The sequence below is a fragment of the Vigna unguiculata genome, chromosome 1 (genome assembly GCF_004118075.2).
Source record: "Vigna unguiculata cultivar IT97K-499-35 chromosome 1, ASM411807v1, whole genome shotgun sequence".
In the NCBI taxonomy this organism is placed as follows: domain Eukaryota; kingdom Viridiplantae; phylum Streptophyta; class Magnoliopsida; order Fabales; family Fabaceae; genus Vigna; species Vigna unguiculata.
This window is the reverse complement of record NC_040279.1, coordinates 10,804,346-10,876,434: the sequence shown is the minus strand read 5'-3', so window position 1 is coordinate 10,876,434 and position 72,089 is coordinate 10,804,346. Positions and strand designations below refer to the sequence as shown.

Sequence of the window (72,089 nt, the reverse complement as noted above, 5' to 3'; positions counted from 1 at the left end):
TGAAATAGGGTTATTTGTGTAGTTATAAAACTTAGACACATGAAAATTGGGGTGCTACATTTTGGTATCAAGGCAGTTAGGTCCTAAGTGATTTTTGGTGAGTGAGCTTATTGTGTGTGTATTGTGAATCCTGTGTTAGAGAATGAATGGGTTGTTGTGTTTGTTTAACTACATTTTTTTTAGTATTTCTCTTATGTGTTATTAGAGTAAGACATGAGTAGAAGATATCATTATGTTTTCAATAGTAAGTAGATTATTTAGGACGAAAAATTACATTTGTTGGGGGGAATGTAAGAACTTGTAAAATTATAAAAATTAAGAAAAATAAATAAATGAGGTGATAATTAATTATTTTAAAAGGGCTTATTTAAAAAGTTATTATAAGACATAATGGTTTATTGTTATTTTTTTATTTAAAAGACATTCTAAGAGATAGAAACATAAAGGTAGGAACAAATATATTTGATATTTTGTGATTATTAGAAAGATCACATGAAATCTCTTATGAAATCTCTCAGATGTATTTAGGGTTTTAAGATTGAGAGTGAAGCCTATAAATATACGTACTAAACAAGTGAATGAGTGTTACGCTGAGTGAGAAAGAATGTGACATAGGAAGAAGCTTTGAAGGTTTACGTACTAAATCAGGGTAAAGGAAACTAACATTTTGTTTGCTTCCTTGTATATGTTTTAAAGTTAAGCACAGTAGTGCTTTGGGGTTTGATGGATATTTTTAATTTGTTGTTTAAAACTAAAAGAATGAGATTTTATGAATTTGCATGAGTAAACATGGGTTAAAAAGATGGACTTTGCAAAGGTGAGCGTGTGCTTGTTATTTGTGTATGTATGTTTGTGATTGGTTCCACCACAATTGGGGATGTTGCCCTGTGAGGATGATGTGTTTCACTTTTGGTTAGGGAGGCTACCCTTTGAGGGTGTTTTATTCCACATTAGTTGGGGAGGCTGCAATGTGATGGCGATGCGTTCCACTTTTGGCTGGAGAGGCTGCCCTTTAACGGTGTCTTGTTCCACCATAGTCGGGGAGGTTGCCTTGTGATGGTGTTGTGTTCCACTTTTGGCCAGAGAGGCTCCCTTTGAGGGTGTTTTGTTCCACCATAGTTGGGGAGGCCGCCCTGTAGGGGTGATGTGTTCCATCATAGCCAGGGAGGTCGCCCTGTAGGGGTGATGTGTTCCATCATAGTCAGGGAGGCTGCCCTTTGGGGTGTTATTTGTGCGTTGGTGTTAAAATATTTTTTGTTTTGTTTATTTGTTTGTTTAATTGGTTTGTTAAAGGAAAGGATTATTAGAAACCTTTTATTTATTTTCAAAAAGGCCTTTGATTTTAATCAAACTGTGAATTTTATTTTTTAAAAAAATAAAATGTTTTGGCTTTGCTTTGTTAGCTTACCTTTCCATTTTTGCTTGTATTTTTCTTCTTTTTGTACTACAATGATAGTGTAATGTGTTTTTATATTACATGGGAGCAGGGGATGACTAAGGTGAATATGCACTACAATGAAGAATGAAAGTTGGGCAAAAATCTCATAGTTTAACTTTAACTTTATTTTTCCATTTTATAAGTTCGAGTGTAAAACATTGTTTATTTTTACTTATAGGATTTAATAAAGTGGTGACATTTTTTTTTGTAAAGTATCAGTTTGAAATAGGGTTATTCGTGTAGTTATAAAACTTAGACACTAAAAAATTAGGGTGTTAGAGGATTGACTCATCTCAACTTGAGCTTAGACCAACTCGCCTCATCATGGATTTGGGCTAACTTAACTCAACCTGGGCTTGATTCAACTCTACTCGATATGGTCTAAGCCAACTTGATTGGACTTGGGCAAGAGCTAACTCTACTTGACCTGGATTTAGGTCGGTACTGCTCGACCTAGTACTTAACCAACTCGACCCGACCTAGACTTGGACCAACTATACTTAGCTTGAACTCGATTGTCGCAACTCGACCTAGTCATAAGCTGATTCAATTAGTATTACAGGAAGTACAAAAGTTTCTTTTCCTCCTTTGTCCATTGATTCCATGGTTGGTCAACCTACTTGTCGTCACCAACATGTTTAGGGATGAATGGTCTATTCACAATTGTATTCCAAATTCCTTGGTTAATTGAATCAATGAAAATTTTCATACGTATTTTCCAAAATTGGTATTTATACCACTAAACATAGGAGGCCTATGTACAGAAGCACCTTTTGCAAAAGGAAGTTTGTTTTCAATCATTTTTCAAAAAATAGTTTAGGATCACACTTGAATACCTTTCAAGAACCCACTCTGAAACCAATTGTAGGTTTAAAATGTCTTTCTTAGCCAAGAAGGAGGGTTGAATTGGCTTAGTACTAAAAATTATGCCTAATAAAAACTTATAAAAACCCTTTTGATTCGAATTCAATTGACCAATAAATAAGAGGTGTATTGCTATAGGACCACACATTTCAGTCGATTAAAAATAGAAACAATAAATTAATCTGTTCATGCATTATGATTCAACAGATTAAAATATAAAATCAACCAACTAATATTCTGGAAAATTATGCAGAAACGTGAAAAGCATCAAACTCACTCAAACAACATGCTTTATCATTCAAGACTTATTCCAATCAATATATCCAACTAGTTGTATTACCATATTATGTTAAAACACATGCAAACCTTACAAAGAATGATTTAATGAGTTTCCTTGATATTTAAATGAAGAACAAGATAAGGAAGAGAGAATCACACTGATTTTTATACTGTTTCACTCAATAATTAAGCTATATCCATTTTTTTAGGACAACCTAAGCTTGATCATGCATTATATCAAAAGAATTATAAAATCCCTTAATGATTACACTTTTAAATAAAGCAAAATATTAAGATTTTTGAATCAAGAACATTAGCATCATTGTTTGTAAGAATGAAAATGAAATTTCAACCACAAATTTTCATTCCCTAACCCTCAAATGAGTACTTATTCCATTACGTTCAATAGCTTACGTCACACATTATGAGCATCTTCATTTATAGTCAATCATCACAAATTTCTATTTATCATTTTTGGATTTTTATTTTGTAATATAAGAGAATTTTCGTTTATCAACAATGACAAATTTTTATCGTAGAAAAAGGAATTGTAATTTTTAAAAGTAACAAAACGTCCATTACGTATCATGATCCTCTCTTATCAATAATTTTCTATTTAATTTAAGCTTACACATTTAAATAAAAAAGATTTGTCCATACAATGTTATAAAAATTAATCGAATAAAGATGTGAGGTAAAGTAATGCTATTCCACCTCATCCAACAGTGAAATGATTCGACGTTTATACTTTTTAAATCCAAGCAAAATAAAGTAATACTAAAACTTGTTTGGACGAAAAGGTTATCAACGTTAGGGTTTGTTTAAGTCTAACACGTAGTTTGTCTTTGGAGTTATCAACCAAAGATACTTTTGCTTTCATGCCAACAATAAAGTTACAAAGCTACTATAGCCATTTTGCCTAAATTTGGATATAGTTGTAATACTTTTATCAATTAATTGTACTTTTTTTAATATTTGAGTTTGTGTATAAGTTTACCTCTTAATTTTCTATTTTATAATTAATTTATATATTCATTATTCAAATTATGTTTCTTATCATAACTTTATTTAATAATTAATATTTTTTGTCTCTTAATTTTCTATTTTATAATTAATTTATATATTGATTATTAAAATTATTTTTCTTACCGTAACTTTGTTTAATAATTAATATTCTTTTTTGTCTCGCTACATTATTAAAATTAACTTTGTAATATTGTAATTATGGTTATTATTACACACTTCTATAATCACAAGAATAAAATTAGATTTTCTGATAAATACATCTTTCCACAAAACAAGTGAAAATCATAAGACTAATAAATAAAATATAGCAAAGAGAATTGATTTATAGAAATTAAAAAGTATAAATAAAATGTGTGATTAAGAATGAAAACCAAAAAATTGGACTTATGGAACTCAGTTTGTTTATTTACGTCTGTTTCTTTTATTAATTTATATTAACATAGTTACATTATATTTTCATTAATTACTTGACAAAGTTTAATGTTAATTATTAACATTTTTCATCAAAAAATCAATTGAAAAATTATAAACACTAAGTGAATAATAGTTTTAGAAAAACTAAAATCTAAAAACTAGAAATGTAATAGATACAATGTTCTCTATTACTTAATAGTTAATCACTATCTACAAGGTGGTTTTGTCTTATCATATTAATAACCGGCCACTACATGAATCAAAAGAACACATAAGGATATTGTTTTCTACAATATACCGTTTTCAAAAAAAAATATAAAATGAAAATAGAGCAGTGTCCATATTATTTAGAATTTAGTATCCGAAGAGCTAAATTCCCTACGTGAATCAGGGATGGCCATACTATAAAACTGATATCAATATTTAACTGGTCAAGATTTGGTCTCCAAGGAGCTAAATTTTGATAAGATATTTCTCTCTTTTTTTTCAAAAATTGAGAAAAAGAAAGGGAAGAGAGAAAAAAAAATAAAATGAGCAAATAAAATTAAAACAAATAATTAAATTAATTTTAATATGAGTTGGGAGAAGGAAAAAATAATTTAAATCTAAATACATTATAGAAAATATGAACTATAATTTCAATTTGAAATTTTGTAATTTAATTTAATTTAAAATTATGATTATAATGGATTGTATAGAAATTCAATGAAAGAAACGAAATTATTATTATTATTATTATTTATATAAATTTGAAATAAAATTATTATTACTATCATCTTTGTTATTATTATTTATATATATAACAAATCATTATTATTGTTGTTATTCTTATTATTATCTAAATAAATTATAGAAAATATTGACTATACTTTATATTTATAAGCTTAATTTGAACTTTCACTATTAAAAATTCTCATATTACATAGAATTTTTCTTGTGAATTTGTTAAAAGAAATTGTAAGAAAAGACTTTTTTCTGTTATTTTTCTAAGAATCTTAATTGACAGGTAATTCTTTCGTGAATAATTATTTCCTACAAAATAATAAAATTCGTAAGTATTTCCTACAAAATTTGTTGTGAAAAGTTTTTACATAAAATATTTTGCAAAAAAATTGGCAGCAATTTCCTGCAATTTTTTTTTCATAAAAAATTTTATAAGTATTTCCTATAAAAAAATATTAAAACAAAATTAGCAAAAAATATAAGTTTATTTAGTAGTGTTTTGTAATTTAATTTAAAATAAAATTTATGATTATAATGTATTTTATAGAAATCAATGAAGGTAGAAAAAAATCAAATTATTATTATTATTATTATTATTATTATCATTATTAGTAATATTGTAACACCCCATTTAATTAATAAAGCTAATTAGGGAAAATGTCACACAATATAATATAAGAAGCAAGATCAACGGAGCATAGTGTCACTCCTACAGATATCCCAAGTACTTAAAGGATGATAACAGAGGCACACCACGATGTCAGATACAAAATAATGTAAGAGAGTAATAATAATTTAAATAAATTCCAAGAAAAGGCAATACATGGGCCTTAGCCCTAAATGAAGAGCCCAAAAACAGAAGCCAGTCCAGAGGCTAAGCAGCGGAACCATCACCTCCCTGCTGACCACGGGTGTTTCTCGCATCTGTTCACATCAACAAGTTGATGATCATCGCAAAGAGAGAAGAACCACACAAACGAGACATGCAACAAACAAAAGGGTAAGCCAGAGTATAAAACATTTTATCATACAGATCCATGCTATTTCACAGACCAATAAATATGTATCAACCAATCATGTTATGACTTGCAAACAATACACTAAGACTCAGACTCGACTCATCGAGATACATATAATCTAGTCAGATTCAGCGGATGCTTGCACTTGTGGTGGATTTTCTTGCTCACCCCCGAGCTAAGTGTTACAAGTGTTACAATGTCTCAATCCCCCCCCCACAAGGTTAGCCCTTAATGAGTTTCAGGCCTCCTGCTACTCTCACCACAAGAGTCAGTCCGCTCTAAGTGAGACTAACTAACTCCTTAGTGTGTTAGGATGCAACCTTACCTTGAATCCTTACAAAATTATATAGATGGGGCACCACCATGAACTCCCACTAACAGGGGTCATGGAATTACGTCCCGACCACTGAAGCACTACCATGAGGTCTCACCTAGAGGCTCATGGGTTTACGTACTGACCTCATACCAATCATAATCAATCAAGAAATTATTTATCATACATATCAATTTCATGCCAACCTTCATAATCAATCCTCATTCGCTGTCACATGTTGAATCCATACCAACTCATTCTTCCCAAAACCTTAAATATGGAACCTCATCTCATACCAATGCCAAGCCACTTTAATATCGACCATCTCAGTCAAATCACATGCCAAGATCATACCAAATCCATCATTCATAATCCATGAACCACATCACTCATACATAGTCATTCATCTCATGCTTTTATTCATAATAATTAAATTCAAGCAAGTGCCAACTATCCAAGAGCAAAGAAACAACCAAAATAATCAAGCACTCTCGCCCAACTCCTCGCTCAGGCTGATAGGCCTCGCTCAGGCGAGCTCCTATCGCCTAGGCGAGAGCTCGACTTACAGGAACAGTAACCTTACGCGTATTCTCGCTTAGGCGAGACCCCTCTCGCTTGAGCGAGACGTTTGCTCGCTCAAAAATAGTGCGGGTCGCCTGAGCGACTACTCGTGTAAAATAGCTTGGGCGAGCCTCTATCAATCTCGCCTAGGCGAGGCAGGCTCGCTTGGACGAGAAAGCTAGTGCTCACCACTATTCTCTTGTGCAACAGTCCAACAATACAACCAAACTAACGCAATAAACATCTCATAAGCTCACAACAACATGCCATCCAAACAAATGATGAAATATCATTAAGCAATCGCGAATAAACCACAGATTTAGAAAAAACCCTAACTTCCTTTAGCTGGAAATAAGCTAGCAGAGGGGTTCCTAACTACGAACAGTGAAGTATCACAACTTCTAGAGCAGTTTAGTGAGCTGAAGAATAGATGAATAGAGAAAAAAAAAGTTACCAAAGGTGACTTTAGATGGACTCAAGACAACGGTGTTATAATAAGGAACATATTGGATGAGGAACAACTTACGTGGGAAAAGGATGAGTTCGAACAAGCTTGACGGAGGTCAAAGACCAAACCCTAGTAGAGGTTTGCTGAAACTCTAAGAGAGGGTGAGAGGCTGATTCTGAAAAGTGAAGTGAAATGAAAGGGTTAGGGCAGATTAGGGTGTTTGGCTTCCGATGGGCTAGCCCAAGCCCAACTGATTTGGGGCACCCCTTTTAAAATAGGGCAGAAAATAAATTAGTGGGCCTTACAAGTATTATTTATATAAATTTGAAATAAAATTATTAGTATTATTTTGTTATTATTATTTACATATGTTACAAATAAATTTGTTGTTATTGTTGTTGTTATTATTATTATTTATATAAATTTGAAATTGTTAAAATATCTTAAAAACATAAAAAGGAAGGATTGAATTGTGGTTTTCAATATTTTATAATTTTGTAGGTGTAAGAAGTTAATAGATTTACTTGGCAGATGATCGAAAAATTTTGTTTTCAAAATACCACTACAACAAAACCTCTAAATAGTGACCAATTTTAGTGACTAATAATGATTAATAACTATAGTAACCAATATAGATACTAATTTACAAAACTACAAATTATTGGTTACTAAAATAGTCACTATTATAAATAAAAAATTACAATTTGTCACTAAATTGGTCTTTAAAATTAGCTACCATAGTTTTGGCTACAAAAGAAAATTGGCCACTAAAAATTAGCTATCTAGGTTTTAGCTACTAAGATGACTTAGTTTCTAAATTGGTCTCTAATTAATTAATGACCAATTATAATTTTTTATTTATAATAGTGACTATTTTAGTAACCAACAATTATTTATTTTGTAAATTGGTGTATAAATTGGTCACTATAATGAAAAAAATATTTTTGGTTTCTAAAATTGGTTTCTAATTTAGGATTTTCCTGTAGTGTACTTAGTCCATAAAGGTCTCCTTTCATTAGCATAATATAAACATAGATGAAGGAAATAAGGATTTATGTTGTGGTTTTTACACTAGTTTGTTTCATAGCACAAAACACATTCAATTCTAAATCAATTGATTGAGTTTTATTACCTAAACTACCGCTACAAGTTAGAAATTGAGTATTATTTGTTTCCAAAAACTCAAATATTGTTTGAAATGCATGAAATTCTAGCTAAAAACTTAGTATTTTGGATCTCAACTACTGCTAACTATCCTCATCAGTATTATCTAGAATATAGTCAATCTTGACTAAGGCAAAGTATTATTTGGACAATAGTCACTTTTTACTAAGAATGAGTATTATTTGGTCAACAATCACTCATGATTAAACAAATAAAGTTTGTATAAAGATGTGATTTAAATGATCACAAGATTCACTCACTAGAGAGGATTAGGTTCTTATGATGTACAACATATACACAATTTATTAGATCACAATGAACACACCAATTTTAAGAGCACGTAAAGATTTTAGTAGCGTTTCAACACTTAGCAAGTAATTCCCTTTCTTCTTTTTCAAAGGATAACTTTATACAGAACTTGGAAGAAAAATTTGTTGCAAACCCTTTTCAAACTATTGAGAGCTTTGAACTCAGATAATTCGTCTAATATAGCTTGATGAGAGTGAACATAAAATTGTATTAAACGCGCTCCATGCAACATTAAATATTAATATCCTCTTCAAGCCACATCTCGATATCTAACAATACTTATCAACATTAGGTTAGAGATCCTTTTGGTTAAAACAAAGTAAAAAAAAAGATCATATGTGATAGATAGTTGGACCATAATTCATATATGTTTGTGTTAGGATGGTTATTGAAGAAAAATAACTTTAACTTGTATCCCGATCTCTTGATGTTGACATGTGCTTACATGGACTTTCTTGATAGACAAAAGACTAAAGCATTCCCTATAATAAATCATAAGCTTCATAATATTTTCTTTAAGATACAATGGGAACTTTTAAAGATTGTGTACTTATCATATGGTGAAAGCTTCACTTAGTAGATGAAGCAAACATTGTGAGGTGTTATATTATTTGTTAGATGAAACATTTGCGTTTTACATGATATATTGGTTTTTACAAGACATTCTCTTACGAACGCAACATCTTCATGTTTTGCACTTTGTTGTGACAAATACTTAATAAAAACTAAGAACGGTTGGACTTTACTCTAATAAAAATAAAATAATTTATAAATGATAGTAAGCATATATTTATATTTTCCTTTTGTGTATTTCATAATGAAATAAAATTAAATATTTATAAATATAATAAATATTCCAAAAAGTATAAAAATATAAGTATTATTAACACATTATTAGGTTGAATTAAATTATTTAACAATTTTATTACGATGAATTGAAATAAAAATAAATTAAAATATGGTATAAAATAAAGTGATGCAATGACATGGAAAATTTAAAACAGGGGGGTTAATGTTAATTTAATTTTGTGTGAACATAAGACTTTTGATTTTTTATTTTTACTTAAATTGAGTATTTTATTTTAATAGATTGATTTTTTTTATTTGGAATAAAATTTTAAAATAAAATATTAGAATGAAAATTTCATTAAGTATAGCTTCAAATTGTTTATAGAGCAATTTATTGCAATGATACATTTTCTACTCCATAATGGTGACAAGTTTCACAATGACGATGATATATTTTACGTGGTGAGGTAAGTAGTGATGATTGTGATTGAGATATTTATGGCTACTAATGCAATCAAAATGTTGGATTTTCATTTTGTGAAGTGATTATCAAAATGTATTGGATACATAGAATGTGTAACGTCCTAGTCGGAAATTACTTATTAAAATAAATAAGAAAAATAAATATGTCACAGCCTCATTTATTAAACCTCGATTTCCCAAAAACACGCGGGAAAAATTTAAATATCGATGTTCAACGCACCACATGAATAAAAATAGTCGTAAAATGCGTAACACGATTAAAATTGTTTGTATAATTATTACAAAAAAACCATGGTCCAACATGAAAACTAGTGATAACAAAATCCCTGGAAGATCCCCACTCCGTCTCTAAGTACCAGTCGGCTCACCTGCATCAACATCTGTTCCCATGTAACAAGTTACATGATCATCGCCACACACACACAAATAGGGTGAGCTCATTTAAATAAAAAAACAATATCATATTAAATACCATATTAACAAAAGTAAACCCGGGTTAGTACACTTTCCCCTTTTTCCTTTTTACTACACTTCCATCCCTTGCCTTCAGACGTCTATCATTTCTATACCCTTTAGGTGAGATCAATGATCGATCTTTGCTGCACGAGTGTCTACTCGCCCCTCCGACTACAGGCCACCACTTGATAGTCCACACGTTGGAATAACTTTGCCACAACATCTCACCGTGACACCAAGTGGAGTTCCCCAAAACAAACCTAAGTTTGTAGTTGTTTCCAGACTACCAAATCTCTATCAGAATCCACTAAAGAGGGCAATCATCCAAAACCTCGCCGTACGAGCCACAACCTGCACACTCCACTGGACTTCCTAAACCACTAGGCTACTATCTAGAGTGGTCACATGTTACCCCAATACAAGATACACTCGTAACTGGGCCCCCAGCCAAAGCATCGCATCACAACATCCCCCTAAAGCGGTGTAGAAACCTTTCCTCGCGCACCATCGCTAGACCAAAACCGCCTGGCGTGCATCACACGCCACTAGGCGGAACTTAGCTCCAGACCGCCTGGCGGGCATCACACACCGCCAAGCGCCACGCGCCCGCAGTACCCTCATAGTACCGTCACCGCCTGGCGGGCACCACCACACCGCCAGGTGCTCTGCCTCATCGTCACTGCCTGGCGCATCCATCACCTGTCGCTAGGCGCCTCGCTTTTGCTGTGACCACTGTCCCTGAATTAATCCCCGTCCGCCTGGCGGCTCGCTCACGCCGCTAGGCGCTACACCAGTAGCACAATGATACTGGTTTTTAACACTAAAACAGATCCCTAAGGATCCCAAACCACTCAGCATATGGAATTACAACATAATATGATTTTCCAGACATAAATCTTCAACTAGATTATATCACCATGCACACATGCTCACATTCTTTTGGTCATACCATTCAAGGCCATATAATTCATAACTCATACATTCCACATACCCCTATTCATATAATCATACATTCTGGTGTTTTTATTAAATCATAACACTACACTTTGATCCATATTGCAGATGTGCCACAACAACAATTCATATTCACAAAATGTGTCAAAGGAAAGTTTACACCACCTATGCCATTTCATTTATGCAGTTCAATCATGAATCATAGCTCATCCTTATATGATAACAGATTTAAAACACACAAATAGGAACTCCCCTAACCTGAATTTCCTTAGCTTAGCCTTGACTCCTGCAAGCTCTCCCTTGATCACCAATGCCCTTCTTCTCCTTTCTCTCAAAGACAGCTCTCAAGCTTCACTCAAACTCACCCAAAACTCTCCAATTCGTGCTCTCTACTGCACCCACACAGATAATCTCACCAAACCCTCTCTCCTTCTCCTAATTAGCTTTTTTATTGGGTTCTTAAAATGGTTAAATTGCCTTAAAACGAATTTTGCCATTAATCTCTCATTAATCTCCCTTAATGGCCTATTACCTTCTGTTTTCCCAGCCACCCTTGCTGTCGTACACCCTAGGGTTTACGTGCCTTTTCATGTGCCTGCTAGAGTAAATTTTAGCAAAAAGAAAATACTTTGTTCAAACCAAGGTTTGAACCCATCACCACACAATTCCACTTCAAATGTATAACCAATTCAACCAAGTCATATTACATGATAATATTCACACATCAAATATTATATCCTTACCTATCACACCCAAGCATCTCAAAAAAATACTAAGAATTAAATAACACACAATTGGCATACTTAGGACTCGAACTCAAGTCCTCTCACACAAACAAAGTACTCTCAACCCTTTGAGCTAGTACTATTCCACATCATGAAGGTTAGTATTTAATGCCATAAAGGCTTCTCCTACTTGCATTTATTAAATAATTATTTATTTAATTATTTAAATTTCGTGGGTCTTACATCCCCCCAGCTTATAAAATTTTCGTCCTCGAAAATTAAAGCTTACCAGGGAAAAGATGCGGGTAAGACTCTTTCATCAAGTCCTCCATCTCCCATGTCATCTCCTGTGTGGCTTCATCCTAGAGGACTTTCACGGTCCGAATCTCTTTTCCTCTCAACTGTTTGATCTGTGAATCCAAGATCCGTACCGGCCTAGCCTCCATAGTTAGATTCTCTCGAACCTGGATATCATCTGCTTCCAACACATGCGAAGGGTCTGAAATATACTTTATCAACTGTGACACATGAAAAACATTATGTAAGTTCGCCAAAGGAGGTGGTTATGCGATCTCATATGCCACTGGACCTATTCTCCGAGTTATCTGATATGGCCCAATGAATCTTGGAGTCAACTTTCTTGACTTGAGGACCCTTCTAACACCAGCGGTTGGAGTCACGCGAAGGAACACATGATCTCCAGCCTCAAATTCCAATGGTCGTCATCTTTTGTCAGCATAAGACTTCTGTCGGCTCTGAGTAGCTCGCATTCTATCCTGAATTATCTTCACTTTATCAATAGTCATCTGCAAAAATTCAGGACCCAACACCACTGCTTCACCATCTTGATTCCAACACAGCAGAGTTTTGCACCGCCGCCCATATAGTGCCTCGTAAGGAGCCATCCCGATACTGGAGTGGTAGCTGTTATTTTAAGTAAACTCCACCAAAGGAAGTACCTCACTCTAGCTATCCAAATGATCCAGCACACAAGCTCTCAGTAGATCCTCCAAAGACTGAATGGTCCTCTCTGACTGTCCATCAATCTGGGGATGATATGCTGAACTCATCCTAAGTTGTGTTCCTAATGCTGCTTATATAGACTGCCAAAATCTCGACGTAAACCGCGGATCCCGATCAGATACTATGCTAGCCGGCACTCCATGCAATCTGACCACCTCCCTCACATATAACTCTGCCAATTTATCCATTGACAGTTTCTGGTTTATCGGCAAGAAATGGGCGCACTTCGTTAGTCGGTCCACAATCACCCAGATCGCATCAAAACCCTTGGTGGTCCTAGGTAAGTGGGTTACGAAATCCATCGCTATGCTGTCCCACTTCCACTGAGGAATCTCTAATGGTTCCAGGGTACCTCCCGGCCTCTGGTGTTCTATCTTTGCTTTTTGGCAAACTAGACAAGATGGTACAAAATCAGCCACGTTCGTCTTCATGCCCGTCCACCAGAATGTCGCTTTCAAGTCTTTATACATCTTAGTCATACCTGGATGTATGCTAAGACGACTTTTATGGCCTTCCTCTAAGAGCATCTTCCTCAGTACCCGACTCCTGGGTACACATACCCTTTCCCTGTACCGCAGGATGCCATCATTACCCATCCTGAAATCTTTCCTCTTCTCGGTGCCCAACTCAGTGATGATCTGCTGGAGCTCGGAATCCTTTCCCTGTTCCACCCTAACCTCATCCAGAAATTCATTAGTAATTCACAGCATACTGCACCGTATATAATCTGCCCCGGTGTGTACCCCAAGTTCATGTCTCGCAACTACTCAATAAGCTCTAGCTCTTTTATCATCATGGGCGATACGTGCACCCTCTTTCTGCTCAAAGCATCTGCAACTACATTTGCTTTACCAGGGTGATACAACAGCTCAAAGTCATAATCTTTTAGATACTCCATCCACCTGAGTTGCCTCATGTTCAATTCTTTCTGATCGAACAAGTACTTCAAGCTCTTGCGGTCACTGAACACCTGAAATTGGGAACCATACAAATAATGTCGCCAAGTCTTCAGAGCGAACACTACTGCAGCTAGTTCCAAGTCATGCATCGAGTAATTCTTCTCATGCACTTTCAATTGCCGAGACGCATAAGCTACTGGACGTTTCTCCTGCATCAGTACACAACCCAACCCCTGATATGAAGCATCACAATATACTTCGAAAGTCTTAGCTGTATCAGGAATAGCCAAGACAAGAGATGTGGTCAACCTTATCTTCATCTCTTCAAAACACCTCTCACAACTGTCCGTCCAAGCGAAAGGCTGATCTTGACGTGTGAGTTGCTTCATAGGACTCACCAGTTTCGAAAACCCGTCCACGAATCTTCGATAATACCCAGCCAACCCTAGAAAGCTCCTCACCTCTGATACTGTTTGAGGTCTCTCCCAATTCATCACTGTCTCTACCTTTGTCGGATCCACCACAATACCCTGCGCCGAGATCACATGGCCAAGGAACTGCACCTCTTTCAGCCAAAACTTACATTTTGACAATTTTCCATACAGCTGATGCTCCCTGAGCACATCTAACACCACACGCAGATGTTGTGCATGTTCCTCCTGGTTCTTGGGGTAAATAAGAATGTTGTCTATGAATACAACGACAAACTTATCTAACCAAGGTCTGAAAATCCTATTCATGTAATCCATGAATATTGCCGGGGCGTTGGTCACTCCAAAGGGCATCACTACATATTCATAATGCCCATAACGTGACCGAAATGCAGTCTTCTGAGCATCTTCTGGTTTAACCAGGATTTGATGATACCCCGATCACAAATCAATCTTTGAAAATACTCCAGCTCCTCTTAACTGATCTAGCAAGTCATCTATTCTGGGCAACGAATATTTATTTTTAATCGTCAATTTATTCAGTTGACGATAGTCCACACACAATCGGGAACTCCCATCTTTTTTCTTGACTAGTAGCACTGGGCCCCCCAAGGTGACGCGCTCAGTCTTATGAACTTCTTTTCTAGCAAATCTTCAATCTGCTTCTTCAATTCGGCCAACTCTGCCGGGGCCATTCTATATGGAGCCATTGATACTGGCCCAGGGACGAGATCTATAGTGAAATCTACATCCCTGCTGGGTGGTAACCCAAGTACTTCATCTGGGAACACATCGGCGTATTCTCCCACTACCGGTATGCTTTTGACCAGATCAACCGCGCTTCTCTTCTCCGGCTGCACCATTATCACATAACAAGAAGATCCATCGGTCGCCTCCTGCACCACCTCACGAGTGGAGATCAAAGGTAACCCATCAGTCTCAGGAAATACTACACTGCGCCATCACAATCAATCAAGACGTGATTGTCCGACAGCCAGTCCATCCCGAGTATCACATCCAACCCTTCCAATGGCAAGCAAATGAGGTTCACTTTGAACTTGTGTCCTGCCACTTCAATAACACAATCAGAACATGCCAGATTAGTAGATACTTGCCCGGATGCAGGTGTCGAGACTGCCAGCTCACACCCCAAATCACGAGCTACAATTCCAAGCCTACTCACACATTCTTGGGAGATGAACGAGTGAGTATCACCTGAGTCAAACAGAACCAAAACATTGTTATTAAACAACATACATCTGTCTAGAATGAGGTTACCTGACTGAATGGCCTCAGTACTGGTAAGTGCAAACACTCTCCCCGCAGCTCAGGGTCGATCGGCTAACGCCTTCTGGGGTTTCTACTGCGGTGTGGCCCCTCCAGCGGTCTTCTTAGTGGGACACTGACTGGCATAGTGGCCCATCTTCTCACATTTATAACATTTCGCGTGCTCCGTACTAGCACCCAAACTGCCTGCCGCCTTCGTGCAGTTCCTACGAAGGTATGGGCCACCATAGTTATAACATCGCAGCCTTGAGGAGGAAGGTTGTGGCCTGCTGTATGGTGTCTTCTGTTGTCGGGCCTCAAGAGTATTTTTCTGTGCTCTCCCGACCCGACTTGGCCCCATCTCCAGTTCCTCCACGGTCCTGGCCTGCTCCACCAGAACTGGAAACTCCCGGATCTGCAATGGCACCAAGACTCTGCGCAGCTCATGCCTCAAGCCTCCCTCAAATTTGCGACAGCGCCATTCCTCTGTGATCGCCTGCGCGTAAAACCTCACCAAGTACTCAAAGCGGTCGATATAGGCCTGCACTGGTTGATTCCCCTACTGTAATGTGAGAAAGTCCGCCTCTAGTGCATGCTTAGCTGAATCCAGAAAATACTTTTCCAGAAATCTGGTTCTGAAACTCGTCCAGCTCACCTCCTCCTGACAGGTCTGCATCTGCTCTTGCATTCCCGTCCACCAGTACTCCGCATCGCCCACCAGCAGGAACGTGGCAAAGCTCAACTGTTGTGCTTCAATACACGCAAGCACTCTAAATATTTTTTCGCACTCCCTGAGCCAAGCATTGACCTCATCCGGAGTATCTTTGCTGTTGAACTTTGACGGCTTATGTTTTAGGACATCTTCCATGGTCACCGCTCTAGTAGGTGGCACCATAGCTCTCGGCTGTGCCGCAACCGGCTGCATGGCATCTACCATCATGTGGATTGCCTGTGCAATCTCATCAGCGCCCGCATCGCCTGTCCTCCTCCTATTAGCCATAGCCTGGATGCGCCACATATTAACTGGTAAATCAAACCATTTATATTTCAATTTCATAACAAAACAAACAACACATATATATACGTCACGCGCTAGGCTCACTCCCAAAAGTCCCATGCAATCATTGAAATCACGGCACTGATACCAAATGTAACGTCCTAGCCAGAAATTACTTACTAAAATAAATAAGAAAAATAAATATGTCACAACCTCATTTATTAAACCTCGATTTCCCAAAAACACATGGGAAAAATTTAAATATCGATGTTCAACGCACCACATGAATAAAAATAGTCGTAAAATGCGTAATATGATTAAAATTGTTTGTATAATTATTACAAAAAAACCATGGTCTAACATGAAAACTAGTGATAACAAAATCCCTGGAAGATCCCTTCTCTGTCTCTAAGTACCAGTCGGCTCACCTGCATCAACATCTGCTCCCATGTAACAAGTTACATGATCATCGCCACACACACACAGATAGGGTGAGCTCATTTAAATAAAAACAACAATATCATATTAAATACCATATTAACAAAAGTAAACCCGGGTTAGTACACTTTCCCCTTTTTCCTTTTTACTACTTCACTTCCATCCCTTGCCTTTAGACGTCTATCATTTCTATACCCTTTAGGTGAGATCAATGATCGATCTTTGCTGCACGAGTGTCTACTCGCCCCTCCGACTACAGGCCACCACCTGATAGTCCACACGTGGGAATAACTTTGCCACAAAATCTCACCATGATACCAAGTGGAGTTCCCCAAAACAAACCTAAGTTTGTAGTTGTTTCCAGACTACCAAATCTCTATCAGAATCCACTGAAGAGGACAATCATCCGAAACCTCGCCGTACGAGTCACAACCCGCACACTTCACTGGACTTCCTAAACCACCAGGCTACTACCTAGAGTGGTCACATGTTACCCCAATACAAGATACACTTGTAAATGGGCCCCCAGCCAAAGCATCGCATCACAACATCCCCTAAAGCGGTGTAGAAAGCTTTCCTCGCGTACCATTGCTGGACCAAAACCGCCTGGCGTGCATCACACACCGCTAGGCGGAACTTAGCTCCAGATCGCCTGGCAGGCATCACACACCGCCAAGCGCCACGCGCCCGCAGTACCCTTACAGCACCGTCACCGCCTGGCGGGCACCACCACACCGTCAGGCGCCACGCGCTCGCAGTACTCTCATAGTATCGTCACCGCCTGGCGGGCACCACCACACCGCCAGGCGCTCTGTCTCGTCGTCACCGCCTAGCGCATCCATCACCCGCCGCCAGGCGCCTCGCTTCTGCTGTGACCACTGTCCCTGATTTAATTCCCGTCCGCCTGACGGCTCGCTCACGCCGCTAGGCGCTACACCAGTAGCACAATGCTACTGGTTTTTAGCACTAAAACAGATCCCTAAGGATCCCAAACCACTCAACATATGGAATTAAAACATAATATGATTTTCCAAACATAAATCTTCAACTAGATTATATCACCATGCACACATGCTCACATTCTTTTGGTCATGCCATTCAAGAACCATATAATTCATACCTCAACATTCCACATACCCATATTCATATAATCATACATTCTGGTGTTTTTATTAAATCATAACACTACACTTTGATCCATATTGCAAATGTGCCACAACAACAATTCATATTCACAAAATGTGTCAAAGGAAAGTTCACACCACCCATGCCATTTCATTTACCTCCCACTCACTCTTACTATCAAATTTACATATTTCTTAAATTGTACTCACCACATACACCCAAACATTACAAGAAATCCATACTAACTATACCATGATTCACACTCCCGTTTATTTCAATTCCCTCCCCTTTTAGTCTCATTTAAGTCTAATTCTCCTTATCTATTACCTTTTCTTTATAATAAACACGCCCAACTTACCTGTTAAACGCCCAATGGCCAGAAACCCAACAGAGCTGCACAACCTCCTCATTGCACTGTTAGACCGCTTGGCGGCAATTCATGCACCACTAGGCTGTACATACATATCTAGAAATCTCCAGATTTTTCCTGCACGAAACACACCCAAACCTTCCTATCCCAGTTCCCCCCTTTTTATACGAACATAATTTTATATCACATCATCATCCCGTATTCATACATCCTACATTTTAATCTCAATTTCTGTAAAACCAACCCATCAACCATTGTCATGATATGCGTTATTTCCCGCTGATTTCATCATAAACCCCAATCCCTCAAATTCAGATCAAAAGTCATGCCTTCTAACATAATTAGCATATGCATAGACTATAAAAACATTAAAAATTCACATCCGAGCATACAAACATCACGGTCACATAACAAATACTTTAAAACACCAAAAATGACCAAAACTGTAAAAACTGGGTTCGTGCCGCCTGGCGGGTCTCCTTCGACCGCTTGACAATTCATAAAAACAACGTAACCTGGTGCAACTACAATGTGCCGCCTGGCGATTTCTAGAAAATCCAGAAAAACACAAACAGAACAGGAATTTTACAGATTATGCAGTTCAATCATGAATCATAGCTCATCCTTATATGATAACAGATTTAAAACACACAAATAGGAACTCCCCTAACCTGAATTTCCTTAGCTTAGCCTTGACTCCTACAAGCTCTCCCTTGATCACCAATGCCCTTCTTCTCCCTTATCTCAAAGACAGCTCTCAAGCTTCACTCAAACTCACCCAAAACTCTCCAATTCGCGCTCTCTACTACACCCACACAGATAATCTCACCAAACCCTCTCTCATTCTCCTAATTAGCTTTTTATTGGGTTCTTAAAATGGTTAAATTGCCTTAAAACGAATTTTGCCATTAATATCTCATTAATCTCCCTTAATGGCCTATTACCTTCTGTTTTCCCAGCCACCCTTGTTGCCATACACCCTAGGGTTTACGTGCCTTTTCATGTGCTTGCTAGAGTAAATTTTAGCAAAAAGAAAATACTTTGTTCAAACCAAGGTTTGAACCCATCACCACACAATTCCAGTTCAAATGTACAACCAATTCAACCAAGTCATATTACATGATAATATTCACACATCAAATATTATATCCTTACCTATCACATCCAAGCATCTCAAAAAAATACTAAGAATTAAATAACACACAATTAGCATACTTAGGACTCGAACCCAAGTCCTCTCACATAAACAAAGTACTCTCAACCATTTGGGCTAGTATTATTCCACGCCATGAAGGTTAGTATTTAATTCCATAAAGGCTTCTCCTACCTGCATTTATTAAATAATTATTTATTTAATTATTTAAATTTCGTGGGTCTTACAGAATGCATGTAAGCATTGGATGAAGGTGGTGTTATGTGATTCACTACAAACAAATTAAAGAAGAAATTTGTTGAACTTGACAAAAAATAGTGTCTTTTATCATCTATAATAGATTATGGTCACTATTGTATGCGATAAATTTTATGACGAATTTGAAAGGCTTACTATGACGGTTTAGTTGGTGTAATAGTTATGGGCAACATAAAAAATGTGTGCTTTCTATGATTTCAAGAACGAATTGACATAGTAAATTCAACTTACTATGTCAAGTGTGAAAATACATCATAATAACGTGAGGATACTATCACATGGCTTAATAGTCATGACATTGTTTATTCACTTACTATGACACATTATAAAGACCTAACATAGTAAGTCTCATTTACTATGACAGTTAATGTTAGACCTGATATAGTAAGTCTCATTTACTGTGATAGTTAGAGCCATAACTGTCACAATAAGTGGAGTTCTTTTTTTTTTCAAAATTATGTTTTCATTTCTCCAATTTCCTCTCCATTCAATTCACATGCAAATATCGTTCAAATCACCCATACAATATCAAACAAATCAATTCAAGTAAATTGTCCAACAAACATTTAAACATGAAATTGTATATACAATCGAAGATGACACAACCTTGAGAATTTTTACAAATATTCTACAAAAGATTAGATACTACATAAACCTAAGATTTCTACAATAATTTATGTATTAGAACTTGCTTATAGTGTATCTGTAATATATGCTATAGAATATGACTATTATTAACATGCGTGTCTTTGGCTAGCTTATTATACTTTATACAACATTGGCATCAAAGGCTAACTTTTGAGCTTATAACTTAAGGTAAACTCTATGTGATTCAAGTTCAGATTTTATCTTTGTCTAAAACAAACTTTCTATTAAGTCGGTTGCTGCTTTGAACCTGCAAATAGTCTCTATGTTTCATCCAATGTAAGTTGCATGACTATTTTGATTGTCTAGTAGCTTTTTAGCCGGTTCCACCACGTTGTCCAAGGATAGTGTAATTACTATTGCTAAAGAAACTCTAACAGCTTTGTTGCTCATTATTGCTTGATGCACTACACTCTTGTACTTAACATTGGTGGATTTTGATGCTTCACATTTGCAAGTGCATTGAATTATTCCACAAATTTAACAACTACCAAATTTCCATCTTGTAGTCGCACTTTACAAAGTAGACAACCATTTCAAATTCAATTCTCAATTCATTAACAAAATTAAACACAACATCAAATTATAGATTTCATCAATACCCACATGAAAAAAGAAAGAAAAATGATGATATGTGTGTATAACCTTACAGACAGAGCCAAAGCCTCCTTTTTCATTCTTTTCCAAGTGATGAAAATCCCACGTGGCATAATTAAATTCTCTATAAGTGATTATGCAAAAGTTTCTATCATTATCTTCTCTTGGTTCTTTTGTTGGGTAATTATTATAAATCCAATGCATAATTTTATGAAGTTAAGATAAAATGTGATGAAAAAGAAAATGATGAGAAAAGGAGAAAAAGACATTAACATGTTTATATATATGTTCTTAGCTTCTTGTTCTTTGACTGATGTTGAGAAACAAGTACAAAAAGAACAACATGGAATCTTCATGCATGGAGACACGTGTAAAAAATCCTAGGATGATGGATTTAGGTGTGTGTTTCATTAAGGTTTGTTTGGAGATAGCAATAATGTGAAGAAAGTGAAGAAGAGCATGTCAAGGTTGTAAATGAAGAGGAGGCGACACACAAAGGTTGTGATTTAAGCTAAGTCTTTTACCCATTGACTTAAACTTTATATATATATATATATATATATATATATATATATATATATATATATTTTTTTTTTTTTTTTCTCTCTATTTCTAACAGAATCTCTTGTTTACGAAGGGGACATGATCAGAATGGGGGTATTCGCATTGCAAGCTCAGGTTGAGGACAAGGTGGATATAGATTGGTAGCTATCATTTGCAACTCAGAATCCAGGAGCATTATATCCTCCATGTAATCAATCCCAAACTTTATGATATTCCTCTCAGTAGTTCCTTTCCTAGTTTCCATGTTTTTCTACTATACTCTGCTAATGCTTCCCTTAACAACAAAAAATTCCAAATTTCGTGTACATAATATCTTAGTCACTACTTGATACACAATATTTTGCATTTAACATCACCAATAATTATCTAACTAACACATATGAATTTAAAGTATGCTTTAATTTGGATTAGCAGAATTGCAATTATATGCTTATCATGTTTTATGATTTCTTCATAAATATCTAACTATGTATCTTAGACTTATTGTATCTTACATATGTTTAGCATGTGACATTTATGTAACATCCTATGTTGCTAAGAGTTAGTTCTTAAATTTAAGAACCTTTCACGTTATAAGTAACTATCATAAAAGAGGTCCTTAAGAGTTGGGATAAAATGCAAGAAGTGTTTATTTATATACATATTGTATCTTACATATGATTAAACGTACTCACCACATCATGCAATTACATCATATCATACCACGTCATACCATATTATACATATGTGCATAAAATCACATCATTATATAAGTAACCACACATCCTTATCACACTACTACATATATGATCATTAGTAACATTTAAGAAACCTTACTAAACTACAAAAAATGTTACTAATATCATCTAGTAACATTATATCAAATGTTACCTATACCCTATGCTACTAATAACTTTTAGTAACATTTTTACATATCAATTGAGACATTTATAAAATTGTTACTAAATAAATAGCTTTAGTAACATTTAATTAATGAAAATGTAACATTTTAAAAGTGTTACTAAATCTTTTTAGTAACATTTTTTTTATATAAAAAGGTAACATTATAAAAATGTTACTACATATCTTTAGTAATATATATTTTTTAAATAGAGACATTTTCAAATTGTTACTAAACAACTTTAGTGATATTTTTTTTTGTAAAGGCAACATTATAAAAATGTTACTATAACTATTTTGTAACATTTCAACAAATGTAACCAAAAAACACATAATTAATATTAAAATATTGCACACCAACATTTACATTGCATGTTTCTTTATTGTAATGTTGTCATCCAAAAAGAAAGCCACAAAATCAACTATTTTATTTTAATAACACAACAGAAAAATCAACTATAGTTATGCAATATTGAAGATGACACAATCTAGTTGGTAATGGCTTCAAAAGTGCCACATGAGTTTGAAGGGAATCCATGAGGTTGACACAAGAGTTTTAACAGAGGAACTTCTTAGCCAAAAAGAAAATTCAAAATAGGCTTATAGTATCATTGTAACAGAGAAATCAAGAAAAATGACAGAGTTCCTCTGAGGCACATAATGTTTGGTTCCTCTAGTTTTCTTTCCTACAACATTAGAGAAACAAAGAAAAAATTAGACAAAATTCTGATAAGAAAAAGAAAAACAAAGTAAAGCCAATTCAAATAATAGAAAAAGGCAAATAAATAGCACCAAGCATACCTTTTTAGTCAAAACTTCTGGTTCAGAACCACCACAACCAGTCCCCACACCCCTTCCAAAAACCTAAAAAAAGTACCATCAGATCAGTACCCTAAGAAGATCCATTTAAACACTCTTCCTTCGTCCTTAAGTATCCTTGCTTCAAAACACATAAATATATACACAGAACCAATCAATCATTAAAAATGTAATGTTTTTATAGAAAACATATAAGTATCCTTGTTGCATCCACTAGTGCATCTCGGTCTTCAGTTACAATTGACTTACTGGAGTTTTAACAAAAATTATGTCTGTTCAATATGCTTTTCAATTTAGTTTTCAACTATCTTTTCTATTCATTTGTTTAAATTAAAATAGAGAAGGAGCTCCTAACATATGTTTCTAATCAAAGGCAATAAAGAAAGTTACCATCAAAGAGTCACTTCTTCCCCATTTTCATAGGGAGCTACCTAAGGTGAGAAAATAAGTGAAAAGAATGATCAATGAAGGATTTCATCTTTTATCATGAAAGAAGCAAATATATATACAATGCAGAATAACAGAAATGAAAAAGGAAAAAGAGAACAGAAAAATAAAGCCTGACAAATGGCTAATAGAAAGCTATAGCTAAGACTAACCTTGGACTCAAGTGAGGATTAAATTGATAACAAAGACTAATTAAGTTAAGAATTACCCAAGCTTTTAACCTTTTTGTTGTGCTTTTATTTTCCTTTTACCTTTGATATTACATTAAACCAATTAAGCTATATGTAAATGTAGATCAAAATTTGGCCAACAAACTTTTGCCATTTAATCAGCTCCCTCATTCAACAACTTTCGTTGTTTTCCCTTTATCCAAGTGAAAAACTCAATTAGAAGGGGAAATAGAACCATTACTTGCATTATACAATATATTATAACTGCCTAGTGCAAAACGGATCATAGTTAACTAATGAGACCAAACTAATGAGACCATACAACAAATGAATCAAATGAGTTATGCATTTCCTAATGTCTCTTGTTAAAGAATACCTATGATTCATTTCTGTGCGAGAATATATAATTTGAGTGGCCTAAATTTCAGTTAATTTTTAGTATTTCTTACAAGATTGTTTCAGCCTAAGTTAGAAAGAATGATGAGGCAAATGAAAATGTAGAACACCAGTAAAATTGAAAAATTAGGTAAATTGAGAAACTGAATTGTCAAAGTATAGATACGGATGGCAAATGTGGACAACAAAAAGTCATCGTACCTCCAAGAAATATGATACATTCTATCAGAATTGGGATAAATGATCTTGGAATTGAATCCAACAATAGTGAGAGAATTCAACCACTTAAAATCCACGCCTCTGATAGCCATGGGAATTGATAAAGGGAAAACCCGAGAAGAAAGAAACAAGTTGATACTGAATAATCATGTTGAAGCAACGTTAAAATGCATTAATTGGATGAAAGTGAAGATTGGCATGGGAGTGAAATGTAGAAATGGAAGAGATTGAGGATTAGAAAGAGAAAAGGGTACCCTTCGCGAAGAAGTCACAAAGAATGCAAACCAAGCCTACGAAGTAGAGTACTGAATAAGGATAATCAATTCCTATACTAATTCTTACATTTTTTCAAAATAACGTTTTATCTAACAAATCTAAATAGAATCTTGTTCTCAATTTATAACTTTGAACATATATTTTAATAAAATTAAAATATTATTTTAAAATGTCAACTTCTAAATTAGTATTAACTATTTCAATGTTATATTAACATTAACAAATTAGTAAATGTATTGTTACTAATCTAAAATATAATAAATTTATAATTGAGATGAAAATAATTGGTTTCGTGAATTTATTTTAGTTACTGCAAAATCAATGTCTAGATAATAGAGACAAAAAAAATTAAGTTTTAAATAATATGATAATTAAAAACTAAAAGGTTTAATTGTATTATTTTTATCGACTAAAATTTAGTTTCTAAAATAAATTAAAAATGATTAAAGAAATATTCTAACTACATATTAACAAGACACTAAAAATATTATTTTTAAATAAACAAATATCTTTTTAATAATGGCTAATTACTAAACATATAACATCGTGATACTTGATAATTTTAATTAAAAAATTAATTTAATCACTAGAATAATTAGTTATTATTAATTTATTTTTTACAATATTAATAATATTTTAATAAAGTGATACTATATAATAAATTTATTTATCTACAGTAATATTTTTAAAAAATGTTACAATATTATTGTTAAAATTAAATATAGTAATGTTTAGGAAAATGTTACTGTAAAATGTATTTAGTTACATTTTTAGTAAATGTAACTGAACAAATGTTACTAAAACTACTAAATCTTGTAGTGTCATAACATATCCTATATTCATAAAAAAACACCACGACATCCATAATGTTCTCGTGCCATCACCATAGTGTCTGCAATGTCATTCAAATCAAGAAAAGATACCAAACAAGCAACTTGATGCTCAACGTTAGCACCCAATGCTAGCACTTAACGCCATTTGTCTCGTAAGAACCATCATTCAGCATCAGAAAGCCAACGCTCAATGCCCAACGCCCAACACCTTGTAAACCCACCGCTTAATGCCCAAAACTAGCGCTACATGCTCAATGCCTCGTAAAACACAACGCTCAACGCTAATGCCCTACATTGTGCAAAAACACAAAAAACAATGACTTTGTTGCACAAAATACCTGTTTCACACATCAGGTATCCAAAACTATGCACCAAATGAAATACACAACTACAATATACTAGACTCTGAAAACACTTACATATCCAAAGAGTCTTATTACAACTTGATCATCCAGCAAAATTACCCTAACCCATACAAATCTTCACTTAAAAAGAAACAATATTGCACTAACAATCCATGTAAAGCTGTAAGTACTTCAACCATATTCCCTCTTGGTAAATCTTTTGTCCTGTAAAGATTTATTCAAACTTTATTTCCTCACTAATAATGTAGTGTAATGATTAGCCAATGATCAATCCTAGGATAGACAATTGAATTTTAAATCATTCTTGAACAAGCTTTGTGAATTAGAGGAAATCTCTATAAAATCTACTAAAATAGATGCTAAAATGGACTCTATAAAATCTACTAAAAAAATGCTAAAATGGATTGAAAATGGTATGGAAAAATGCATGTATACAAGGTGTTTGGTGTAACAAATAAGAAAACTAAAATGCATGTAAGGTGTTTGATGAAAAGTCAATGTGCAGGAATCACTCACTTCTCTATATATGCATTCTAATCCTAACATGCTCCTAATACATGAATTAACCAATTATAGTTGCTAGAAACAGAATCAAATGATGATGCGTAGAGAATCAAAATACGAATGGAAGTTTATAAGTGTGCATGTATACAAAGAGTACAAGACAGCTTCACAAATCAAATTAAAATGAATGAAATAATGAGGTAATGATGCAAAATAGAGCAAAATGATCTCCATTGAACATAGAAATTGAAATCACACAAAATGATCAAGTAAATCGTAAATTCCTAATTTATGAACCCTAGTTTAACGAAATTAACGGTTAAATGCGAGAATGTGAAATTAAACATAACGAATCACAAATTTGATATAGAAATACATTGAATACAACACGTATGGTATCACAATTGGATTAGGAACAAAATTTGAACATAAGGAACACGAGAACATGGAATTCGCAGATGAAATTGGATGAAACAATATGTGCGTAAGTGTTGTACAGAACTGAAAGTCATGAATGTAGAATTAATTGCTTGAGTATATGAATCTAATCAAAAGACACTTGATAGAAGTTAGATGATTGTGCATCGTATGGAATTCAACATGTTTAAAAATTGAATCCAGTAGTAAAATGTATCAACAAAACTCAAACACTTAAAGCTCATACATGAATCAGTTTAACAGAGAAAGAAACTGAGAAATGGAAAAACCAATAACACAAATTCATTCGATTGAAATGTTGCAAAAGTGAAAGAATTCATACAAAAAATGGAGTAATTAAGCTGCCATGCCTATTGTGTGGTCACAACATCCATAATACTCTATAACTAGAGTGAACATGGAGTGTTTTAATGGATTCGTGAATGATTCAATGGTGTGTGTTGGTTCGTGACTGTGTGAGAGTGGCGTTATTGTGAATGAAAATGTGTTGCGTCTATTTATCTAACTAAAATGCTATGAACCTATTTATGAATCTACCATATATGTTGAACTATACCATCCTAATAGTACTTATAAAGCTTACACTAAAAATGTACTAAAAAGTCCTAATTAAACTATTTTTGTAAAACTAGACTAAAAATCTAACTAAACTAAATCTAAGGTAAAAACTCCTAGTTAAACCTACCTAATACAGTACAAATAGCTAAGAAAAGGAGATAAGGGACTTATCACCTCTACGAGCCTTCATTCATTGATCAAATTTAAACTCATTATGCCAACTAAAAAACACCATAATGTTCATCACGACAAAGAACAAATGCTATTACACCATGAATTCCCATGTGCTTAAGAACATAAAAAAAAATCCAATGAGACCATATCACCAAACATTCAAAATTACCAAGGAATTTCCACACACCAAAAGTTTAAACAATTTTATCCTATATAACCCTTTCACCTCTACTCTAAACGATAACTTTAGCCCATCAAATGTTGAAAAAAATAATATTTCAATCCACTTACCTCTAACTGCCCCACACTTCGCAAAGATTCCCACAAACACATCTAAGAACCTGTTATCAAATCATACTCATCTTCAACCAATAACTAACATTCCAAAGGAAAAGCCATTTACTGCTCTAACCGCAAATAAATTCACATAGAAACAAGATAAAGATCAAATATCATTAAGTACACCATTAGTGCCTCCATTAAAAATAAATAAATTGAATATATTAACCTACCATCAACAACAAATTTTCCCATCCATAAGAAGAATATAAAAACTTTGCTTCTCTTACAATTCCATGTTGCAAAAACACACAATCATCTATACATGACCACAAAATAAATAAGGAGTGTTAGCTCCCCTTACGTGGAATTCCTAATTTGCCTTCAAGTTTTCATCTTCCCACATACCACAAAATGTTAAAAAGAAAACTAGCATACTTTCTAGCCAAGGTTCAAATTCACCACCACCAAGTTCCAACTCACACAATAAACCATATCAACTATCCCATTTTCTTGTCAACCCCACGCACAACAAACATTACAATGATATCCACACAAAAAAACACATCAAATAAATTATAAATTATTATAAAATATAAGTCACACCAAAGGCACACATAAACACTTCCAAAACAATTATCAATGAAATATTTAAAATATAAGCACCACAAATGCATACATCCATAATCAAACCCATAACCACTAATCCATAACTAAGGCTTTAACCAATTGTGTTACACTCTACTTCTGTAGAACTATTTATTTATTAAATTTAAATAATACTCCTCATGCCCAAGAACCACTCTTGAAATTATAATTATTTTTCCTAGGTAGTAAGGAATAGGTCATAATTAGAGAACTCAAAAAGTACAAGGGTAAAATGAATAAGGTTAGTTTTTTCAATGCTTTGTTTAGATCCTACACTTTATACACATTGATTCAAGGATAAGAAAATATCATAAAACCAAACCATATACTAATCCTATAAGAAAATATCATAAACCAAAGTACAATGAAGGATGACAAGGAAAGGAATACTCACTTGAGGCACAATGTGCAACGACAAGATTCAAACTTCATCTTCTAAAAACACCTTCAAGTTCTCAGAAAGGAAGAACACAATCCTCAAACAAAATAAAAACATTATGCTCTTTCAATCCCAAAATTTAAGCAATTTTCAATATATAGATTTAGGTTTAGGACACTACTTACCTCTTCAAGATTCAATGACATAGGATGACAACTAGTAGTCGAGAATGGAAGAACTCAACTCCTACGCGAACTGCTACGTGTCTTCCAATGTGACTTGCTACGTGAATGATGGTATTCTTCAAATACAATGGAAGATTGAGTTAACAATGGAAGATGAGGTGCAAAATGGAAGACAAGGCGCGATTATGTGAGACGACTATGCACCTTTAGGAGACGATGATGTGACTGTTGGAGGCGACAACATGAATGTGGGAGACGATAGTGCCACTGGTTGTGAGAAACACGTGAATGTAAGATGTGGGTAAAAAAGGGAAGATTGAGGGTAGACTGATAGTGAGAAACACAAGTGTCAAAAATGAGGGATTTAAACATTCTATGTCAGCTGTGGAACTAAGAGTAATGGTAAAATTTACTATGACAAGTTTTCTATAAAAGCATATAATAAGTTTTCATTATAATTACATTTGTGCCACCACACTTGACTTACTATGACATATCCATTGTACTTGTCATAATAAGTTTTTCCGTGCTCATTTATTATGTTAACACTACCAGAAAAACGTTAATTACCGACAGATATGTTACGACGGATATCGATCCGTTGATAATCGATAATTATCGACGAAATTATCGACAAATGCAAATATTGAACTTATTGACGGACAAATTTCGTCGGTAAAGTGAAGGATTAAATTGTTGGATGTGTTTACCGACGGATACCGACGAATGTTCATTTGTTAATTTACGGACGGATCTGGATCGTCAGTAATGTCTTTTTTTATTACGCCGAAAGATTTATTGACGAATCTACGTCGTCGGTAATGTAGTCAATGAAATCAGAATTAAGAATTGGAATTCCCTCTTTCCTATTTTCATTTCCCAATTCTCTTCTCAGTTCTCTATTCTCTTCTCTGTTCTCTTCACGTGCACGAACACAAAATCCATTGTCGCCCACTGTGCCAATCAACTGCCTTGCCTTCTCTACTCCCCAACGAGTTCGATCGGAGCCATGGTTCGTCGCTTGCCGTGAGGTTCGTCGCCTGAGTCTCGCTGCGGAAGCTCGCCGTCGTGGGTAGCGGAAGTTTAAGTTCTGTCGTGGAGGGACGCCGCCGTCGATAGTGGAAGCACTGGCCATCGAGGAGGAGGTCTTCTGGTGTTACCTGCAGGTCCCTTTTTAATCATCTTAATAACTATTATTTTTATTACAGAAATGCCACTAGTAAGCTTATTATGACAAGTGGACTACACTCGTCATAATAAGTCGTCATTGATTCATCTTTTTCCAATAGTGGGTGTAAGTGTCATGAATTGTTCAGTTATGAAGAAGTGTTAGTAAGGCTCCTCGTATAAGTGTTTCTAGTTTGGAATGAGTTTGGGTGGTGGATTTTGTTATGTTTTGTGGATTTCTAATAATTGCAGCATTAATAAAAAATGTATGAAACTATTTTCATGTATCAACGATTTGATCACATCATACTTACAATTCAGATTTTCAACTGTGATAACAAGGTCAACCATTAATGATCTATTTTGAAATATGAGATTCCTATTATAAATTTATCTATAAAAAATCATCCAATAATTAAAAGAAAAAATATATTTAAACTATCTTGATTTCTACTCTTAAATTGATATAAAAATTCCGAAATATATGATAGGTAGGAAAGAAAAAAATAATTACTCAATATAATGTATTTTGTTGTACAAGGTTATCTTTTTGGAGGTAGTGTCAAGGAGTTAATTTAATCAAACGGTGACGAGAAATTACAATATGATGATATACATTACTTACAAAATGCAAAATCTTTGCGTGTCACTGTGGCATTCATACATATGTAACTTATTAGCATAGAAGAAAAGAAAAAAGAGAGGGGGATTATGAAAAGAGAGTCTTCACTCTTCAAACATTGGGGAATTCAAAAGTTGCATTGTTAGGGTCAAAAAACATCTATCAGTTGTAGATGAAATGACACCCATCGAAGCCTGTTCAGAAGAAAAAAGAAAAGTAGCATTACTGATAGCAATACCTAAAATAAGATCTGTAGATCAAACTAAACTAAGGTTAATTATCAACTCAACTTTTTTTTTTATTTGTGAAAGAAATTAATTTTTATTTTATTTTCAATAGCTGTTTACAAAAATGAAATAGATCAAAAATTTCATCAAAATTGAAACTCTTAATATAATTTACTTTTGATTTTGATTTACTTTGATGGTATAATTAAAGTAATTATAGTGTAAAAACTTCTCAATTGTTTTAAGAAATTTAATAAAAAGATTAAATTACATTAATTTTAAAATATCAAAATTAAAATAAGACTAAAAATATTAGAAATCAACTTAACATTTTGAATGAAAATTAAAACTAAAATAATAATTAAACCTTTAAAATAAGTTAAACTAAAGATTGTGGAGGAAAAAACCTGGATAAATATATAAGATTAAATAAGTAAAAGTTTTTCAAATTTTGAGGTAAAGTGGTAAAAAAGTTGTTGTAATTATAAATAATATGTATAAGAATACTAACATTTTAAAAGGGTCAAAATCTTTTTTTTTATTGGAGAGACTAAGAAGCATACTAAATATTTATTTAATCAAATGATGAAATCATAGTCAGGTCATGTTTATAATTTCAATTTGCCTTCTATAAATTTGTGTATCTTAGAATATATAATTTGAAATATAATTTTTATATTTTAAACTATATATTTTGAAATATAAAACAATAAATACGTTTTGAATTATATAATTCAAAATATAAATATGTAATTTAAAATATAAATTATATATTTCAAAATAATTTTTTTTAATTTTTAATTTTATATTTGATAATACAAAATGAAAAACATATTTAAAATTATACGGTCCAAAATAAAAATTTTACATTTGAAATACAAAAAAATTATATAGTTAGAGAATAAAATTAGTAAAAGGAACAAAGTGTTTTATGAATTTTGTACTCACTAGGGTCAACAGCAACTAGCATGGCTGTTCCTCCAAACTCACAATTGCCTCCAGCACCTTTAGTCCTTTGCCAATAACTATTGAAAGCATACGAAGCATGTGCATACACAGTATTGGGCTCATAGCAGGGCCCATTGGGCTGAATTGAGGTGCAATCTGCTCCAGACCAGCAGGCATAGTTCATGGCCTCTTGGATGATTGGGTCTGGAACCGAGGGTTTAGCCACACACCACAAGGTGGTCCTTGGGGCATAGTTGGGTGGTGGTGGCACACTTGGTGGAGGGTACACCACAGGTGGCTGAAACACACCTGGGCTGGGGAGAGTGCCTTCAGTGGGGGATGGTACAGTGCTTGGTGGGCTTGGGAGAGTGCCCTCTGTGGGGGAAGGGATTATGATTGGGGGGCCCGGGGTAATGCCACCTGTGGGGGAAGGGATTATGAAAGGTGGGGTGGGCTCAAAGTAGGGTGGGCTGGGCTCAAAGTAAGGTGGGCCCATTGAGGTATCTGGTGGGCTTGGGATAATGATGGGAGGATTGAGCACGGGCTCAGGTGAGCCCGGCGTGATAGTGGGTGGGCCTGGTGTTATGATCAGGGGGTTTGGAGGGGGGTTTTGGGTTGGGATAACCGGTGAAGTGTAAAAGTCTGGTGGTGATGGTGTTGTGGGTTGAAAGCCTGTGGGGGTTGGCATGGTGGTGGAAGGAATGCCTGGTGGTGGGAACACACAAAATGGAGGGCTGTTTTCTGGCAGTGGAATTGGAGCCAATGATTCATAAGGAGGCAAAGAGAATGGTGAGCTAAGACTGTAGGGTTCTACATTTGATGAGAAAACGGTTGGATTCTCAACTAAATTCTTAACTGTTTTCAACTTCTTTGAGATTTTGTTGTTGCTTGAATTTCTTTTATCTCTGGGGCCTCTTAATACCCTCATTGATCTATCTGCATCTGTACAGGGAAATAAAGTGGATTTTGAGCCATTAATTTTTGACATTCAATATTTGCTTAATGTTAATGGTATTGTATTATGATGCAGTTATGAATACATTCTAGCCCTTATTGCTTGATCATGAGTGTTGTGAGTCATTACACTTTAAATGGATTTTAACAAGCAAAAGGCTTCACACAATCTCATCATATCTAGAAATCAATTTGAAATTTTGGAATAATTGGGATGATATAGATGGTAATTGAAATGACAGATAGAAAAACCTGTTGAGGTTAATGAGGCTTACCACATTGAGTGAGAGAAATGGCAGAGAAAGTCAGGTAGAGGAGAAGTATCATAACACTTTTTCTTACTCTTCTTGTTTCCATGGCCATGACCCCACTTGCAGTTTTAGTTTCTGTAATGCCACAAGATGTGAAGAAAGAGGCTTCTGATTATGGCTTCACTGTTCCACTCCAATTTCAGTGCACTGAAAGACTCAAAGGTGGAACAATGTGAGGTTTAGGTTTTTATATAAATAATACATGGGCTTTTGGACAGGCTCAAGAATTGACCAGAGTAAAGGAAGAGTAGACAAGGGGGTTCTGTTTGGGATAAAGATTGATTCTTTGGGTGACACAACTTTGATGCACAGTGATCCTTGGTTGGAGATGTGAGCATGAAGGCATGCCAAAAGTTCAGAAAAGGTGTCACAAATGCGAGTATTTTATGGGAATTGGCTCACCGGCTCAACAATGTCCTTTTCAGGGAGTTTTTATAACTGCATTTCATGTTGGTATATATGCTTACTTCGTCATTGGAAAAGATGAAAGTTTGGTTTTATAAACCCTTTTTCTTTTGCTTGCTTTCTACTCAAAGCCCTCATGCAAACACTACCTCTTCCCTTGCTGTGGCGTGAGGAAGAGGTTCGTCAGTCACTAACAATAACCAAGAAGGCACTAGCTACATCTCAAAATTACTTTAAATAATTTATACTTTTTTCATATTTGAAAACTTCAAACAAAACAGGTTACACTATTAATGTTATGACAGAAATTGTAATCATGTACTGCTTTCAAAACTTTGATAGTAACACATCTTTGTAAAGTGCATCCAAATTTGTCAAACCTGAAATGGAAGTGATGATTCTTTTGGTGTGGTGTTCCCTCTCTATATACTAGTTGAAATGCTTTTGGGAAAGGGTGCTTTAGGCTACCATGTACCGGGGGTGCATTAGTGTCAATGTCTCAGTTAAGAGCCTAAAATCTGAGGGTGATCTTTTCAAGGAAAGGGAAAGAGAGAAATTGTCTCTAGTAGGAAAAAGAAAGATTGGTGATGTGACCTTTGAGTAGGACTAATATGATTTGATCACCTTTATGATGATATCTTTGAAATCTTAATGTAACATTAGATAGATGAATTATGTTCTTTGAAAGAGTGATTTGGAGGAAAGGGTTCTGTTAATTAAAAGTTTCTTCTTTGGAATCTGAATGTCATCTGTGATTCTTCTTCATTCTGGATTTTGGTCTGTGAAACTTTCCCCCAGTCACAAAAATATAATTTTGACAGTGCCCAAGAAAATAGTTTAACAAATTCGACCCATATTTGTAGAGATTTTCTGTATAAACTTCAAAAAAGTAAAGGTAAAGTAATATTGTTTTCATAATTGTCAATAGAAAATAAAATTATAGAATGGTTTTTAAACAAAGAGGTCCTAAAATAATTTTCTAATTAACCTTCAGAAATATTATTTGGCATCTTTCTTTGCTTGAGCAATCAAGCTTGTTCATAGTGGTTAGAGACATAACTTAGCATTTAGATGCTTGACATTACCCGTGTTCTTCTTTCTATGAGATGTGAATGGAGGATGTTTTTATTTATCTTGTTTACTCTTTTTTTTATTATTATTCTTCAATAAATTATTGATGCTTCTGATCATCAAATTGGAAGAATCAGAACATTATGTTCTGAACTCGAGCTAATTTCTTCTTCTCATGTCAATTTCTGTTATTTTCTGCGAGTGTATTTAGATAAAATGAATTTAAAGATGCAAAATGTTTTATTTTGTTATCAGAATAAATTTTTATATTGTTCCCGGTTTTTTCATTGATGTACAGTTAAAAGATGGAATTTACTATTATATCTTTTTTTGATTTACTAAAAAATATGACAAGAGTAACGTATTGGCCTACTTATATATTTGTACTCCCAGATTAAACTCTGGTTTACATAACACACATAAATATAAAACATATAGTTTAGAAAAAATGACATTGAAAATATTGTTAGTGAGACGATCACTTCTATTTTATTAAACATACTAAAGTTAAATATGTCCAAATATATTATAAGAGGGAAAGTCTATCTATCTCATGTTTATCAAAACATTAACCTTTGTGTGTCCTTCAACTTATTCTTATTATAATATTGAAATCATGAAAAAGTTTGTAATATTGAGTTTTGTGGAGGCTTTTTATTCAATTTGAATTGTGTAGTTACTTAACAAGAGAGATTCTGACATACTCAGAGCTAATCTTGACGTATTCATAGTTGATCTCAAGATATTTTCTGTTACCAACAAATTTCTGATAATTGAATATAAAAATTAAATCTGGTTCTTGATCTTAATCTATAAACTCAAAAAAGCATATAAATACACAATACCAATCCAGGGACTACTCGCATAATTCTTTTCGTTTCTTATTATAGTATCATTTTTTGTAATATAAATTCAACAACAACTAATTATACAGTGTCACTGTTACCAATACGGTTAATATCTGTCTAGCTTCACAACATTGTATTTTTATTCTACTATTACTTAGTTGCTTCTTCATTCAATGTCTAAAATCAAGATATGAGGTTTCTATTTATAGAAAATTTCACCGATACTCAGTTCCAACTTTAGATGCTCAATTACAAAAATTTTCTTCTGTGCAATGTTTTCTTCTTTCTTTATCGCCTCAAGGGCTCAACACATTTGATTTTTTTCTCTTAACAGCTTTTAGTGCTCAACACCACCTTTGACTTTTTTTCTTAACCACCTTTAGTGCTTAACGCCACTTTCTTATGGCTCAGCTGCAAAAAGTCATAGTCTAGATCTTTTCAAATCGTCTTTCAATGCTCAACATCGGTCTTTTAGCATTCAACTATGCTAGTTCCTCGTTTCTTGTAAAAGTGTTGCATTTTATCATAATTTGATTAAATTCCCAAGTAATCAATTCTCGTTACTACGTTCTGTATTTTAAGCTAAAAGGGTTTGACTTACTAAAAAATATATCACATGGATGCATTTTAAGTATCGAAATTCATATGTGAAATTAAGTACTCTATAAACTTATCACACCCCACAACTTTGAGCTTTGCTTGTCCTTAAACAAAGTACAAAGTCAGTTTGTACAAAATAGTTCAAAACAATTTTTGCATTAGTTTGCTCAAGAACTAATATCAAATCTCAAGGCATTTCTCGTAGTAATAAATGGTGTCTCTTCAAAATATCAAGACTCAATTGCAAAATTATTACACAATTTTGAATTAACACAATTTTTATTATCAAAATTCTCATTTAAGTGGAATAGATTTCCTCCTAGCTGAGTATTTCAATTTAGGCAACCTTGCAAGCTTTCATTTAGTTTTGTATTTTTGTTTGTAATGATTATGACACATAAGTAGAATGAATCACTAAGGTCTTGAAGGGTTGCAATGTGGTTGGATTGTCAAGAAAAATCGGTTTTTGAAGATAAACAAAACTCACTGATAAAGAAAATTTAACAATATGAACATGACATGAGTTTCTCTCTTTCTTTTCTAGCCTTGTTAACAATGCACCTATCTCCCTTATGGGTGTATCAACTTTTTCACCTATCCCTTTGAACTGCATTAATTTGTTTTAAAGTAATCATTTCATTCTTTTTTTTTTTGTATTTGGTTGATTGCACCTTGACCTTTTTTTCTCATTCTATAACAACTCCCATTTTGCTTTTGACAAAACCCATATATTGTTCTATCTCCTTCATCAGTAAGGAAGGTAGGATTTACATATTTATCATGCTTATGGTGTGTGTGTGTGTGTATATAGCCAAGGTTCAAAAAGGATAAATCAATTGTGTTGGGTTAGTTGTTTTTGGCTCTAGACTAAAAATATTCAACAAAGAACATGCCTTGATCCTTTCCATAATAAAACTTAACACAAAATCAATGAAATTTCTCACCACAAATGCCTCACTCATCTCACCTTTAGTGGTTGGCTCACTCTTCTTACTAGGTGGATTCACTCTTTGTATCAATTTTCAAACTGTGAACTCTAATTGCAATGCATTTTGAACCTTCAAGCACTAGGACTAACCATTTTTCAAGATTTTACAACTCCCTAAAGCTTTTAAATCTCAAAAGGGGTTTTTAGCTTTCCTCATAGTTCTTGTTCTAACCAAAATTAAAAAAAAAAAGTATTTTATGCAATTGCCAAAAAGATATCAGCTACTTCAAAATATTTACCCCAAAAGTTCATGTCTACACTTATGCAATAAATAAAAGAAAAAACATAAACTAAAAATTAAAATTAAGACATAAATTAAAATGCGCAAAAATTTCAAAAGAATTCTATTTTGGTGGTTTTAGTCATCTACTACATTAGGATCGTCTAATTGGCCCTCAGATTGAACCATTTTGTCAAATAACTCATCATCTTCAAATTTAGAGGCTTTGGAATCCCTTTCCTCTCGTATGACTTTAGTTCTTTGATATGCTTGGTCAACTTTAGTATTGAAAAATTGTGTCTCTAATTTAGATCCTTGACTTGGTTGGCCAACTTCAGTATTGGCTAGTTGTGTCTTTTAAGTGGAGGTAAGGAATTCAAGGCCCCTGCACATGATCCACTAGCACCAAGATGGTGCTCGAACTTTATTGATTGGTTGTATAAAGAACTTCTTCTTGTCCTATTCCAATCCCCTTTGTTTGCACAAATTTCATAGAATGTTTCAAGGTGATCTTACGAATCTTCATGATCTTTTTCTGAAAATAAATGTGAAGAACAAGATTAAAAAATGTTGGTTTAGTTTCTACTACTCTTTTTGCAAATGGAGTGGCAAATCTAGAAAATTTTCTAGGCTCTTGGTGTATAGCACAACTCCTAAAGTGCAAGGCCAACCATGTAAGGCTTAAATGAATGATTTTTCCATTTCCTTTGTCTATTTTATCAGCCATCTCAAGATGCATAAGTTCATGTAGGATATTGTTGGTTCATTTTAAGCTTTCAAATATGGTGTTGAGTTCTTTAAGAAAACCTAGCGAAGATTCACATTGTACATTAAGATATCAAGCTATATAGATGTGAATGTGTGTTTCAAAAGCCTCTAGAGAAGGAAATAACCAATTAAACAAGAAATCAAAACAAAAGAGTAATGGAAACCAAAATGCTGAATTGAAATAAGGGAAAAAAAATAGAAAATGGAATACATGAAGTTGAAAATGTTGCATAGAAGCACACTCCTTTAAGGGGGAACAAAAAGGCTAGCCAACCCTTTGAAGATGAGTGGTGTTGTGTCACCATTGAGCTTGCTTAAGATAAGGCTTAGAGGTTTCAATCCAAAGGAGGAAGAGCTAACAATTGAACAATAAAAATACGGTGTTTAGATTTCATTTGATCAACCCTTTTAGAAGACCATGAGCACCCCTTATATAGAAGAGTTTAAGGCCTCTAAGCAAAACCAAAAAGTGTACAAGGGTATAACATAAACTCATTTTTTTAAGCACAATAGTTGAAACTTAGTGGCAAATTGTTTTCTTGTTAAAGTGAATCCAAAGAAGAGCATGCATGAATGATATATGAATTAATTGTCTGGATTTGTTTTTTATTTGTGAGACAATAACTGAGTTGATGTCTTGTTGGGCTAAGTTAACTTTTTGCTTGAGGACAAGCAAGGTTCTAAGTTTGGGATAGTTTATAATGTTAATTTTTACCATTATCTGAGTCATACTTTATTGACAAAATCAACTCTTCTATAACTTTTAATCTTTTTAATCTTCAATTTTGTCTGGCTTTTGTAGAGAAATACTTTTTAGGTTACACTAATATAAGTATACCATTAATTCCTATTTTTTGTGTCTAATTTAATGACAAGAAGCTTTGTTCCAAAACCTAGACAAATTAGCAATCATGAGTAGCAAGAAGAAGAACTAAAATGTGAAATAATGGAGGAACAACGGCGCCCAAACGTCAAAGAAGTCAAGCCCAATGCCATAAGATCAAAGAATAAGGTCTTCCATCAGAGCAACTGGCGTTGGGCAGTACATAGATGGCATTAGGCGCCACAAAGTTAGGGAACATGTCCACTTTGCAGAAGTTCTATCATCAGGCGATCAAATAGCAGTGCTAGGAGCGAGCCTTGTCCCTGAAGGCCGCTTCGGGCACCACCAGGAAGGCGCTAGGCATTAAATAAACAAAAGCAGTACTTATCTTCTTTGGATCCTCGCGCTCGGTGATGGAGAACTTGCTTCGGGCGCCACTCTTGTTGATGTGACAAGTTGGCCCTATTTCTTCTTGGTTGCTCGAGGGAAAGACACCTTTGAGTGTTTTGGGGAACAAAAAACATTTCTTGGAGAGCTTTGAGGTCTATTACGACTTGTGTGAGCAATCTCTTCTTCCTCCTTGTATCTTCATCTTCTTCCACATTTCATTTTATAAGCTAGTGCTCTCCATGATAATGGAGAGCTAAACCCATTTTGTGTGAGATAAATGTAGCCATTGAACTCTCTTGTATTATTGAATGTTTTAAATATATACATTCTTCTTCCATCAAATGCTGGTGTCTTTATATAGTTACTTAATGCTTGCTTTGATTTGGTCATGCATTGCTTAATACATGGTTTATTAGGTATTGGAAAATATCTTTTGAAACCTAGACTTGGGACAAGATACCTAATAGAACTTGTATCTAGGAATGAAGTTTGTCCCATTAGTTGTTTTAAACCGTAGTTCATAAAGTAGATTTGCTTATTTGGGATTCAAGGGATTGACTCTTAAAAGAAAATCTAGGCTTATTCAACTAAGGGATTAGGGTTTGAGTAAACTTGTGGGTTGATATTAGTATGCTAACGAATATGAGTTTGAGTGTTTTAAATGCATGAGAGTGAAGTCAGTGAAATCTAACCCCAACAATATCAATCCATTTCATTCCTAATTTTTTCCACTTTCTAAGTGTTTTGAATTTCCATATCAAAGTTCACCTTTTATCATTAATGTTAAATTTATTTTCTAACACCAAATCTCAATTATGGAATTATTCTTTAGTCTAGATTAGTTATTAGTTACGCATTTATTTAGTCGTGCACGAGTCCCTTAGGAAATGATATTAAGGTCTTACCGGTTACTACTTGCTCGAATTGGTACATTTGCCAACTTGTTAAAAATCATTAAATTAGTTTTTCCTTTCTTATGTTTAATCACAAATGGGAATTGTTCAAGGAATTTTGTCCACGTAGTAGGTCTCTTGTTCACCTTGCTTCGACTTTTCAAAAACTTTAGGGATTCATGATCACTATGGATCACAAACTCCTTGGAAAGAAGGTAGCGTTACCAAGTTCGTAATGTTCTAACAAGAACATAAAGCTCTTTGCATAGTTGGAGTAGTTGATATGACTAGCCTTGGAGAAGCACGAGGCATTGATAAATTTTTATTTTAAAGTTTTAAAGGCCTTTGTTTGATCAATTCTCCACATGAAGTCCACACCTTTCTTAACCAACTCATTTAAAGAAGCGACTATTGTGCTAAAGTTTGGCACAAAGATCCTATAGAAGCTAGACAACCCATGAAAAGATCTAAGCTCACTCACATCTAAGGTGTAGGCCACTCCTTTATAGCCACCACTTTTTCTTGGTCCACATTGACTCCATGTTGATTGATTTTAAACCTTAGAAAGATCACATGATCCCCATCCCAAAAATGCATTTTTTCCATGTTAGCATACAAGGACTCCTTCCTTAGGGTCCCTAACACACTTATCAAATGATGCATGTGTTCTTCCCTTGATAAGCTATAAATGAGAATGTCATCAAAGTAGAGAACAACAGACTTGCTTAAGTACTCTCTAAGCACATGATGAATGAGTCTCATGAAGGTACTAGGTGAACTGGTCAAGCCAAAAGGCATGACTAACCACTCATACAATCCAAGCTTAGTCTTGAAAGATATTTTCCATTCATCACCTTCCTTAATTCTAATTTAGTTGTATCCACTCTTCAAGTATATTTAGGAAAATATGGGGGCACCATGTAACTCCTCAAGTAAATCATATAGTCTAGGAATGGGATGCCTCTATAAGTAATGAAATGGTTAGTTTAGCCAAGAGGGGGGTTGAATTGGCTTTATAAAACTTTTTTGAAAGCTTAAGAACCCTTTTCATTGAATCAGATTGACCATGAAATCAGAAAACAAAAGTTGCACTTTTAACTGACTAAAATAAAAAACAGCAAGTTAATTTGTTCATACACAATGAATCAACAAATTAAAATATGAAATCAATAAGCTAATATTCTAGGAAATTATGCTGAAATGCGAAATGCACGAAATTCACTCAAACAACATGCTTTTTCAACCAAGATATGTTCTAATCAATATATCCAGCTTGATTACACTACCAAGAACCGTAAAAACACATGCACACTTAACAAATATTGATTTGTTTAGTTTTCTTGAGATTTTAAAGATGAACAAGATAAGGGAAAGAAGACCACACACTTATTTTTATACTGGTTCACTCAATCACATAGCTACTTCTAGTTTACCATGACAACCTGAGCCTAGTTTTCTAGTATTATCAAAAGTTTTACAAAATCACATAAGATTACACTTTTGAATAAAGCAAACACAAAGATTTTTGAATCCCACAAAAATCTTATCCCCAACATTGTAAGAATCCCACTTATAGACCTGAAATCACACCAGGAACACTATAGAGGCACAAGAACAACAAAACCTGATGGAGGCTCTCCCTAGCCAATCAAGCACGTGTTCTTCAAGCTTCAACCAAGCCAAAATGCCTCTAAGATCAACCAAGATCTTCAATCTACAACTACAATTGTGTGATTCATAGATAGAGTTTTCCAAAATTGTATGACTATTTTTCACGCTAAAAAATCTCAATTTGTACCTCATATCTATTAAAACCACCTTATATAGCTTGGTCATAAGTGAATTCAACAGGTTGATTTGCTCGTACAATCTGTTGATTTCACTTGACTTAAGGGAAATCAGTCGATTGAATAACAATTCAACTGATTGAATACATTCATACCAAAATTATATGCAATAAGCCTTTTAACCTGTTAAAAACTTTTTTTAACAGATTGAAAAGGACACACCAAGACTAAAAGGACATCTAACCTATGTCATATAGTCTACAAAAATAATACAACATATAAACTTCACGGTATTCACGTCATTTCCAGATTCAACAAACCAGAAGTTTGATTATCAATGCATCTTCATAAATTATTCATCAACCTCATGTGATCTCACGCAATTACTTCATCTAATCCTTACACCAAGGTCACTTGTGCTAGCAACCTATACTTTTGGTGATGTTATTTATGGCCTTAAAATCTATGAACAGTCTCCATGTTCTATCCTTTTTGGGGACAAGAATCACAAGCATTGCACAAGTACTCATGTTATGTTGCACCACCCTTTTTCCAATAACTCTTCCACTTGTTTTTGAATCTCCTTAGCCTCCTCAAGAGTGGTCCTATATGATGGCCTATTATGCAAAGATGAGGCTCAAATAAAATCAATTTGGTGTTCTATACCTCTTACGGGTGGAAAGCCCTTTGAAGGTTCTTGAAAAATATCTAAGACTAATTACAAGTCTTGAGGACATCTAGAAGGGTGGTCTTGGAAAGATGGACATGACTCACTAGGACAAGCTCTAAACATTTGTTTTTAGGCAGGCATTACCTTTTTAACTTCTATGTAAGAGATCATGATGCCTTTCTTCTTGGCCTCCCTACTATCACTACTAAAAATTCTCATATTACATGAGAATTTTCTTGCAAATTTAAAAAAATTTGCAAGAAAAGACTTTTTCCTGCTATTTTTTCTAAGAATTTTAATTGGCAGGTAATTCCTTCCTGAGTAATTATTTCCTACAAAATTATAAAATTCGTAAGTATTTTCTACAAAATTTGTTGTGAAAAGTGTTTTATACAAAATATTTTGCAAAAGAATTGGCAACAATTTCCTGCAATTTTTTTTTCATAACAAAATTTATAAGTATTTCCTATAAAAAAAATTTCAAAACAAAATTGGTAGGAAATATGAGTTTTTTTAGCAGTGTATGCCTTTGCGCCACTTGCGCAACTTCATCATTCTTTTTCTTAATCATTTATACATGGTCCTCATGACTTTTTTTGGTGAGAGAGGTATGAGTGTGATTTTCTTTTCTTGGAATTAGAAAGTAAATTTATTGGCATGGCCATCAAGAAAAAAACGTTTTTATCAATTGTCAAGGCCTTCTACACAAAATATGGGTGGCTTCCATAGGCACCACATGACACAATACCTCATCCTTATAATTTCCAAATGGAGAAATTGAGAAGGAAATGCTTAGTCATTTTAATTTCTCCTTCCTCACTAAGCCAAGATAGTTTACAGGGCTTGGCATGAGGCGTGGGTTTCAAGCCAAGCTTGTCCACAACACTTATGCTAGCCACATTCACACAATTTCCACCACCAATAATAAGGGAACATAGTTTGTCATTGATAAGACATCTAGTATGAGAAATGTTTTCCTTTTGAGAAGATTCAAGCTATTTTGGAACTTGCCCTAGCATGCTCCTTACCACTAACAAGTCATCTTCACTTGGTTTAATCTCTTCCTCACTTGAAGATGATGAAGAAGAAGTGTGGGAAGAAGAACTTTTTAGGTAGGGGGAGAAAAATTCTCACTCTCTACTTCTCCTTTTTGGTTCAAAGTCATGGTTCTTTTGGTTGGACAAGTAGAAGCAATGTGTCCATACCCTAAGCATTTAAAACATTTTATGGAACTTGTCCTTGAACCTTGAGAAGAATTATAAGTGTCTTTTGAATTTCTTGCCAAATTAGATCGAGGAGGGTTTTAAGACCTTTGTAAGGTTGTTTTTCAAATTTCTTTTCCTTGCCTTTCCAACTATTAGAGTAGTAGTCATTGTGTGATCCACTCCTCTCAACCTCTCTTTTCTTTTGTAATTGAGTTTCAACTTTATGGCCAAGTGCAAAACCTTTTCAAGTGAGGAGTACTCTTACAATTGTACTACATCTTGTATGTCCCTTCTCAATCCACTCACAAACCTAGCTACCTTTTCTTCTTCACTTTCAAATTGGAGACCTACTTTGAGAAGTAGAGACTCCATAAATTTAGCATAGTCATTCACACACATGGACTATTTGAAGCCTTTGGAGCTTCAAAAAAAAGTCTCCCTCCTATAGTAGGAAGGAACAAATCTAGCGTGATAACGTTCTTAATGTCCATCTAAGAAGCCGCGGGTGGCTCTTGTTCATTAGTGTCCATATAAATTTGATTCCACCAAGTCATGGAATACTTTTCAAATTCTAAAACAACTAAATCTACTTGCTCTACTTGCTCTTGCTCACTAAGTAAATAACATTAAAAACTTGGTCTACTTTTTTCTCCCACTCCAAGTAGATGTTGGGGTCATTGTCTATATTGAACTTTGGGATCTTGAATAAAGGAGGTTGTCTCCTTGGTAAGGAATTACGCCTCCTATTTCCACCATGATTGCACCTTCTCCTTCCACCATTATCACCATATGAGTCCTTAGATGAGGTCCTTCTTCTCATCCACCTTTCATCCTCTCTAGCATCAAGCCTTTGGATGTGTTCATGAAGTATTAGCTCACTTTGCCTATTGTCTTCTCTCATTTGTTCAAAGGTCTCCCTTATTGACAACTCCATCTTTCTAATCAAATTCACCAAGTTCGAAGTTTGGTTGTCATGTTCTATCATTGCTTCTCCATGGGTAGTGGAGTAGTTCAAAGGTGCCTCTTCTTCTATCTCTTCCGAGATAACTTCATTCTAATTCATTTTCCCTACAAGCAAAGCTCAAATCGAGACAATAAAAAAGTATTAGTGGTTAGAATGGCAAAATATCGAGACCAAAAATCAACAAAATTGCAGCCCCAAGTATTTAGATCACACTCCTAAAGTAACAAGGCTAGGCTAGCACTCAAATCCACCAAAAGTAGTGAAAACAACTATAGATTTTCAAAACTTTTCAAGATGCAAGCTTAAAATGGACAAATATGTTTCAGCCAACCACTCAAGAATAGCAAGGAAAGAAAACTCAAAGACAAAACATAGATTACCAAAAGACAAGCAAGAAAAGCACAAAAGCAAGAAAGGTAAAACTTCTAAAGAAAGAAAATCATGTGACAAAACTTTCAAGTAAGACTAACACAAGTAAATATGATAAAAGGACTCAATGGAAAAATATTTGAACATGTATTTTCAAGACTCAAATCATGCATGCACTAAGGAAGATAAGAACCAAGTTAAAAGGAGGAACTAATTTGCTAATACCACCCAACACTCAAACATACAAGCTAGAAGAATAACACACCACAATTTTTCAAATTTTTGTTTACTAAGAACAAAGAATGCTCTTAGTTTTAGGTCAAATGGGCATGAAATTTTTTCTATTTTCAAATCTAGCTCAACAAAGATGGTGGGAAGGTGTTTTACGTGTCTTAGTCACTTAGTTCCTTGTTTTATGCCACAAATCAATTCCAAGGCACACATACAAAACAAGTCATGTAGATCATGCAAGATTCAAACATTTTGAGTAATAAGAACAAGAAAACTTCAAGTGAACATATGACAATAGACCAAAACTCAAAGATAAGCACATTTAAAGACTCTTTCGACATGTGAACAAATTTTTTATTGAATTGGTTGTTTAAAACTTTTTCGAAAGCATAAAACCCCTTTTGATTGAATCAAATAGACTATGAAATTCGAATGCAAAAGTTACAAAACAATACACTTTCAATTGGTCAAAAAATAAAACAACAAACTAATTTGTTCTTGAGCCTATGAAATAATTGATTAAAAATTCAAATCAATCGGCTAAAATCCTAGGAATTTATGCAGAATGAAGAATTGACAGATTTAACTCAAACAACAATCTTTTATACATAAGACTTGTACCAATCAATATTTCTAATAAGTATGCAACATCAGATTACATAAAAACGCATTAAAGCACAACAAAGAATGAATTAATTGGTTTTCTTGAGTTTTTGAAGTGGTTTAAAGTGAGTGAGATGAAGGGAAGATATTGGCACAATTGTTTTTATATTGGTTTACTCAATCACAGAGCTACATCCAGTTTACCATGACAACCTGAGCCTAGTTTCTACTATATTAAAAAGTTTTACAAATCACACACCAAGATTACACTTTTGAACAAAGAAACACAGGATTTTTGACTCACACAAAAATCTAGACTAACACCCTGCAAGAATCACACTCACAAACCTGAAATCACATCAGGTAAACAACCAGAGGCTCAAGAACTACAAAACTTGATGGTGGCCCACTCTAGCCAACCATACACAAGTTCTTCAAGCTAATCACAAGCCCAAATGTCTCCAAGATCAACCAAGATCTTCAATCTTCACCTTGCAGTTGTGTAACGTAGAGAGAGAGAGAGTTTTTCAGTGATGAATGACAAGTTTTCGCGCTCAAAAACTCAAAAATATTCCTCTGCTCTTGAAAGCACAACTTATATAGTTTGGTTTAAGTGAAATCAGTCAGTTGAATTTTCCATATAGTTTGTTCATCTCACTTGACTTAAGTGAAATCACTCGATTGAAAAACAATTCAACTTATTGAATACATTCATACCAGAAACTATATACAACAAGTCTTTTAACTAGTTAAAACCCATTTTAACAAATTTAAAAGGACACATTAAGACTAACAAGACATCTAACCTATGTCATATAGCCTACCAACATGTAATAACATGTAATCATTACATTTAACACATCAATTATAGATTTAATACAATTGAAACATGATCTTCAAGTGGATCTTCATAAATCTTCATCAACCACATATGATCTTCATGCATTTGGCTTTATCAAATCTTTGCTTCAAGCTTGCTTGTGCCAACAATTTTTTGGCATGGTAACAAGACAAGAAGCTCTCAGATTTGGTCTAAAATGGCAACAAAGATCATGTTCACAACTTCACAAGGTAACAAATATATAGAGAATGAGTTCTAGATACTTAAACCTCCAAGTAAAGTGGAAATGTTGGTGCACAGCATTTTGGAACCACCAAGGCCGAGAGGTCCACCAAACAAAAACATCAAAGGTTAACACATGAAAAACACCATACTGAAAATAACCTAAGCTCTAGATACCAAACGATGTAGGATATTTTTGGTTCATTTTAATCTTTGAAATACGGTGGAGTTCTTTAGGAAAACCTAGTGAAGATTATCAATGAACATTATGATAGAAAGCTGTCTACATGTGAATGTGTATTTTAAAAAGCTCAAGAGAAGGAAAAGAGCCAATTAAACAAGAAATCAAAACAAAAGAGTAATGGAAACCAAAAGGTTAAATTGAAATAAGGTAAAAGGAAGTAGAAAATGGAAGAAAAGAAGATGAAAATGGAGCAAAGAAGCACACCACTTAAGGGGGGAACCAAAAGACTAGCTAACCCTTGAAGATGAGTGGTGTTGTGCCACCACTTGAATTTGCTCAAGATAAGGCTTAGAGGTTTCACTCAAAAGGAGGAAGAGCTCACGGTTGAACAACAAAACAAAGGTGTTTAGACTGCAATTGGTCAACCCTTTTAGAAGACTATTAACACCCCTTATATAGAAGAGTTTAGGGGCCTCTAAGCAAAACCAAAATGTGTACAAGGGTACAACAACAATTAGAAAACCTTAGCTTCTATAAACAAGGTCAAGAATGAGACACATTTGGTGTGAAATCCCATGTTGATGTTTCCCCCCTTCTCCTTTCTTTGGACGGCCAAGGACATGTACCATGGTGCAGTACACCATTTTTTCATTTTAGGCAACACAGAACTTGCCAACACATTTAAAAATGTTGTGTAAGCATATAAAAGACAACACTTTTATAGGTAACCGACTCCCGGATCCAAAATCCGATTTTTCGCAAACTTGTCCTATCTTTATAGTTTTTCATAGTTTTCCAGAAATAACTATGGTCGTGACTCCAAATCTCTTTTTAAAACCGTTTTCTTTTTGGTTTGTCATCCCGTCGCGATTTCAATTACAACACTCTTTTTGTTTCATTTGAAGAACTATTTACATTTTGCTAAAATAATTTTGATTATTTCTCAACAGTTTGACTAGTTTAATATCTGAAAAGGTTTTTTAGATCTTTAAGGTATTTTCATCTCATCGCATCCTTAATTATACAGTTATTTTCTTTGACATGATTTCATTTAAGGATCTATCAAATTGTTTTAAAAACACGCATTTGACATTTTTTAATATTTTTATTTGTTATTTATTTTTGTCATGTAGAATATTGTTTTGATATTTTTTATGTAATTATTTTTATTTTTTAACTCATCATAATTTTATAAGTATAATTTTATAACGGTAAGAGTATAAAAATAAATTTTATTTATTATAATGTAATAATTTAATATCATGAGTGGTTATATTAATTTTTTTAAGATATCAATATTTTTAATATGTTCTAAAGGTTTAAAAGAAGGACTACAGAAAATCTGAAGTGGTATAAAAAGATATAGATGATGTATTATTATTTTTTTATGAACCTAGGAACCAACTTTAAAGCTACGTGAATAATTTAATGCTATGATAAACTAAAAGCATGTCCTTAATTCACTTGTGACTGTTTGGTCATTCTCTTTTTCTTTTAACTAAAAAGGTTAGATGAAAATATGAGGATGTTGTCATCATGGCGACATTTTTCAACTTCCAAACCCAAAGGAACCTACACGCAACTCACTTTTCTTTTCTGCTTCAAAGTTTTCTCATATCAATTCATCAATTCACCTTCTTTTCAGGTGTTTCTTTTCTTAAAACCCCATGAAATATTCCATTTTACAAATAGTTGTGTTTTTCTCTGAAAATATTTATTTGTCAGTTTTTACAAATAATATATATGATTGTTAATAAAATCTCCACTATTTTCTGTACTTGGAATTCCAAAAAATGTAACTATTATTATTTGGGTATTGGCATGCATCAACAGAATGGTGCACATTGAGTTTTGAATGGAGGGGATTGCATGGTTGCCAGATCAGAGTTGAGAGACAGAATGGTATTCCCTTAGAAAGATGCCTCCCTAAGATATTCCAATTGCAGGGACAAAAACTTGAGTCAAGTACTTTTATAAAGGGCTCTAATAACATAAGCATAATGAGAACATTGGAACGGACCAAGTTTTTGACCCTCAAACAAAGCCTGTGAAATGGAACAATTTGCATTAAATAGTCTCCCACACCGAAGAAAATGGGGAAGAATAAGCACAGGGAAATTCCACGGTCAAATCATGGATTAAGGCTGTGATCAATTTTGCAGGAAAGTGACTCAACAGGGACACCAAGCATTTTCACATGCATGTTATATGCACATTTTTTGTTACTGTCCCAGTAATCTATGGGCAATTGGCTTAGGTATCTTTTGAGTTGAGACGTATCGTAATCTTTTTGGAAACAAATTTGAATGAGGGGTGCTTATCACAACTTCTACGTGGTTGACCTTTCTGACCAACCACTATCTACCAAATCATTCTAAGTGCTTTTATTCCACTCCAATATCATTTACCCATAATTCTTTTAAATATACTGTTGTACCCACATAATATTATTAGAATAAAACTGTTATATTGCATCCAATAGTTCTACTAACTTAAAAATTAAGATTTAAAATGATTTAAATATTTTTTTCTTTTTTCATTCTCAAGATATTTTTTAAAAATAAAATCGTGGCATAATCTAATTTTAAAGCGGATAATACATCGGTCGATGGGTTATTGAGTTTATAAACTTAAGTTGAAGATCTTTTATTTGTGTTTTTCGAAACGTTTTTTTTAATAAACATAAGTTTTCTGTTTTCTAAGTTGGTTGTGTAATATCTTCATTTTTAAAATGAAAAGTTCTTCAATTTTTTTTGTAAATATTTTTGTTATGATTTTTTAAAGTTGACTTTGTTTCAAAATTACTATTTTAAACAAACTTATCAAATATAAAATATTAGCTATATTTTAAGAACAAATAGTGTCTTATTGTTTATAAATTGGTAGTATGAATGTCAAGATTTTTTTTCTTAATCTAGTTTGTATATCATTAATATTTTACTAATCGGTCCTCTTATGTAGTTAATTTTATAGGTTTTTGTGTATTTATTTATACAGGTCTATTTATCTATCTATATCTATATATATATATATATATATATATATATATATATATATTACTAAGCCACAAATGTCATTTTCACTTTCTAGTTTACTTGTGTGATTTAAAAAGAAATAAATAAAGAATCATATTTGTACCTTTGAATACTTAATAGACATTGTATGCTTTTTGGTTCTTCTTCATCAATCATTGAAGGATACGAAAAGCATTCATTACTATTTGTAATATAAAAGTTCCGTAACGTTTAATAAAAAACACTTCTCTATTTCGAACTTCACTTGTTGTGGTGCATGTTTCGGTGTGCCACTGTTAAAGAGAAAATGAAGACAAAGAAGTACGTAGCACCATTAAAGGAAGACATTTAAAGAGAAAGAAAATAGCTCTATAAATTAGGTAAGGAATTGGAAGTAATTAATAAAACCAAAGCAAAAACCTTAAGCCCATTTGGCCAACAGAGACATACAACCAGAGCCTAAAAGAAGGGACATATTTGCCCCTAGTTGGAGCTTCAAATTTTTCTGCAATCTTGGGTTCATAAAATCTGCTGCTAAAAGATCAACCAGAGCCATATATATCAAAATCCCAGCAGAAGCAGAATTGAAGACCCCTTCAACAGTTAAAGCAGTTGAGCTATTCTCTTTATAAGCACTTGACACTCCCATTCCAATTGCTATACCAATTGGAGTTGTCAGGGAGAAAAAAGTTGCCATAATTGCTGTAGACTTTGACTCAAACTCTGCCTGTCACAATAAATTTAATTAGCATCGATTAAAAGTTAGGAGTATTTTTTTTCTTCTATAATTTAATGTTAAGATAAACTAAAAGCATGTCTTAAATTCACTTGTGACTGTTTGGTCCTTCTCTTTTTCTTTTAACTAAAAAGGTTAGATGAAAATATGAGGATGTTGTCATCATGACAACATTTTACAACTTCCAAACTCAAAATAACCCACACGCCACTCACTTTTCTCTCCTGCTTCAAAATTTTCTCATATCAGTTCATCAATTCAGCTTCTATTTTACAAAAAGTTTCATTTTTCTCTGAAAAATACTTATTTGTCTGTATTTTTGTGATTAATCTTGAGATAAAGCAGAGGAAGAAAAAAATGACAAGAGGGTCTTAATAATTTTGTAAGGAGCAGGTAAAATTTATGAAGTAAATTGCAATACCTGAGATATGCAACCACCAAGACCCATCCCCTCAAAAAATTGATGGAAAGATAAGGCCACCAGAAGAGGTTTTATGGTATCAATGCTCCCCGCAGTTCCCAATGATAATCCAATTATCACCGAATGGACCACAATTCCTATTTCCAACACCTGATACACAATCCAATAATGCAAACTGAGCAGTATTTTCAACAAAACAAACACTCAAAATCCAACATATACAAACAAAAGCAGGCTGCATATCAACAACTCTTGACATCTTTTATGTTCATGTTTGGTTTTCAGTTCAATCCTCTGGTGAATCGAGCTTGTTTCCAAACATAGTTTGAAAAGAAAGATAAGAGAGTTATCTCTGCAGAATATATAAAATGAAAACTCAATGAAGTTAAAAATTCTGCAAACTTTTATTTCAAACATGTACTAATTGATCTGAGAGTCCAGTTTCTCTATCAGAGAATCCAAATTCTTGATCTTACTTGTGATATGATGCGCTGCCTAATTACTTCAGACGTTTCTGAATCCTGAGAGGAGAGAGGTGCTCCATGAGCATGGCCATGTGTGGCATGAGTGTGAACATGTATGTGACCAGCATGTTCATCTGCAATCTCTTCATCAGCAGGAACCTGCTTGGAGGGGTTAAAATGTTGCCTGTGGTAGAAGCCTGTGGCAAATGAGTCCACCATTAAGGTCCCAATTGAGGACATCATGGCAACAAAGCCAGTGAAGGGAAACTTCCCCCATGGATTCTCCTTAAGGCAAGGTGAAGTCAAGCTTTCATATGCATCAGGAAGTATGTGGACAAACCCAGTTGCAAGAATCACCCCTGCAGCAAAGGCCTTAACCATGAAGAATATGTCATTCTTGGGATTAAGAGCAGGGATTCTTTTGCTCAGCAATGGAAGACTCACCCCAAGAGCCCCAGCAACAAGCACAGAAGCAATTGACCCAAGTTTGTAGTGAAGCACTGCACTTGAGTCACTCCTTTTAGTCTCATCTCTCTCACATGTGCAATCTCCTAATACCAGGGTTGGCAAGAGAAAACCACATGAAACTAAGAGCAAGTTTGAGATGGTGCTTGAAGATGCTTGAAAAGTTATCATTTGAAGGAGATTGGGATTGTAACGAGTGAAGGAAGAGAGAGGGTAGTGTAAGAACCAGTGGTGCAAGGTATACGAGTCTGTCTTTGAGATGTTTTAATGATTGTTATTTAAAAGAAGAAAAAGTGAAGTTTGTATATTGATATTATGATGGGATCTAGCATGTCTATAAAAGACAAGAAGGGAGAAAATAAAAGCCACTCTGAGAGGCTCTAAAACGTGAGCATCTTAAACAGCCAATGACACAATATGTCAAACATAAATCTGGTGAAAGTCTACTTTTTTTTTTTTTCTCTTATTTTTGTGTTTACTTCGGTACTATTTGTGTATGAAGGAAGAGATAGTAACCGTGTTTATTTCAAAGAATTAAAAGGGAAGATAGATATGTGCTTCTACATTTTTCTCATAACTCTTATTTTTTGTTCCTTAATTTTACACATGCTTTTACTATATATACTTTTACAAATAGATGTTATGTTCTGATGTGTCACCATCATACTATAACAATTAACGATAATAATTAATAACATAAATTATATTAACAATAATATTAATAATATTAACGTTAAAAATAACATCGATAGTATTAATGTTAGTTATAAAAATAAAACTACTAAAAAATAATTAAATCATGATTGTTATTATTAATTAATCTTGTTAATATTTAATAATGATAGTTATTTACTTCTTAAGTAACTATTCTTTAAATTAAAACTACTTTTTTTTTTCTATTTGACCATATTTTTAAATTTAAAACAGTTTTATTACAAAGTAAATAAAAATTATTTATAATAAAATTACAAAAATTATATTAGTTTTATAATTATAATAAAAATAATAGTAATAATTTTATTACTTTTTTAATAAACAAGATGCGTACATGTGTTTTAAATGGAAATAATAATAATTATTATTATAAAAATATTAATAATGATAATAATAATAATACTAAAATTAATTATAATAATAATATTTTATTTTATATTAGTTTTAATCGTAAATGATTATTTCTATAAATTTAACCATTTTTTATTTTTATTTTTTTTCAAAATTTAACCACTATTTTAATTATAAACCTACAAAATAAATAAAAATACTTACATTAAAATTTCAAAATTATTTTAATTTTATAATTATAATAATAACAATAATAATAATTTTATTATTTTTGTTTTAATTTTATTCTTTTTAATATTTTTAATATTAAAATAATTATTTTATCAATTTTACAAGTAATTTTTTTTTAAATTAACACTTTTTTAAACTTAACTGCTTTTTTAGTTGTAAAACACCTAGAAATTAAATGAAAACTATATATAATAAAATTACAAAAAATTATTTTAATTTTATAATTATAATAATAATTTTATTACTTTTTATTATAATAATAAATTAAAAAAACATGCGCACAAAACATGTGTTTTTACTTATTAATAATAATTCAGTGTTATTTAGTTTATTAGGTCAAGAGCTATATTTAATTTTTGGAATAATTATTCGGTGAGTATAATTATTTGGAACCAAGAATTAAGCCCGTTGAATAAAAGTTAATGGCTAGGAAGTTGTAGTATTCAATTTCGACTCTGAGTTCCCTTGCTTCATTATGTTTTGGATATGATTGATTGTCTCATTTCTTTTATCTCTTAATGAAACACACATCCACACACTAAAAGATAATTTGTACTTATTCAACTACATTTTCATAAGATATGTAAAGGCTTCAAGTACTAATTAGTATTCAGATAAGATGCATAAATTCTACAAGTACTATATTTTTTACATACTTATTAATAACGTTTGTTCAAATTCATCTTTATATTAGGTATCAAAGTAACGACATGAGATTTGATAATAAAATTAAAAAATGAAAACAAAAACAATAGATAATAATATAATTTTACTAAAAGAAAAATTCACAACACTCTCCTCTCTAATTCCAAGGAGAAATTAGTAATATTTGTTTTAAAATAGGTAAAAAACTACCGAGAGAGTCTTTTAGTAATATTTTTTTTTTCTCTAAAGCATTAAAATATTAGAAAAGAAAAGGAAGTGATTTTGGTATACTTTACTAAAAAAATACTATGTTTCTCTTATAACAATAAAAATAAGCATTATGGTAAATTTATCAACTTTAGAGTTTTCTTCCCATACTCTCCCACTTAAAATTTTGATGAAATTAATCAAATATTCATACCATGCTTCGTTCATTATCACCTATATCGTCTATTTTTTTCAATAGCCCACAATATGATTGAATCTATACCTAAATTTGTTAATGTCAATTGGCTTTACAATAACACCTAATTTGTTTTAATTAGTGAAAGTCTTTTTTCATATTCTCACTTCCTTCCTATACTTCTCGAACAAAGTAGTAGTGTATATTGGTATGTGTTTTCTTGAAATGAAAGAAAAAAATTCCTCGCAATGTATAAGCACTTCGACTATCACAATATACAACAATCTTTTGCTGTTCATGTTTGAATTCCTTCATTAACCTTTGAATCTAAATAGTTTCTTTGCATGCTTTGTAGTAAATAAAGCTATAACATTTTTTGTGATCTAGATAACAAACTTATTTTTCCTACTAAAAGTATAAACAGATAGAAAATAATAAATCTCTTTTAATCAAAATCACTTATAAAAATTGAATCAATATAGTCTTTAAAACTAATTCTCATCCTCTAAAACATAATGCAATATTCAAGGTTCCTTTCACGTATCTAAAGATCCTTTTAAAACACTTTGATGCTCCCAACACGATTTTTCATGAATCTACTAATCACTCTCACTACTTGTGCCATGTTTGGTATTGTACAAATCATAGCATACATTAGGTTGACCATTGTTGATGCATACAGTATTCAAGACATTTTCATATTCCCTGTTTCATTGTTAGGACTCATACTTACAATTGATAGAAAATCAGGTCAAAATTTTGCTTACAATTTTGTATATTCAAGCATCAAAATTTTAGTCAGTAATTACTAATTATGTTGAGGATTCAAAATCTTTCTATCTTTTCTATCTTGGTGAATTCACATCCTTAAAATCTTGTTGGTCCCAAGTCCTTCATATCAAACTCCTTAGCCAAATGTGCCTTTAATTCCTTGATTCAAGCATTGTTAAGGCCTACCACCAATATGTCATCCATATACAATATCAAGATGATAAAACCACTCTCATCAAACCTATTGTAATAGGTATTACAGTTTGAACCTAATATTGTAACCAACGTTAATAATGAAGGAACTAAATTTCTTATTCCAAACCGTACAAATATTTGGTGAAGTTGCTAAGCATGTTTTCTTGTTCTTTAAAGTGTTATGGTTAGAGCATATGTCTTTCCTATTCAAGTTCTCCATACAAAAATATTTACATCTAATTGCTCAAGACATGAACCAAATGTAACAATTAATTGCTCAAGTTAATGCCTTTCTTTTAGCATATCTCTTTAGTACCAATCTAGCATAATATTGTTCCACTTGATTGTTGTCATCTCGTTTGATCTTATATACCCATTTGCAACCAATAATTTTCTAACCTTTCAGAAATTTGATAAGCTTCCATATCTTGTTTCTATTAAAGGCTCTCTTTGTTCATTTAGAAGACAACACACATAATGGCTTGCCATAACATATTGTGACTACCAAGATAGTTTAACCCTTTCTCATGTTGATTGTCAAAGTCTTGCATCACTAACCTCATTTGACTCTTCTTTATACTCACATTCTAATTAAAAAGAATCATCTAAAGGCTTCTTCTTTATTTGCATTGTATCAATATCCTTTGTAAGGATGTTATTTATCTGTTCATTTTGCAGTTAATTTTTCTTTTTCAAAAGTTACATCCTTGCTAACAAAAGCCTTAGGAGTAGTGGGATGCCACAAGCAATATCCCTTTCACATTGTCAACATAACCCAAGAATATACATGTTCTAAATTTGGAACTAACTTTTTTCTTTCTCAGTTGTACATCACAAACACAAGACAACCAAATACATGTAAGGAAGAATAATTTATTGGTTTCCATTCCACATCTCTAATGGTGTCTTCAACTATATGTTATTGATGGTGATCAACTTGTGATGTAATAGGAAGCCTTAACTACTTTTACAAAGAAAGACTTAACCACTCGTTCTTAATTCTTTTCTCAATTTCATGCTTTACTCGTGCTTTGAATTTCTTGAATACTAGAAATACATCTGACTTCCTTTTGATAGGGTACACCTATAATCTCCTAGCATAATAATCAAATAGCCATTCTAACAAACTTCTAGTTATGTTTCTTGCATATCACACAATGCTAACATAAAGGTAAAACAACCTCTTTGCCCATGTAAGAGATTACGGTCTGCAAGGATGTTTAGACCTTGCATTGACACATGATCTAGTCTATGATGTAGCACCATCACAACTTATTCTTAACTTCTTGTTGCAAATGTTACATTTGTTTCTTGTAATGTATCTTCTAAAAGTACTAACAAATTTGCCTTGACCTTTTCCGCTTTCATCACTACCATATTCCTTCTTACCACATTTAAGGATCTTATACCAAAGGTCATCTAATTTCTTAATAGAGAATTTTTTTTCTTCAAGTCCTTCACATTTTGTACTCCTTGAATTGTGTGTATAGTACCATACCACGTTTATTTTATTTTAACAGTACCAACATTAACAATCTCTAAGGTAGGATGATATCTCATGGACATGGATCCATCAAAGGTTGGTTCATAAGTGTGAAACTAATCTTGATTGGAGTGTTAGAGAACATATCAACATACCCTAAGTTTTTTTTTATCAAGTGCTAACAACAAAGGGTTAAAACAGGAATATGTCTTAGTGTTAAATCATGATTGCATCTAATAATGATAGATGTAATGATTCATCTAGCGACAATAAATTCAAAATACCTTGCGTACATATTTGCATTTGATAAACTTATGCTCAATGTAATCAATAAATGGTTGTTTTAAAATTCTACATAGTATTGCTTTTAACTTACAAATACTTTTACAATGTTAGCAGAGAATGTTCTTTCATTTGACCACCAAGAGCATCTCGTAAAAGGACATCAAAAATAGATGATATCTCGAATAATGTGCCAAAGTTGTCTCGCATCTATAACTTCATTGAAAGGAAATCTGACACCTATGAAATACAAATCCACCTAGTACGATACTCTCTTTTACTCTAGTTGAGACAAAAGTAGTAAGACCTTTTTGATAAGCTATGTTAAATATCAAAATGCTTCTTTAAATAAATTTATTCATTTAATGTTTCATGGAGAGAATTTAATACAACCCTCAACGTCTACAAGGATAATGTAACATTTAACATTAAGAACGAAGAACATATTCATGTCTAAATGACTAGAAAAAATTTGCAACACTTTTAGATAACATGTTATTGGACTGTCAACTAACTTTATAGAATGAGAGCTTGTTGAACTATATTAGCGAAAATATCTTGATAGTGAATCTGTTTACTTAAATTTGCAATTGACTATCTTAACTAAACACCAATCCTGTGAAAATTGCATAAACATTTAGATACACAATTTGACTCTTTCTTCTTGTGTATGCTACTGATTTTTTCACTTGGATTCATGCATTAAGTTACATTTTAATCCACTATCCACATATAATGTAATTTTTTTGCATCATTGGAGCTAATTACTATTTTCTCACTAGAGTCACATTCTATTAATCTACCACTTATTGTCAAAGTCATTTCTTGATTTGAACTTTCCACCTTTCTACCTTACTTTTTTCTTAAGTTATTCTTCAATAATAGTTCCAACAACATTCTCAATGTCTATCAATAATATTAATGATGAGTTGATCATATAAATAAGATAAACTTTGAAGTAGAGTTCATGCATATTCATTTTCAACTGTTAAATTGGCCATTGAAAGTTGGGCAAATAACATACTTATATTATTGATGTGGTCTATCACCAATGTAGACTCACTCAATACTAAAAAAACCACAATAGTGACTGAAAATTCACTCACTAAATGGGTAAAATCAATTACTAATGGAAATTGTGGTTGATTTAGTGACTAAAATAATTGGTCATTATTATGTTGGTCATTGATCCATAGTGACCGAAATCAGTGAAAAATCAATGACTGAAATCAGTGACCAAGTTTCTAACTGAATCTTTGGCTGAATTAGTGACCGAATATGTAATCAAAATTTGTGACCGAATTTTGTGACCAAATTTGTGACCGAAATTAGTGACCGGGTTTGTGATTGAAACTAGTGACCGATTTAGTGGTTGGTTTTAAAATCTCGATTTTGTGACTAAATTCATCACTAATGTGGTTTTTTTCAATATCAAATCTCTTTGTTTATAAATGTCATATAATAAATGTATATAATGACATGATATGTTCCACAATTACATCATTATACTACATTCACATATATGTTTTTCAAAATAATACAATCATCGAAAGTACTGCTAATGTTATTACATCACTGAGATTCAATGTGAAAAATACAAAATATATAGTAAACAAAAAGATAAACTCTAACTAAGGAGAATGAATTTTCCATTTATGATAATCATGCAACGGAATATTCGCGTTTGGAAAAAAAAGAGAGGTGGTGAATTGGTTTCTTAATAGAAATTGTGCTTTAAAATTTTCCTTAAAAATTATTGTTCAATTAAAACCTTTTCTCTTATTTTAATAACTTAAGTAAAATAAAAAGAGTAGGGAATAGAAAATTCATACACAAATATTGTATATTAGTTCAGATAAAAATACCTTATGTCCAGTTGTTAATCTTTCTAAAGAGGGATAAACTCAAATACTAAAATAAACCAAACTTACAATCACAAAAAGAAAGAGTTTAAGGTTTAGAGAGACACAAGAGATGAAAGACACCTTTCTTGAATCACACAAGGAATGAAACACCTCTTTTTAGTCACACGAAGGATGAACAACTTCTCCTAGCAACAATATCAACACTCAATCACACAAAAATCCACTTGGTGAAAGTTATCGTTCTAGCCACACTAGATTTTTCAAAGCCCATTTTCACAAACACAAAGAGTTTCTCTAGCAGTCACATCTCTAAACCTTTGAATGAAAAGTTACATTCAAATTAGGTCTCCGCAAAAATATATAGACTTCTTATTTGAAAATTAGGTAAAAAATCTAAAGAGTCAAGTCACAATTATCGTTGATAATCAATTATTTACTAATGATAATCGATTATCATATAAGCATATTTGAAAACATTTTCTCTTTTGATAATTAATTACCAACAATGATTAATCAATTATCACGAAGACTCTTCTGAATAACTTGATTTCAATTGGATAATCGATTATCATTAGTGAAACTCGATTATCACAAATTTTTTTAGAAAATATAAACTTTCCTGAGTGATATTTGTGCATGTTTCTTTATGACTCTTTAAGCTAAGTACTACAAATAACTTATTCACTAATATATGGCATATTACAAAGGCTTAGTCAAATACATAAATAGAATGCAAGTCTTCCAATATCTTTTTTCATCATTTTAAGTTCTTGGTCTTGCTTTTATCATTATCAAAATTTATTTTTGAAGAATGATCTCCATCATATTCTTCTTTGGCTAACACAATTCATATTTGAGTAGGTTGAAATTTTATCTTCTCCATCAAGAGTTGCAAAATTTTGTTATTTTGTTAAATTTCTCTCTCATTGTTGAATATTCTATCAAAAAAATTCATCCCTCTCAGTTTGAACTTCCAATAACTTATTTTTTTAACTAAATCTCATCCCTTATGCCTTGCACAAATGAAGATATAGAATCATGATAGGATTGTATCCTAATTGCTTTGGTTAACTCAGATCTAAGCCCATAAACCTTGCCTTTGTTATTTCTAGCAACTTTACACCAAAGTTGTAATTCATCAATTGAAGATACTCATGCAATAGATATTGATTGAGATGCTTCTTCCCATACACGAGTAAACTCTATCTATAAACATAAAAATAAAAATGGCAATGCATTGGCAAAAAAAAGAAGAAGAAGACACTAATGTTAGACAATATGACATGTGTTGATCTTTGATCCACCCAAGTTTTGTCCTTCTTTCGTTGGTGTGTATGACAAAACAAATCTAATCGAGTAGGAGATTTTCCATTCAACTTTTCCTAATACCAAGTAGACAAAAATACTAATTTAGAAATGAAAATATGTACCAAAAAAGAAAACATGTTTGTCAACTTACATTTTAATGGAATAAAGACTACTAAATCATAGATACAAGCAAAACTTATATTTACTTTTTAATTTTGATAATGCACCAAACCTTACAACAACAATGTAACCAAATTGGAACTAATGTCGTGTATCCTATCCAATATAATGTGTTTGGAAGTTTTACTAAAAACTTCAATTTCCAAGCCCTTAGTGGGCCTTCTTGAAAAAGTAATTTGATAATGAAACAAAGACTATAAGGAATTTGATTTATGATTGAGAGAAGAAGATCAATAACAACAATATCACCCAAGAAGATAAATATAATCCTAACCAGCAACCAAATCATAAACAACCTTGTTTGAAAGATTAAACAAAAAAAGTGTATCCATAAATTCAGTTGAAATTCACAATCCATAAATTGTTTGATGTATTTTTTATTAAGAAAAGTGATGAGATGAAGGAAAATGACGAAAAGATAACACATAAATGGGTAATGAACATAACAAAGAGTGAAAGTGAAATAAAAGGGAAGAAGAAATTTAAATAACCTAGTGGAGAAAGTTATTTCCCTAATAACACAACATAACAGAACAACCTCATCAAGTGGATATGTGAATCTTGACAGTGCCACTATGGACTTTTTTTAGGAGGTTGCAACGCTTTTGCCCATGCTTGTTGACAACGTCATCGTCATAGTTGGGTTGGAGTGTAGCAGTGGAAGGTTCAAATTAGGGTTCAAGGTTTGAGTTAAGGGGGAGTAAAATGTAGAAAGTAAAAAGTAAAATAAAAAAATTAAGATTAATTAAATAATATAGTCATTGATTTCATGACCAATTTTCTGTGACATAAAATTCAATTACTATTTTGGTCACTAAATCACAAAAATCATTTTTGGTCACTAATTTAGTCACTAATAATGACAACATTTTTCTATCACTAGTTTCGGTCACCATTCAACAGATTTCGAGTAGTGACTCATTTTATTTCTCTTCGTGAATATTGTAACATAATAAAATAGAAATAAGAAAATAAAATCACATTGATTATAAGTCCATTTTCCCAAAACACGAGAAAATTAAAAAACTTTAATATAACATAATTCATATGTTCATAATTACATTACACAAAATCCACCAAAATTCGACATAATAAATTTTACATCAAAAGTCTAAATATGAAAATTCTTTCAAAAGCCCAGGTAACCCCTGCACTCCACCTCTAAGCATATCTTGGCTCACCTGTCAAATCATCTGCTTCCGGATAATAAGTTATCCGATCATCGCCACGCACACACAGATAGGGTAAGCTATGCACAATATATGAATATATATATATATATATATATATATATATATATATATATGAAATAAATATGTACTCCATTCCCAAAGAAATCGCATCACGTAAAATGTTTCTTTATTTTCAAAATAACCATTCCCTGATCTCATAGTCCTTCATGAGTCATATGCATGAACTAGGTCCTAGGACTCCACTGTGCTCCCACGAAACTAACCCATTTGTGGTCCAACCCTATGAGCCTATCTTGCTCATAGTCTTGCCCTACAGACTCCTCATCTGTAGTAACACATCCAAGCCTCGCTCGCTCGGACCATGGCACGCACGCAATCACCATACTATGGACTCCTTGCCCAATAGCAGCCGACAGGAACATCACAATTCCTTGCCCATCGTGCGCCCGATGCATGTAATCACCATACTAAGGACTCCTCGCCACTTAGTAGCCGACGAGAACTACATAGTTCCATGCCCATCATGCGTCCAACCATCAAGTACATCCCAGACCCCCTATTGGACCTAGTACTTCAAGCCCAAACACTAAAACACAAGCATATCCTTCATATACTTTAGACACTCACAATCAAACAGTTCTACATCACACCTAACATGAACTCGCAGTATCCTCGCTTAAGCTAGAGCTCTTCGCCCAGGCTAGCCCGTCAGCCTCGCTTAAGCTAACCCACCTCGCCTAGGCGAGCGTGAAATAGTGGTTTTACCCCTTTGCCTCGCTTAGGCGAGCTCATCTCGCCTGAGCGAGACCTTAAGTCGCTCAACACACAAAACACCTCGCCTAGATGAGGATTCAATCACAAAAACACCAAGTCTCATCGAGGCCTCGCTTAGGCGAGCCATTCTCGCCTAAACGAGTGTATCTGTTGCTCAACACTCCAAAACGTCTCGCCTGGGCGAGAAGTCGCGCTCAAAACATCCAAGTTTCCTTGCGACCTCGCTTAGGCCAGCCAATCTCGCCTAAGCGAGACTGTATTTCGCCCAAATCCAACCTTGGTCGCCTGAGCGAATTGCTCGAGTCTAAACACTAAATGGACTCCTACAACTCTCGCCTAAGCGAGAAGGAGTCGCTTGGGCGAAACTTGCAGAGTTTTGCCACTGCACATGCACTAAAGACACCCAAAACCAATCCAATTCGTAATACATTCATATTCTTTATCTCTAGTTCATCAATCAAGCCATAAAACACAGTGCAAACACAATTGGGTCCTCAAGACATAGTGATGAACCGTAAACCAAAATAAAAGTACCCAAAACCCTCATCAATTCTGGTTTCATACCAAAAGACTTTACACTCTACAGTCCATTCCCAAATTCTCAATTTCAGTGCACATTATATCAAAAACCACACCATATAGGATCCAATTGGATAACAAAGCACAGAAACACAAGCAATATCAAAACACACATAATTTCAGCACCCCTAATGTGTCTTATGGTTGGGTTAAAGGGCTTAAACGAATTTAGGCTTTATGGTATGTTTAATTCTCATTTAAGGATATTATTATAGGATGGTTTCTAACTCCTCTTGGGAGCCCCTTCTAGGTTTACTTTTGCCCTCTCATATTCCCTCCAAAACTACACTTAAAAAATAAATGTTTTAGGATACACTCCAATCAGTATAAGCTTACATTACCAATTCCATGCTCATACATATTATTAAAAATTAATAACAAAACAACAACATATAATTGGCATACATAGGACTCGAACCCAAGTCTTCTCACACAATCAAAGTACTCTCAACCATTTGAGCTAGTACTTTTCCACATCACATCAAAAAATAATTAATGCCATAAAGGCTCTTTCTACCCGCATTTATTAATTAATTATTTAATTAATTAATTTTCACGAGTCTTACAGATATTCTTATGTAAAGTGACTTAACCTTATAAAATTTAATGAGAGTGTCCCAAATATACTTCATAGTAGTCTTATCTAAATTGCTAGATAACATCACATTTGCCATATCTAAGTAATAAAATTTGTAATAACAATAGTCTACATATTTTGTCTTTTCTAAAAATTGTTTTCATTTTTCAGTTTCCACAAGAAACTATTCCCATTCGATTTCTCTATCTCATATTTTGCTAACTAACATGTCTTTAAAATAGACTTATGCACTTTTCACTATGTAATAGTATTTTCTACTAGAACAATGATGATAAACTGTGAACTAGTGCTCCAAGTAACACTACAAAAAAAATAAAATTATATTTAATGAGAGTTATTTTACGGAGGTTATAAAACCTCCCATAGATTAATATGATTTAGGATTGTTTGGTGTATTGTCTAAAATGATAATTATACTGTAGGTTTTAATTTCTTTTTTTTTTTTAAAGGATTATAACCTACACTATTTTTTTATTTTTTATTTTTTATTTCCAACTTAATTTTTCACTCTCTTCCAAAATTTTCCATGACGTAAAATAAAAAACACTCATCTAAAACTTCTCCAAAATCAAAACCCTAAAACTTTCCCCCAAATCAAAACCCTAAGCACCAATTCATCACTAATAAATCACTGATTCATCATTTGTCGCCTCAATCATTGACATTCTATTACTAATAGATACATATAAATACCAAATCTTTCATTCGTCAAAAGTTTTCTAGATATGTACTTTCACACAGTGGCAGAGCATTGTTGGAGCAAGCAGGGGCCACGAGTTAACGAAAATAAAATTAGGTATTTTTTATTTCTTTTATAGGGTATAACATTTAATGTTAATAAATAATAAAATATAAAATCAAATATAATAAAGAAAAAAATCATTAAGATAATTTTTATTTTTTATTTCCATTGCCTTTTTAGTTTTTCACATCTTGTATTTATCTCTCACCCTTATCTGATTTCTTTTTGTTACGTTATCACAAAAGAAAAAAAGTAATTTTCTCTTGTCTCACTTGGTAGTGAATTGATTATCATAATTTTTGTTAGTAATTATGTCTCTCAATTATTGATTATATTATGATAAATTATTTTTTAGTCTTAAACTTGTTTTTAAATAGGTATATTGATGAAAAAAATAGAATAAATTCATTTTTTAGAATTGATAAAACATAAGTCAAGATCAAAATATGACAATATGGTTTCTCATTGCATAAAAATGAAATGAAATGCGACTTTTGAATCGATATGTGCACATTAGGAAAATGGGAAATGAATATTTTGCAGATAAATATGATTATTTATATTGAAAAAAAATAGCTGAAAAATTTAGTTATGATTGAATTATTTTATAAGTTCAAGAATATGAAAAACGATAGACAATTCGTTAGATAGTATAATTTGTTTTATAGTTATAGGTATACTAAAGTATTATTCATTTTCAATTAATGAGTGACAATAATGTCAACTATGTAAATTTTAAGTATATTATTTTGCCTCTCCCAAAAATTTTGCTCAAGATCTGTCACTGCTATCACACTATCACATACTCTATATTCATTAGCAAGAATAATTTTTTCTAATGTGAAAGATCAAACTAGATGCAATCATAAAACATATTATGATTTTTCTGCAACACCACTGCAAAACTTGTAGTGAAATACAATCAAAATCCAAATTATAATGTCATTATGTTAGATATGCATAAGTCATGGGAAAAAAAATGCACAAAAGGTGTTTGGTGAAAACAACTCAAAGAGAGCTTGCTTACTGATTTATTAGAATCTTGATCAATATATAGAGTACAATATCTCATCATAGAGAGAAAAGAAAAAACCTAATAAAACAATAAAATAGAATATTTGATAATAATGAAAGAAAATCAATTATATGATATCTCTCGATATATAAATAAATGTGCAGTTGTGTTATTTTGTGTTGCTTTCATGTATTGTGTAGTAGTGCTATTTCCTTTATGTGTTGCAGGGCTATCACAGGACAAATTTTGGACATCATCAAAAAGGGGGAGATTGTTGGAAGGGGGAGCTACTTCAACTATATATGAAGATGGTTTTAATGATGTCTACTTGGTTAAATTAGCCTTGTTTTAGTTAGGTTATGCATTAGGCTATTAGTATGAAATTATCATATGTAAATCCAGCCTGTAATCAGGTTTTAATTAGGCTTGCATTAAGCTGTAATTAACCATCACACTCTTACTTGTGCAAACATGAATGATTAGTTGTTTAACTAACGGATTAACTGTGAGTACTGCACTAAAGTAGTGAAAACACACTCACGATAATCGATTAGGTAAACTCCTAATCCATTAATGTTAGTAGAGAACTTAGTATAAAAACTATTTCTGAAATCTGTTTCAGTTAGAGAGAAAATTTACAGATCACTGAAATTCATTCTGAGAAACAGCCCTCTGAGAGACACAGACTTCTTGAGCATTCTGGAAGATCATTCAAGTGAAGATTCAAGGAGATTGATGGTTGATTCTACCTTGATAGGTCTAGCTTGAATCTAGGAGCAAATTGACAAACCTGCACAACATAGTTGTATTCGTTTCTTGTTTCCTACATGATTGTTGTTAGTTTTATTCTTATACTTCGGGAATTTTGAGAACTTTTTCACCATTAAGCTCAAGGCTTTACTGTCAAAGTTTCCATCATTAGAGTCATCTGCAAAATCTGCTTTCTTCAGTTTTGCTGTAGATTTTATAGCACTCTTCAAAGCTATTGTGTGCCTCTTTTCTCCATCCTCTCCTGCCTTGAGTCTTCCAAGCTTTAGTTTGTGCTCTCTTAGCTTCCCAAAGAGTGTAGCTATGTTCATGGTAGTGAGATCTTTGGATTCTGAAATACCAGTGACTTTGGGTTGTCATGTCTTGTTTAAGCTCTTCAATATCTTGATATTGAGTTCTTCTTTGTCAAAAGTCTTGCCAAGGGCTAAGAGATGATTTACTATATGTGTAATCTCTTCTGTACATCACATATGCTTTCCCCAATTTTCATTCTGAACATTTCATACTCTTGAATGAGAGTATTCTTCCTTGCTCTTTTAACCTCATTTGTGCCCTCATGGGTGACTTCCAAGACATCCCACATCTCTTTGGCTGATTCACACACAAAGACCCTGTAAAATTCATCCAGTGTTAATGCAAAAGATATAATATTTTTGGCTCTAACCTCATAATGTGCCCTCTTATTCTCATCAGGGGTCCATTGTGAGAATTCTTTAGAAAAAGTCTCTCCATCCACTATTTTAATTGGTTTAAAAGGTCCATTCACCACAGCATCCCATACCCCTTTGTCTACTGATTCAAGAAAAATTTTCATTCTAATTTTTCATTCTAATTTTCCAGAATGGATAGTTTTCACCAGCAAACAAAGGGGGCCTGTTAAGGGATGCCCCTTCAGCAAAGGTTTGAGATGTATTAGACATATCGGGATCTTTCTAATCGATTAGCGTGCGATTAACCAACTCTGGTGCCAATTGTTAAAACAGATATGTATAATAGCTCAACCCAAAAAGGGATCTGAATTTATTAATGAGCCTTTCACTTGTTTAAGATGAATCTTGAAGGAGTCTTTAAGTCTTATAACTCAATTAATCAATTTCGCAGTTCTGTGTTAATGGACTATTTAAAGCAATCAAGAAAGATTGTAAGAGAAGAGAAAGAAGCAACACACAACAGTTTATACTGGTTCGATTCAAGATGAATCTACGTCCAGTCTTCTCCTAAGTAACCCACTTAGGAGGATTCCACTAACACAAATAGGATTCAAGAATTACAAGAATACCTATATAATTCTAGAACCTAAAAACCCAAAGAACTTGATCTACCAATCAAGAACTCCCCCTAGGAGCAATGCATCCACGCAATTGCACCTAGGCCTACACTTCACACAATGAAGCAACCGTAATCAGAGATACAATCAAAATAAAGAAGAAACGAATACACCTATGTTGTGCATATTTGTCAATTTGCTCCTAGATTCAAGCTAAACCCATCAAGGTAGAATCAACCATCAATCTCCTTGAATCTTCACTTGAATGATCTTCCAGAATGCTCAAGAAATCTGTGTCTCTCAGAGAGCTATTTCTCAGAATGAATTTCAATGATCTGTAAATTTTCTCTCTAACTGAAACAGATTTCAGAAAACAATTTTTATATTAAGTTCTCTGCTGACATTAATGGATTAGGAGTTTACCTAATCGATTATCGTGACTGTGTTTTCACTGCTTTAGTGTAGTACTCACAGTTAATCCATTAGTTAAATAGCTAACCATTCATGTTTGCACAAGCAAGAGTGTGATGGTTCATTTACAACTTAATGCAGGCCTAATTAAAACCTGATATCAGGCTTGATTTACATATGATAATTTCATACTAATAGCCTAATGCACAACCTATATAAAATAGGGCTAATTTAACCAAGTAGACATCATCAAAACCATCTTCATATATAGTTGACGTAGTTCCCCCTTCCAACAATAAAAGCAAAAGATATATAATATCTTTATCAAATTATTGGGTAATAAAATAATAAAATAAGAATTCAACTAAAAAAATATGAAGAAGTGTACAAAATAAATAATAAATGATAATGTAATTTATTAAAGGATAAAATTACAATACCATTTTCTCTAACTCAATAAAAAAAATATCAATCTTTCTTAAAAATAAGAAAAACAATTACAAAAACCTTAATAACTATTTTTTTATTTATTTTTCTCTCAAACATTAAAATAAAAAAATGATTTTAATATATCTTACCATAAAAACTCTCTAATTTTCTTCTTCCAATTTGAATTAATGATCAGTACATAAAACAGTCAAATAACAGAGTCAAATTCTCTCAACTAGAATATTTGTTTCTCCAAAAAGATACTGCAATCTGGATTGAGAATTTATGCACGCTGGAAATTACTAATTTGAATAGTTTGCAGTGGTTTTGGATGGCATGGCAAAACACTTTATGGTACCCAAGGGCATTTAGGTCATTCAAAATGAAGATAGAGATGGAGTCAGAAAAGCAAAAATGGGGTCATAGAATGGAATTACGTGCATCCATAGTGGGAAAAGATGTCTTACCTAAAAAATAATATATGAACTTTGTGTTGACAACATGTTGTCATGCAAACCTTTTACTACGTGTGATTTACCTAGCATTTGTTTCATTCTTTGTCTTAATTTGGCTATTATGTCGATATTATGTCTTTGCATTTCCAACACTCCAGCTTCTTGCCCATTACATAAAGCTTCTTCAACTAGTGATTTGATTATTCAGTTAAAGAAAAAACAAAGTTAATGTGGTCTTTTTGAATCCTAGCTATCGTGGCTCTTACTTTTTTCCATTTTCAACTATTGTTTCTTAGAATTACCATTATCTCTTTGGCAGTTTTATTAGTGGAAAACAACTGGGATTTCTTTTTGGGGGTTGTTTCATGTCAATTTTTTGTCCATTGTGGTGATATGAAAAAAGTGAGGATAAATATTTTTCTACTCATTAAAAGGGTGTGAAAAACTAGTTTTAGGCGTATTCTACTTCAAGAGAGTTATTTGCAAATAAATTAATGCTATTTTGTTTCACCATATTTATCCTTTTCTTATTTTATTTTTTTACATTTATTTTCACTTTATATATATAATTTTTTAATTTTAAACAACGTTAAGAATTCAAGTATAAGTTCGTAAATTTCACCTAAGGTAAAATTAAAAAACTTGAGTATTATATATAAAGTAAAATATTCAATAAATTTATTTTTTTTAAATTTTGGATTAAAAATTATATCATTTTCTTATAATAATTAGATTTAAATTTCATTAAAGTTATATTTTTCTGTTGAATCTCTTGAAAAATATGTAATTTATATTTTTAAAATAATAAATACTAACTACATACGATGATGTTGATTAAAATTAAAAAAGAAAAACTACATACAATGATACTTTTCTTAGGTATAAGATTTCTATAATTTCTATAAGTGAACAACTATAGAGTGAACAAAACTCAAATTTAGACATGGTACATTTGAATATTCACATAACACGAAATTTAAAACCTTATTGTGAATAAGATGCTCACTTATAACAATAAAAATATATTATTATTATTATTGTGTATTCTCTAAATTTTAGCATGGTTCCACGTTATAATTAGTTTTGAATTGCAAGAACAAACATCAAATGAATGAGAACTGAGTTGTCATTATTTATCATTCTTCTTGTTCTTTGAGAAAAAAAAAAAAAAAAGAGTGATCTTTTCCAATTTCTTCAAAGAATCTTCTCTGAAAAGGGGTTCAACAAGCATATTCCTAAGTAACACCACTACTATTGACTTAGTTGCACAATGAATCATGGTTTTTCATTATTTTCATTGATCTTAGAAAGGATTTGTACCAATATGTATTGAGCTAGCTTTTCAGCTCATCTTGCACCAGGAATGCTTGAAATCGAGAGATATGGTAACCCCAAACCTTCTAGAGCTTTTGGACTAGCAAATCTCTTTTTCATAAGTTGAGATTTATTTATGTATAAATAAAAAACAACATCAGAGGAAATATATATATGAAATAATTTTATAAATTAATTTATGTTTGTTGGGAAAATCTCCGATAATCATTTTATTATTCGCGAAACAAAATAAATATATAGACAACTCTCTTATGCCCTTTGACCCCATAACACCCACATTATTCAAAGCAATAATTTAACCCAAACCTCACAACGCTCTTATTACAATAGTATAAGAAATAAGAATAAGAAGAGACAAATACAAGCTTGAAGTTTCTTTGACTCAGGGCAAGGAATATCATGAAGTTATAACCCATTATATAGTCACTAACACCCACCCACTTGGTTATTCTAGTCGATATGAGACTTTTCAAAACATGTTATTTTCATTAGTCCAACATTTGGTATCAGGTGGGCAATTGTTAAAGGGGAGATTATTGTAGGTTGCACAATTGTCCCATGGCGAAGATCAGGTGGGCCAAGTCACAATCCAAGTGGGATTCCTAAACACTTTGCTTCGGTACCTTTGGAAGTTATGAACCCTACATGAATGAACATTTATGACCTCATGAGATAGCACATTCATGTTAGAAATTAAATCATGAGAAAATATTTTAATTATTAAAATAGCTTAATTATAGGAATATAGGGATTGTATATATTAATTATAGATACTCTTTATTATATATATATATATATATATATATATATATATATATATATATATATATATATATGTTCTTCCTTTCAATAAAATACAACACAAAAATTCTTTTTATTTGTTTCCTTTACATGGTATCAGGAGTAGGAACGGTCCTCTACTCGATCATTCATTTTTTTTCCTATCCTTGTTTCCATGGCTAACAATGGAAAAGAATCAAATTCCATTAGTTTTTATTCTCTCCATCATTCTGACCATCCCGGAATGGTCCTTGTTTCAAAACTTCTAGATGGAGACAACTTTTCGACTTGGCATAGAGTCATGGTCATCTCTTTAAATGCAAAATCCAAATTGGGTTTTATTGATGGAACTCTCAAGGCACCCTCTACAAAAGACAAACTAGAAGGATATGCAGCATGAAAAAAATGCAATGACATGGTATTATCTTGGATCTTTAATTCTTTGACACTTGATATTGTAGATACTGTTATTTTCTATGACACTACTTATGAAGTTTGGGAAGATCTTCAAAATTGCTTCTCTCAAAGTCATGCACCACGAATTTTTCAGATTGAGAGAGACATTGCTTACTTGACTCATGATCAAATGACAGTTGTTACCTAT

General features: G+C 33.0%; 3 protein-coding genes across 3 annotated transcripts; all 3 read right to left on the bottom strand.

The window, feature by feature from the left end:
• Positions 1 to 14,908: 14,908 nt before the first annotated feature.
• Positions 14,909 to 16,584, bottom strand: LOC114188090. The gene is made up of 4 exons (XM_028076615.1): positions 16,240 to 16,584; positions 15,726 to 16,125; positions 15,298 to 15,533; positions 14,909 to 15,214 (listed from the first exon to the last, which is right to left on the bottom strand). The coding sequence occupies exons 1-4, from the start codon at positions 16,582 to 16,584 to the stop codon at positions 14,909 to 14,911; spliced, it is 1,287 nt and encodes a 428-aa protein (XP_027932416.1).
• A 14,401-nt stretch (positions 16,585 to 30,985) lies between these two features.
• Positions 30,986 to 34,717, bottom strand: LOC114179242 (extensin). The gene is made up of 3 exons (XM_028065510.1): positions 33,494 to 34,717; positions 32,265 to 33,206; positions 30,986 to 31,283 (listed from the first exon to the last, which is right to left on the bottom strand). The coding sequence occupies exons 1-3, from the start codon at positions 33,579 to 33,581 to the stop codon at positions 31,252 to 31,254; spliced, it is 1,062 nt and encodes a 353-aa protein (XP_027921311.1). The 5' UTR covers positions 33,582 to 34,717; the 3' UTR covers positions 30,986 to 31,251.
• Positions 34,718 to 50,968: 16,251 nt separating this feature from the next.
• On the bottom strand, positions 50,969 to 52,882 carry LOC114177193 (zinc transporter 1). Its single transcript, XM_028062454.1, has 3 exons — positions 52,259 to 52,882; positions 51,783 to 51,932; positions 50,969 to 51,352 (listed from the first exon to the last, which is right to left on the bottom strand). Exons 1-3 carry the CDS (start codon positions 52,880 to 52,882, stop codon positions 51,047 to 51,049), a joined length of 1,080 nt encoding a protein of 359 aa, XP_027918255.1. The 3' UTR covers positions 50,969 to 51,046.
• Between the last annotated feature and the right edge of the window lie 19,207 nt (positions 52,883 to 72,089).

Bases quoted from the DNA above. Each gene is read 5' to 3' on its own strand.
- LOC114188090 (XM_028076615.1), bottom strand. From the start codon at position 16,584: ATGGCTAATAGGAGGAGGACAGGCGATGCGGGCGCTGATGAGATTGCA. The intron at 16,126-16,239 runs GTGAGCTGGACG...CAACCAGTGCAG, and splicing joins TGCAGACCTGTCAGGAGGAG to GCCTATATCGACCGCTTTGA. The intron at 15,215-15,297 runs GTCTTGATTGAT...GAGGTGGTGCAG, and splicing joins ACTGGCTGTCGGACAATCAC to GAGGCGACCGATGGATCTTC.
- LOC114179242 (XM_028065510.1), bottom strand. From the start codon at position 33,581: ATGGCCATGGAAACAAGAAGAGTAAGAAAAAGTGTTATGATACTTCTC. The intron at 33,207-33,493 runs GTAAGCCTCATT...TTCCCTGTACAG, and splicing joins CATTTCTCTCACTCAATGTG to ATGCAGATAGATCAATGAGG. The intron at 31,284-32,264 runs GTGAGTACAAAA...TCTTCTGAACAG, and splicing joins GCTAGTTGCTGTTGACCCTA to GCTTCGATGGGTGTCATTTC.
- LOC114177193 (XM_028062454.1), bottom strand. From the start codon at position 52,882: ATGATAACTTTTCAAGCATCTTCAAGCACCATCTCAAACTTGCTCTTA. The intron at 51,933-52,258 runs GTAAGATCAAGA...ATTGTGTATCAG, and splicing joins GGCAGCGCATCATATCACAA to GTGTTGGAAATAGGAATTGT. The intron at 51,353-51,782 runs GTATTGCAATTT...TTATTGTGACAG, and splicing joins TTGGTGGTTGCATATCTCAG to GCAGAGTTTGAGTCAAAGTC.